The following is a 65,446-nucleotide window of genomic DNA, read 5'->3' on the forward strand; positions in this document are numbered from 1 at the left end:
AAGAAATCCATTCAACACAGCAAAAGATGCAATGTGAAATAAAAGGCAGAATCTGTCAAAACAGAACAGTCCGTAAAGACGAATTTTTTCGAGGCACTTAACATGCTCAGATGAAGAAGCTCAAATTGAATGAAAGTTGCGTACATATCTGAGGATTACTCACGAATGTTTTCAGAATTTTTAGATTCTCCTACAGAGAGAACAGCTCAGATTCGTGACAGCTAAAAATCTGTTTCTACGCAGAAATCCAAATCTAGTATTAACTCTCTATCAAAGACTTTACTTGGCACAACAATGCAATAAAGTAAAGATAAGGAGAGGTTGCTACAGTAGTAACAACTTCCAAGACACAAATATAAAACAAAAATTGCAGAAATAAAATAATGGGTTGTCTCCCATAAGCGCTTTTCTTTAACGCCTTTCAGCTAGGCGCAGAAAGTGTAAATCAAGTACCATCAAGAGAAGAAGCATCAACAAAGGAGTTAGGAGTTTTCTCAATAATGCATTGTATCTTATCTATGTAAGTTTCAGAGGCTCCTCTTTCATTACTTTTAGGCTTACTATCCTCATCAAATAAATTTTCAGGAACAATCCAATCAAAATTCTTTTCTAGTGCCTCATGCATTCCTATGAGCTTATAAGGTATTGGTACTTTAATCTCCCCCTCACAATTGACTTTATTAGTGTACTTTAGTCTATCTTTTTCCATCTTTTCAAGAGTATTTGCAAAATTGGTATAAAAGCCAAGCATCTTATGTTGAATAAAGACTTTTCTAGCTTCTCTAGCTACATCACCAAATTCTTTAAGAAGGGTTTCTAAAACAAAATCTTTCTTCTCTCCTTCTTCCATATCAGAGAGTGTAAGAAACATATGTTGCATTATAGGGTTAAGATTAACAAATCTAGCTTCCAACATGTGTACTAAAGAGGCAGTAGCAATTTCATAAGTAGGAGCAAGTTCTACCAAGGGTCTATCCTCAAAATCTTTAACTGTGCTAACATGAGTGAAAAATTCTTCTATATTATCTCTTCCAATGATAGACCCATGCCCTACTGATATATCTTTCAGAGTGAACTTAGGGGGAAGCATGATGAAATAAACAAAAGGTAAATAAAGTAAATGCAGGTAACTAATTTTTTTGTGTTTTTGATATAAAGAAAGCAAACGAGACAGAAAATAAAATAAAGTAAAGCAAGACAATAAACAAAGTAAAGAGATTGGATGTGAGAGACTCCCCTTGCAGCGTGTCTTGATCTCCCCGGCAACGGCGCCAGAAAAAGAGCTTGATGACGCGTGAAGCACACGTCCGTTGGGAACCCCAAGAGGAAGGTGTGATGCGTACAGCAGCAAGTTTTCCCTCAGAAAGAAACCAAGGTTATCGAACCAGTAGGAGATGAAGGCCACGTGAAGGTTGTTGGTGAAGGAGTGTAGTGCGGCGTAACACCAGGGATTCCAGCGCCAACGTGGAACCTGCACAACACAATCAAAATACTTTGCCCCAACTTAACAGTGAGGTTGTCAATTGATGGCGTGTATTTCACACGTTCGTTGGGCAACCCCAAGAGGAAGGTATGATGCGCACAGCAGCAAGTTTTCCCTCAGAAAGAAACCAAGGTTTATCGAACCAGGAGGAGCCAAGAAGCACGTTGAAGGTTGATGGCGGCGGGATGTAGTGCGGCGCAACACCAGAGATTCCGGCGCCAACGTGGAACCTGCACAACACAACCAAAGTACTTTGCCCCAACGAAACAGTGAGGTTGTCAATCTCACCGGCTTGCTGTAACAAAGGATTAACCGTATTGTGTGGAAGATGATTGTTTGCGAAAAACTTGAGAAACGATGTGCAGTAGATTGTATTTCAGTAAAGAGAATTGGACCGGGGTCCACAGTTCACTAGAGGTGTCTCTCCCATAAGACGAACAGCATGTTGGGTGAACAAATTACAGTTGGGCAATTGACAAATAAAGAGAGCATGACCATGCACATACATATCATGATGAGTATAGTGAGATTTAATTGGGCATTACGACAAAGTACATAGACCGTCATCCAACTGCATCTATGCCTAAAAAGTCCACCTTCAGGTTATCATCCGAACCCCCTCCAGTATTAAGTTGCTAACAACAGACAATTGCATTAAGTATTGCGCGTAATGTAACTAGTGACTACATCCTTGAACATAGCACTAATGTTTTATCCCTAGTGGCAACAGCACATCCATAACCTTAGTGGTTCTTGTCACTCCTCCAGATTCACAGAGGCATGAACCCACTATCGAGCATAAATACTCCCTCTTGGAGTTACTAGCATCAACTTGGCCAGAGCATCTACTAATAACGGAGAGCATGCAAGATCATAAACAACACATAAGCATAGCTTTGATAATCAACATAACAAGTATTCTCTATTCATCGGATCCCAACAAACGCAACATGTAGAATTACAGATAGATGATCTTGATCATGTTAGGCAGCTCACAAGATCCGACAATGATAGCACAATGGGGAGAAGACAACCATCTAGCTACTGCTATGGACCCATAGTCCAGGGGTAGACTACTCACACATCACACCGGAGGCGACCATGGCGGCGTAGGAGTCCTCCGGGAGATGATTCCCCTCTCCGGCAGGGTGCCGGAGGCGATCTCCTGGATCCCCGAGATGGGATCGGCGGCGGCGGCGTCTCCGGAAGGTTTTCCGTATCGTGGTTCTCGATGCGGGGTTTCGTCACGGAGACTTTTTATAGGCGAAAGGGCAGGTCAAGAGGCGGCACGGGGCCCCACACCACAGGGCCGCGCGGCCAAGGGGGGCCGCGCCGCCCTAGGGTGTGGCCCCTCCGTGGCCCCTCTTCGTCTCTCCTTCGGACTTCCGGAAGCTTCGTGAGAAAATAGGCCCTGGGCTTTGATTTCGTCCAATTCCGAGAATATTTCCTTACTAGGATTTCTGAAACCAAAAACAGCAAAAACAAGAATCGGCACTTCGGCATCTTGTTAATAGGTTAGTTCGAGAAAATGCACGAATATGACATAAAGTGTGCATAAAACATGTAGATAACATCAATAATGTGGCATGGAACATAAGAAATTATCGATACGTCGGAGACGTATCAGCATCCCCAAGCTTAGTTCTGCTCGTCCCGAGCAGGTAAAACGATAACACAGATAATTTTACGGAGTGACATGCCATCATAATCTTGATCATACTATTTGTAAAGCATATGTAGTGAATGCAGCGATCAAAACAATGTATATGACATGAGTAAACAAGTGAATCATAAAGCAAAGACTTTTCATGAATAGCACTTCAAGACAAGCATCAATAAGTCTTGCATAAGAGTTAACTCATAAAGCAATAATTCAAAGTAAAGGTATTGAAGCAACACAAAAGAAGATTAAGTTTCAGCGGTTGCTTTCAACTTGTAACATGTATATCTCATGGATATTGTCAACATAGAGTAATATAATAAGTGCAATAAGCAAGTATGTAGGAATCAATGCATAGTTCACACAAGTGTTTGCTTCTTGAGGTGGAGAGAAATAGGTGAAGCTGACTCAACATTGAAAGTAAAAGAATGGTCCTCCATAGAGGAAAAGCATCGATTGCTATATTTGTGCTAGAGCTTTGATTTTGAAAACATGAAACAATTTTGTCAACGGTAGTAATAAAGCATATGTATCATGTAAATTATATCTTACAAGTTGCAAGCCTCATGCATAGTATACTAATAGTGCCCGCACCTTGTCCTAATTAGCTTGGACTACCGGATCATCACAATGCATTGTTTTTACCAAGTGTCACAAAGGGGTACCTCTATGCCGCTTTGTACAAAGGTCTAAGGAGAAAGCTCGCATTGGATTTCTCGCTATTGATTATTCTTCAACTTAGACATCCATACCGGGACAACATAGACAACAGATAATGGACTCCTCTTTTATGCATAAGCATATAACAACAATTAATAATTTTCTCATTTGAGATTTGAGGATTGTTGTCCAAAACTGAAACTTCCACCATGGAACATGGCTTTAGTTAGCGGCCCAATGTTCTTCTCTAACATATGCATGCTTAACCATATGGTGGTAGATCTCTCTTACTTCAGACAAGACGAACATGCATAGCAACTCACATGAAATTCAACAAAGAGTAGTTGATGGCGTCCCCGATAAACATGGTTATCGCACAACAAGCAACTTAATAAGAGATAAAGTGCATAATTACATATTCAATACCACAATAGTTTAAAGCTATTTGTCCCATGAGCTATATATTGCAAAGGTGAATGATGGAATTTTAAAGGTAGCACTCAAGCAATTTACTTTGGAATGGCGGAAAATACCATGTAGTAGGTAGGTATGGTGGACACAAATGGCATAGTGGTTGGCTCAAGTATTTTGGATGCATGAGAAGTATTCCCTCTCGATACAAGGTTTAGGCTAGCAAGACTTATTTGAAACAAACACAAGGATGAACCGGTGCAGCAAAACTCACATAAAAGACATATTGAAAACATTATAAGACTCTACACCATCTTCCTTGTTGTTCAAACTCAATACTAGAAATTATCTAGACCTTAGAGAAACCAAATATGCAAACCAAATTTTAGCATGCTCTATGTATTTCTTCATTAATGGGTGCAAAGCATATGATACAAGAGCTTAATCATGAGCACAACAATTGCCAAGTATCACATTACCCAAGACATTTATAGCAATTACTACATGTATCATTTTCCAATTCCAACCATATAACAATTTAACGAAGGAGAAACTTCGCCATGAATACTATGAGTAGAAACCAAGGACATACTTGTCCATATGCTACAGCGGAGCGTGTCTCTCTCCCATAAAGTGAATGCTAGGATCCATTTTATTCAAACAAAACAAAAACAAAAACAAACCGACGCTCCAAGAAAAAGCACATAAGATGTGATGGAATAAAAATATAGTTTCGGGGGAGGAACCTGATAATGTTGTCGATGAAGAAGGGGATGCCTTGGGCATCCCCAAGCTTAGACAGCTTGAGTCTTCTTGATATATGCAGGGGTGAACCACCGGGTGCATCCCCAAGCTTAGAGCTTTCACTCTCCTTGATCATGTTGCATCATACTCCTCTCTTGATCCTTGAAAACTTCCTCCACACCAAACTCGAAACAACTCATTAGAGGGTTAGTGCACATTATAAATTGACATATTCAGAGGTGACACAATCATTCTTAACACTTCTGGACATTGCATAATGCTACTGGACATTAGTGGATCAAAGAAATTCATCCAACATAGCGAAAGAGGCAATGCGAAATAAAAGGCAGAATCTGTCAAAACAGAACAGTTCGTATTGACGAATTTTAAAATGGCACCAGACTTGCTCAAATGAAAATGCTCAAATTGAATGAAAGTTGCGTACATATCTGAGGATCATGCACGTAAATTGGCTTAATTTTCTGAGCTACCTACAGGGAGGTGGACCCAGATTCGTGACAGCAAAGAAATCTGGAACTGCGCAGTAATCCAAATCTAGTACTTACTTTTCTATCAACGGCTTAACTTGGCACAACAAAACACAAAACTAAGATAAGGAGAGGTTGCTACAGTAGTAAACAACTTCCAAGACACAAATATAAAACAAAGTACTGTAGCAAAATAACACATGGGTTATCTCCCAAGAAGTTCTTTCTTTATAGCCATTAAGATGGGCTCAGCAGTTTTAATGATGCACTCGCAAGAAATAGTATTTGAAGCAAAAGAGAGCATCAAGAGGCAAATTCAAAACAAATTTAAGCCTAACATGCTTCCTATGAAAAGGAATCTTGTACACAAATAAATTCATGAAGAGCAAAGTAACAAGCATAGGAAGATAAAACAAGTGTAGCTTCAAAGATTTCAGCACATAGAGAGGTGTTTTAGTAACATGAAAATTTTTGCAACCATATTTTCCTCTCTCATAATAATTTTCAGAGGCATCATGAACAAACTCAACAATATAAGTATCACATAAAGCATTCTTATTCACATGCATAAAAGTATCATTACTCTCCACATAAGCATAATCAATTTTATTAGTTGTAGTGGGAGCAAATTCAACAAAGTAGCTATCATTATTGTTCTCATCATCAAATATAGGAGGCATATTGTAATCAAAATCAAATTTATCCTCCATAACAGGTGGTACTAAAAGACCAATATCATTATCATAAATAGGAGGCAAAGTATCATCAAACAAAATTTTCTCCTCAATGCTTGGGGGACTAAAAAGATCATGAAAACCAGCTTCCCCAAGCTTAGAACTTTCTATATTATTATCAACAATGGTGTTCAAAGCGTTCATACTAATATTACTACCAGCATGCAAATAAGATTCCATAGGTTTTTTAATTTTCGCATCAAACAATCCATGTTTTAAATCAGGAAATAGAAATAGAAGCTCATTCTTGTCCATTATGCCAAACTAGTGAAATAAAAAACATGCATGATATTAAGTAAAGTAAATGCAAGTAACTAATTTTTTGTGTGTTTTTGATATAGCAAACTAGATAGCAAATAAAGTAAAACTAGCAACTAATTTTTTTGTATTTTGATTTAGTGCAGCAAACAAAGTAGTAAATAAAACTAAGCAAGACAAAAACAAAGTAAAGAGATTGAGAAGTGGAGACTCCCCTTGCAGCGTGTCTTGATATCCCCGGCAACGGCGCCTTGAAAATATGCTTGATGGCGTGTATTTCACACGTTCGTTGGGCAACCCCAAGAGGAAGGTATGATGCGCACAGCAGCAAGTTTTCCCTCAGAAAGAAACCAAGGTTTATCGAACCAGGAGGAGCCAAGAAGCACGTTGAAGGTTGATGGCGGCGGGATGTAGTGCGGCGCAACACCAGAGATTCCGGCGCCAACGTGGAACCTGCACAACACAACCAAAGTACTTTGCCCCAACGAAACAGTGAGGTTGTCAATCTCACCGGCTTGCTGTAACAAAGGATTAACCGTATTGTGTGGAAGATGATTGTTTGCAGAAAACAGTAGAACAGTATTGCAGTAGATTGTATTTCAGTAAAGAGAATTGGACCGGGGTCCACAGTTCACTAGAGGTGTCTCTCCCATAAGACGAACAGCATGTTGGGTGAACAAATTACAGTTGGGCAATTGACAAATAAAGAGAGCATGACCATGCACATACATATCATGATGAGTATAGTGAGATTTAATTGGGCATTACGACAAAGTACATAGACCGTCATCCAATCGCATCTATGCCTAAAAAGTCCACCTTCGAGGTTATCATCCGAACCCCCTCCGGTATTAAGTTGCTAACAACAGAGACAATTGCATTAAGTATTAACGCGTAATGTAACTAGTGACTACATCCTTGAACATAGCACTAATGTTTTATCCCTAGTGGCAACAGACATCCATAACCTTAGTGGTTCTTGTCACTCCTCCAGATTCACAGAGGCATGAACCCACTATCGAGCATAAATACTCCCTCTTGGAGTTACTAGCATCAACTTGGCCAGAGCATCTACTAATAACGGAGAGCATGCAAGATCATAAACAACACATAAGCATAGCTTTGATAATCAACATAACAAGTATTCTCTATTCATCGGATCCCAACAAACGCAACATGTAGAATTACAGATAGATGATCTTGATCATGTTAGGCAGCTCACAAGATCCGACAATGATAGCACAATGGGGAGAAGACAACCATCTAGCTACTGCTATGGACCCATAGTCCAGGGGTAGACTACTCACACATCACACCGGAGGCGACCATGGCGGCGTAGAGTCCTCCGGAGATGATTCCCCTCTCCGGCAGGTGCCGGAGGCGATCTCTGGATCCCCGAGATGGGATCGGCGGCGGCGGCGTCTCTGGAAGGTTTTCCGTATCGTGGTTCTCAATGCTTTGGGGTTTTCGTCACGGAGACTTTTTATAGGCGAAAGGGCAGGTCAAGAGGCGGCACGGGGGCCCCACACCACAGGGCCGCGCGGCCAAGGGGGCCGCGCCGCCTAGGGTGTGGCCCCTCCGTGGCCCCTCTTCGTCTCTCCTTCGGACTTCTGGAAGCTTCGTGAGAAAATAGGCCCCTGGGCTTTGATTTCGTCCAATTCCGAGAATATTTCCTTACTAGGATTTCTGAAACCAAAAACAGCAGAAAACAGCAACTGGCACTTCGGCATCTTGTTAATAGGTTAGTTCCAGAAAATGCACGAATATGACATAAAGTGTGCATAAAACATGTAGATAACATCAATAATGTGGCATGGAACATAAGAAATTATCGATACGTCGGAGACGTATCATCAATCTCACCATAGGCCAGGGACTGATGGAGAAGGCAACCTCCAATTCCTCATTGAAGGGGAACTGGAGAACGAAAGCGAAGACGACCTCCCCTCATGGAGGAACTCCACTTCCTCCGATAAGGAGGAGGAAAAGGAAGACGAGGAGGTAGAGGAAGAAGATGATTCCTCTTCCTCCACTGGGCCCCCGCCGGCGAAGCGCCTCCGTGCTTGGGCGGACAATGAAGACAACGATGCTGACGAGGAGGAAGAACCTCCGGTTGAAGGCTGGGGTAGCAGTGACGAGGAGTTCTCCGGAAGTAGCGCCGGCGGTAGTTATGACGCCGACGACAAGGGCAGTGAGGATTAGTGACATAGGATCAGTAGTATATGAGCAATCGGCTCTTCTTTTTGTAAAAAACCCTCCTTTATTAATGAAGAAGTATTTCCAGTCAACTTTTTTGCCGATAGGTCAAAGTCAAACCATCCCAAAAAGAGCCGATGGCAGCGCACCGGTCTCTATCATAAAAATATGAGTAAGGTCGACCGAGCCGCCCCTCCAAACGGTAACCTGTGACCCCCGTCTGAGAAAGCAAACTCAGATCCCCCAAATCGCCGTCTGAGCAGCTCCAACTCACGACCACCTGCATCTCAGATCTCGGCCGCGCCGCCCCCAACTTCTTCAGCGCATCCAATGGCGGAATCATCCAGCACCAACGCCACGGCCTCTGGTCTGAAGGTAATCCTCAACCTCTTCTTGCCACTTGAATTGACATAGGATCAATGGCAAACACCTGAATTAATGTTTCGTTCCGCCATTAATTTAGGTTTCAGACATCCTTCTGCCTCATCCTTCTCTCGCAAATTCGATGTGTCTCGGTCCTCGTTCTTCCGAGAGTCCCGCCCTCTTAATTTCGTGCGAGGCTAACAGAATCCCCTTCGTGAATCAGAACCTAGATCTGACTTCCTGGGCCGACTGCCTGCGAGCCTGGCCTAATCCTCCTGAAGGTTGGGTGGCATGGTACAATAGGGTATCCAAAACCAATTATGCCACTTGGGAAACCATAGGGATAGCCGATGCTTTGTCATTATCATTGTCTCCCCTTGAGAAGAATGAAAATATTCTAAAAACCATCGGCTACTTCTGGTCTGATGCACTGAATTGCTTCATGTTTGGCCATGGCCCTATGACACCGACCCTGCTGGATGTGGCCATGATCACAGGCCTAGACATTGCATCCCCCAGTCCTTCTGCATTTAAACTGCCGAAAGTCCCTTTCACTCTTTCCTCTAAAAAAGAGTGTACCAGCTGGGGTGCCTATCTCAATCGCTATATGAAAAACAAAGGCCCCGTGACGGAGAGGGAACACACAGCCTTCCTGAACTTCTGGTTGGAGCACTTCATATTCTGTGGCCCATCGCTCGCTCCTACCAAGAATTACCTGTCCCTGGCCTATGAACTTGCTAAAGGCACCCAACTTGGCTTAGGTAAACTGTTTCTCGGAGAGGTCTATCGATCCCTCCAACTGATGTCTGTCAAACTGTTCTCTCAAAAGACAGTTAAAACTGGCGGCCCCTGGTGGTTTATTCAGTTATGGGCCCAACTATACTTTCAGAAGCAAATCCCAGACTTCCCACCGTTGACCACCTGCACCTTTCCAGATGTCAATGGAAAGGATATTCGATGCACCAGCTACGGCCAAGCTTTGTATGGTCTCCCAGGCAGCAGGCTGATCCCGAAAGAAGCAGCAGGGTGGTTTAAAATTTTCTTCCAAGGTTTGGACAACCCCCTGTTCTTTCCTTATACTGAATCGGCAAACTTTGAAAACCCAGTCTCCTTTCGATTGGATGACTTTGCCGATGACGCCAGCACCCAGCACCTGTACTCTATCATGATTCGCCCTTGCTTCCTCCCTGTCGGCATGAGTACCTCGAACCGGATCATCAAGCCCGGTTATGAGTGTTATCAACCGGTAGTGGTAGCCCGACAGCTTGGTCTCGGGCAGGTGCCTCCACACTTCTTCTTACATCATCTGACAGCAAGTAGAGCTGAACTGCCTGACATCCTTACTGCCCAAAGGTGTTACACCTTCTTTGATGCTTTGGCCATTCCAATTCCCCACGACCTCCGTTTCTCCTTCACTACCGATGGTTTCGAGACTTGGTGGTCCATGTGGAAGACCCACGTTTTCAGGAGGGCTCTAGGACCGCTGCTGAGACAACTTGATGCCGAGTATGACACCCCTGCAGACCAGGTACCATCACTTAAACATTTCTTGTAACAGCATTATGGTGATTATCTGTGACCTGACTCCATTTCCTGGCAGCAACAAGATGGCCCGGCTCCCATGCAAGCCGACGGTTCCCCTTTCGTATTCCTTCCTCCGGCACCGGTGGTTCTCTTCTGCCAGAGCTCGCCACCCCTGAAGAAAGTAATAATGCAGAGTCAGCCGATTTCACCGAAATCGGCTCCCAAGAGTAAAGCATCTTCAGGGCCAGTTGCCCCCCGAGCCTCGACTCAGGCGAGGACGGCAGTAAGGAAGGTAGCTGCCAGGAAGACCCTGAAGCGTAAAGCTCCTGCCCAAGAAAGCTTGCATGTAAGTTGGTTCATGCTCTGTCCACATTTATCTGCTTCTCCAGTCTTTTACAACACGCTCGTATTCTTTTCTACAGACCTCCACTGAAGGAACCTCGAGCGGGGCCAAAGAATCCAGCCAGGGGGACTCGAGCTCGGGCAATTCTGAGAGGTCCACCACTCAGAGCCAGACGGCTTCACCAGCGCCGGCTTCTAGGAAAAGGTCGATCCCCGAGCCTCCTGCTCCCCAAGCCCCGACCAGATCGGGGTCCCGCACGAAGCGTCGATGCGTCAAAAGGGCTCGTAAAGACCCACGAGCCTCTCCATCAAGCCAAGAGGTTTCAAATGTAATTCTCTCCCCGGTCATACTTCATGCTAACCCATTGTTACTTGGACCGGCTAACTATTTCCTCCTGCAGACCGACGAAACTTCCAGCGGAGACGTCGAGGAGGTACCGATGCCGTCCGCCACCCTGGACCTAGCCACCTCGACGATCGCGGCTGCCCCAGTGGCTGACCTATCCAAGTCCTCAGAAAAGCCGATCGTTACTACATCGGCTGTTCCTCCTACCTTGGGAGAGGTATGCTCCCTCTCTTTGGCTCCATCATCTTCTTCATTGTATGCTAAACTCGCTTTGTTTGCCTTATCAGGGTTTTGATCTCTCGAGCTTGCTGACGTTCGATCCAGAATCCATCAAACCAACTTCTTCCAAGGCAAGTGGAGAGCCGAGTCTTAGTACGGTCCGTGGTCCACTCCAGCGTCTCAAAGACCTGCTCTCTTCCTCAACTGAGACCCTGATCGAAAATTCCGAGGAAGTCAAAGGCATCCTCGAAGATATCCAGCCCCATCTCCCTATGACAGTGCAAGTGAAGCTCTGGCCTGCCGTTACTCTATCGGTCTTCAAGTCAAGGGTGCAATCGGCTCGACAAAGGATTACTCTTCGCCACACCCAGCTTCCACTGAGAGCCGATATTGCGGAAAAGTGTCAACGGCTCAACGAGAAGAAGGCTGCCCTGGACGCCAAGACGGACACTTCTGCCAATCGCGCCGAACTCGAGACCCTGCGCAAGGAGCTGGAGAGCCTTGAAGAGAGGGTCAGGGTGACCAAGCAGCTTATCCAAGACAAGGAAGCTCTCATTGCCCGTTCTCAAGATGAAGCAAAAGGCCTCACAGCCGATCTGAAAACCGATCTGGCTGAAATTCGTACCCTGAGCAGTCAGCTGGTGACGGGTAAGGACGAGGACGACGAGGCTGAGATCGCTGAGGTAGATCGCATCCGTGTTGACGCCCTTCACGCCCTCGACGCGTTTCTACAGTAGGTTCTCCAGAGACAAATGTTTCGCTGAACTTGAATCTGCTTCGGCTGTACTTGCTACATTTTTTTTTACTGGCCGATTTTCCATCGGCTCCTAATATTTCATTGCCTATGCATCTGTCCGCCTGATCATGTGCCCCCCGAGCCGAATCTGTCAGGTCACTGCAGATATCGGCTCTGCGGTTATCGGTAGGATTATACCTGAACATCGGCTCTGCAGTCAGGACCAATGCGGATTCCCCTGAACTCGCAAGCCGATGTAAACCCATACTCCAGTCTTCCGTCACCGCTAGGCCGACGATCTCGTTGTGCCAGCCGATGTCTCATCACCGGCTTTCCTTCGTTTGGGGCGCCATCCTCCCCTTTTGCGGTCGGCCCTCGTTCGTGACTGGAGTGCCGTCCGCCATCTCAGATGGCGATGCGGTTGATGACGAAGCTGGTCCCACCGGGCGTGCCAGAATGTGTTGCGGTCAAAACCCACCGGCGGGCAGCGACGGGCAACACAATAGAGCCGGGAACAACTTAGGGCTGCGGCTGGCCCTGGTCCCTCCGAGCGACGGCCCGCAAAGCCTCTGGTACACACGTCCGATGCTGGTGCAGGGCGTGCCACCTGACCTATACCTGGTCAGGAAGGTGATGGAGATGCCTCGCTTAGTTTCCTGCATGGCATACACGTAAACATTAAATACGAGCCTCGATCGGCTCTCAGGTTATCCTGTGAATCGGCTCAAGGAGCCGATCCACCCATGATTCGTACGAGGTGCACGAATATATGGTGGTCCTGCTTGATCAAGTTAAAGCTAATGCGATCTACGACGATTTAGGGTTTTCACTGCATAATCGGATCATCCTACTCACGATTGGGCCTCGCGGCCACGCACGGTGATCGTAAGCCAATCCTAGACAAGGCCTAAAAACCAACACGAGGTTGATCCCCGGAACATCCTGTCTAGGACTAGCAAACGACACCCTACGTGCCGCTGGATCCTCCAACCCTTTGTAAGGCCTAACTATTGCAGATATTAAACTAATCCTTGAAGAACAAGGAGCAACCGTAACGGATCGGATCTACTAAATAACGATCAAGCGGGGTGCCGCCCCCACACCTAAGATAGGTGTGAGGGCGGCTAGATATGCAAGGGTTGCACTACGATAGCATATGATACGAAGAACAATGCTAACCCTAACATATCTAAGATAACTATGTTGCTCGCCATCAAAAAGGCTTCAGTACGAGCAACGCATGAACAACATGAAGCTTATGCTGCCTAGATCGCAAGATGCGATCTAGGCAGCATGATGCTTACCGGTAGAAACCCTCGAGACGAAGGAGTTGGCGATGCGCCGAGATTGATTTGTGGTTGAACGTTGGTTGTTGTTTATTCCATAAACCCTAGATACATATTTATAGTCCAAGGGACTTTCTAATTTAGGCGTGCACCTAACCGTGCACGCCTAAAACTCTATCTCTTAATCTAAGATGCGATCTACTATATTACAGATACAAGGGCAAACCAGCCCAAACTTTACATGTAAAGGCCGATTCACGTATTTCTTCCGAATATAATCTTCAAGTCCATCTTGATCGCGGCCCACCTCTAGCTCGGTCAAATTCTGGTGATAACAATAGCATGTTGGGTGAACAAATTACAGTTGGGCAATTGACAAAGAGAGAGGGCATAACAATGCACATACATATCATGATGACTAATATGAGATTTAGTTAGGGCATTACGACAAAGAACATAGACCGCTATCCAGCATGCATCTATGCCTAAAAAGTCCACCTTCGGGTTAGCATCCGCACCCCTTCCAGTATTAAGTTGCAAACAACAGATAATTGCATTAAGTACTGTGCGTAATGTAAACAATACAAATATCCTTAGACAAAGCATTGTTGTTTTATCCCTAGTGGCAATAGCACATCCATAACCTTAGAACTTTCTGTCACTGTCCCAGATTCAATGGAGGCATGAACCCACTATCGAGCATAAATACTCCCTCTTGGAGTTACAAGTATCAACTTGGCCAGAGCCTCTACTAGCAACGGAGAGCATGCAAGATCATAAACAACACATATATGATAGATCAATAATCAACTTGACATAGTATTCCATATTCATCGGATCCCACCAAACACAACATGTAGCATTACAAATAGATGATCTTGATCATGATAGGCAGCTCACAAGATCTAAACATGATAGCACAAGAGGAGAAGACAACCATCTAGCTACTGCTATGGACCCATAGTCCAAGGATGAACTACTCACGCATCAATCTGGAGGCGGGCATGATGATGTAGAGTCCTCCGGTGATGATTCCCCTCTCCGGCAGGGTGCCGGAGGTGATCTCCTGAATCCCCCGAGATGGGATTGGTGGCGACGGCGTCTCCGTAACTTTTCTCGTATCGTGGCTCTCGGTACTAGGGTTTTCGCGACAGAGAGTTTAAGTAGGCGAAGGGGCAGAGTCGGGAGGCGCCCGAGGGGCCCACCCCATAGGGCGGTGCCCCCCCCCCCTCTTGGCCGCGCCGCCAGGTGGGGTGGCCACCTCGTGGCCCCTCTCCGTCTCTCCTTCGGTCTTCTGGAAGGCTCCGTGGAAAATAAGACCGTGGGCTTTTGTTTCGTCCAATTCCGAGAATATTTCCTGTGTAGGATTTCTGAAACCAAAAACAGCTTAAAACAGAAGCGGCGCTTCGGCATCTTGTTAATAGGTTAGTGCCGGAAAATGCATAAAAATGATATAAAGTGTATATAAAACATGTGAGTATTGTCATAAAACTAGCATGGAACATAAGAAATTATAGATACGTTTGAGACGTATCAGGGGTGCAAGCGAGCCTGGCGGGAGAGAGGAGGGAGCAGAGGAGGAACCGGATGAAGACCACTTTGTATCTCGAGATGATGAACTTTGTATGAATTAAGAGTTGTATATAAAAAATTTGACGCTTGCCACTATATGTGTATCTCGATCGGGCTCTAAGTAATATGATGTTGATGTTCATATTATATCTGTGCAATGTACATGCTATTTATATTATATCTGCATATTTCTATATATAATCTGTATAATATATGTATATTGTTGTATATAACCTGTATGTATATAGCAGGCAGTACAAAATTGTGTATAATACGAGCAAATTCTGTGGCGCACCTAACACTAATTCTGTGGTGCACCTATTTCTGTGGCGCACTGACGCATCAGTGCGTCACAGAAAGGCGATATTCGGTGGCGCATGGGCTCGTGCGCCATAGAAATCCAATTTTTGTGGAGACAATTATGTGGCGCGCTGCCCGTGCGCCACAGAATGTGCAATTAGGTGCGCCACAGATGACCCTTTTCCTACTAGTGTTCACTTGAAAATACTTGATGCTAGCTCTTTTTTTGCGTCTAGCTGAAAGGCGTTAAAGAAAAGCACTCTTGGGAGATAACCCATGTTTTATTTCTGTAATTTTTATTTTTTTGTTGAGTCTTGGAAGTTATTACCTCTGTAATAACCCCTCCTTATCATTTTTATTTCGTTTTTGTGCCAAGAATAGCCTCTAATAGGAAGAAAGTAAGATTTTGGAAAGTTGTTGTCCTGAAACAGATTCTGTGCTGTCACCATAAAAATTCATATTCCCAGCCATAACGTAATTTTGAGCTGCTAATTTTTAAGCATATGCCCCAGGTTATTATCTAACTTTCGTTAGTTGAACACTTTTTGATCTGAGCAACAGAAGATTTTCGAACAAATCGATCTTTACCTGCTGTTCTGTTTTGACAGATTTCTGCCACTATTTGCATTTGCTTCTTAATCTCTTTCTTTTTGAGTTCTTTTGAGGAAAGAGCTGTTTGAAGAAGTTGCTACAGTAGATAATGTTTTAATGAATGTTTGATATATGTTAGAACTGAACCCAAGTGGATTTGTTATTTTGATTGCACTAATTATGCTAATAAGAATTGTGTGAAGTTTTGTATGAAGGAAGTTTTCAAGTGTAGGGAGAGAAGAATGATGTAATGAGATGAAGTATGGAAAAAAGCTCAAGCTTGGGGATGCCCATGTCACCCCAAGAAATATCCAAGAGGTACAAGCGTCAACGCTTGGGGATGCCCAAGGCATCCCCTCTTCATCAACAAAGCATCGTGTCATCTTTCTAGACGCTATATTTTTATTGCTTCATATGCTACGTGTTGTTGTTGGAGCGTCTTTATTTTTGTTTTTAGTTTTGTTTTTTTTTTGTTTGCTGTAGCTTTTGGTTGGATCCCAGCATATTTGTTTTGGAGAATGACACAGTCCGTTTCAATTGCATAGAACACTCTAGTTTTCGCTCTTATTGTTCTACGAGTGTTCTCTTTTGCTAGTACTACGTTTAGCTCTTGGTTTTCCACTCGTATTTTGTTCAGAGCTTGTTAGTTTTTTGTATTAAGGTATGATTAGCTCTCTGGTCTTTATTGATTATTATCTATGAGAGTTGTTTCAAATAAGTTGATTGGTGTTGGAGACGAGTAAAATGTTTCATGCTTATAGTGATGCAAAAGGAAGCTTGTTTACACTGTGGCATAGACTTTGGCATGTCATGTTGAATGTTATTCTTATCATATGCTTAGTAGCTATTGTTGTAGCATGACTTGTCTCAAATAGCTGAGAGTGCATAATGTGCCATTGAAAGAATCATGTTTTGTTTCCATCATAAAAAGCATAATATTGTGGTATTCTCCTTTGATGCTTTATTGGGTTGACTTGGCACATGTTTACATCATGTTATGACTACAAACCAGTCAACTAAAGCCTCTATGTTCATTTAGTTTTTGACTTGTAATATCACTTTATGCTTTGATTAATAATGTTTTGTCGCTATGCATGATTATGGCCATTATTGCTCTCTTAGTTGGTCGCCTCCGTTGTTTTGCTAGCCTTCGCCTGTACTGAGTATGAGCTCTACTCGTGCATCCAACCACCAAAAACCAAAGTTGCCAATTGTTTCCACCATACATACCTATATGTGGTCTTTCACCGCCACTCCAAAGTGAATTGCTTGTGTGCTACCTTTAAACCTTCAAATATTATTATCTGTTTTGTGTTTTGTTTTAGCTCATGAGGAAGTATTGAATGGTTTATTGTCTTTTCATTACTTCATTCCGTGACTAGCATGAGCAATGTGCTGGTCCTTAATATTGCAAAAAGCGCAAGGCAAATCGGGTGCCCATCCCAAATAAAATATAAAATAAATAAATAAACAATTAATGCTCCGCACATTATGTACTGGAGAGATCCTAAATAATGGTGTGCAATGGAGAACTACATGAGAGCCGCTCTTGAGGTCACTATATGAAAGGATGATATATCATTTGATGCCATTCGTTGATATAGACATGCATACCTCTCAAAAAAAAAATTCAACACTCCTATTGCATTCAAAATAAAAAGCTCTAGCACATGAGTAATCTTGCTTCCCCTCTGCTATGGGGGCCTTTCTTTTACTTTTATGTTGAATCTTCATCTTCTTGCTTTATGCACCAAATAAGAGAGCATAGTTGTCATTCTGAGTATAATGTGCATAGTCCCAAAATTTATTATTGATTGATTCATGATTATGATATTGCTTGTTCTCAAATTACTTGTATCTAGTTACCCTTTGAACTTTAAAGGTGTCCTGGCATTTATGTTTTGCTACTCCATAAAGGACAAGCTGAGTACCACTTTGCTATGTTTTCTCTATGCTCAAAAACAAACAATTGCTTTCAGTGCACAATTATTCATGATCCTTTGTTTGAGTTACTTCTCATGTTGTAACATAGTTGCTAAGTTCTATTGTTAGAATTATATCTATCATGCCTATGTTTAGAGTACTTTGATCCCAGCTCACAATGCTTTTACAATAACTTGATCAAGATTGTGTTGGCTGCATGTCACCTCAAAAATTATTTTTGTTATCACTTACCTACTCGAGGACGAGTAGGAGTTAAGCTTGGGGATGCTGATACGTTGCAAACGTATCTATAATTTTTGATTCCCCATGCTTGTTTTACACCAATTTATATATGTTTTGTTTACACTTCGTTGCACTTTTATACATTTTACGGCACTAACCTATTGACAAGATGCCACAGTGCTAGTTTCATGTTTTCGTTGTTTTGTATTTCAGGAAAGTTGTACAGGAAATATTCACGGAATTCGACGAAACAAAAGCCGAAGTTCATATTTTACCGTAACGAAGACGGAGTCCAGAGGAGATTCCGAGGGGCACCACAGGGCGGCCACACCTGCCCATTGCGCGGCCCAGGGTCTGGCCATGCCAAGGGGTGGTCTGGGCCCCTAGGCGTCCACCGACCTCGCCCTTCCACCTATTTATTCACGATCTCGGGAAAAACCTTAATACCCGAGCCTCCATCCACGAAAAGTTCCGTCGCGACCGCCATCGCCGACCCTAGCTCGGGAGGGTTCTGAAGCTCTTCTCGGCACCCTGCCGGAGAGGGAGATCATCACCGGAGGCCTCTACATCGCCATGCCCGCCTCCAAAGTGATGCGTGAGTATTTCATCTCTGGACTACGGGTCCATAGTTGTAGCTAGATGGTTGTCTTCTCCAATTTGTGCCTCATGTTTAGATCTTGTGAGCTGCCTATCATGATCAAGATCATCTTTATGTAATGCTGCATGTTGTGTTTGCTGGGATCTGATGAATATTGAATACTATGTTGAGATCGATTATATACTTGTCATATGTTATTTGTGATCTTCCATGCTCTCCGTTGCTAATAGATACTCTGGCCAAGTAAATGCTTGTGACTCCAAGAGGGAGTATTTATGCTCGATAGTGGGTTCATGCCTCTAGTTTTCTGGAAGAGTGACAATAACTTCTAAGATTGTAGATGTGTGATACGTCTCAAACGCGTCTATAATTTTTGATGCTCCATGCTTGTTTTACATCAATTTGTATATGTTTTGCTCATACTTCGTTGAACTTTTATACATTTTCCGGCACTAACCTATTAACAAGATGCCACAGTGCCAGTTCCATGTTTTCTGCTGTTTTGTATTTCAGAAAATTTGTACAGAAAATATTCTCGGAATTGGATGAAACAAAATCCGAAGTCAATATTTTTCCGTAACGAAGACAAATTCCAGAGGGGGGGTCGAAGAAAGGCAGCAGGGCAGCCAGACCATCCCTAGGTGCGGCCTGGCCCTGGCCCGCGCCTAGGGGTGGTGTGGGCCCCCCTGGCCTCCACCGACATCTCCCCTCCGCCTATTTAATCACGGTCTCGGGAAAACCCTGAACACCCGAGTCTCCATCCACGAAAAGTTCCGTCGCGGCCGCCATTGCAGACCCTAGCTCGGGAGGGTTTTGAAGCTCTTCCCGGCACCCTACCGGAGGGGGAAATCATCACTGGAGGCATCTACATCGCCATACCCGCCTCCGAAGTGGTGCGTGAGTAATTCATCCCTGGACTATGGGTCCATAGAAGTAGCTAGGTGGTGGTCTTCTCCAATTTGTGCCTCATGTTTAGATCTTGTGAGCTGCCCTACATGATCAAGATCATCCTTATGTAATGCTACATGTTGTGTTTTTTGGGATCCAATGAATATTGTGTACTATGTTGAGATCGATTATATATTCTTGTCATATGTTATTTGTGATCTTGCATGCTCTCCGTTGCTAGTAGATACTCTGGCCAAGTAGATGCTTGTGACTCCAAGAGGGGGTATTTATGCTCGATAGTAGGTTCATGCCTCCAGTTTTCTGGAAGAGTGACAACAACTTCTAAAATTGTAGATGTGATGTTGCTACTAGGGAGAAAACAATAATGTTTTATCCAAGGGTAATTCTATGCTTTACTTTACACACATTGCTTAATGCGATAATCTGTTGCTTGCAACTTAATACTGGAAGGGGTTCGGAGGATAACCGGAAGGTGGATTATTAGTCATAGATGCAGTTGGATTACGGTCTATGTATTATGTTGTAATGCCCAAACGAATCTCATAGTAATCATCTTGTCATGTACGGTCTTTATTCTGTCAATTGCCCAGCTGTAATTTGTTCACCTAGCATGTTATCTATCTTTATGGAGAGACACCTCTAGTGAACTGTGGACCCCGGTCCTTTCCATTACACTGATAAATTCATCTACTGCAATCCTGTTCTGTTTACTTACCGTAAGCAATGTTCTCTTTAATTACTGAAAACATCTCCTTCCACTCGATACGTTTAATCTTTTGTGTTCAGCAAAACCGGTGAGATTGAGAACCTCACTGTAAGTTGGGGCAAAGTAGTTTGGTTATGTTGTGTGTAGGTTCCATGTTGTTGCTGACGTCGGTAGTGCGCCCTGTCACTAGTCAGCTAGCAACACCTTTAGAAGTGACGCCTTTCTCCTACTGGTCGATTAAACCTTGGTTTCTTACTGAGGGAAAACTTGTTGCTGTGCTCATCACGCCTTCCTCTTGGGGTTCCCCAACGTGATTGCCAACTTCCACGGCAGCACCATCAAGACTTTTCTGGCGCCGTTGTCGGGGAGAAAGAGGATTTCTGCAAGGCGAGTCTCTCATCTCCAATCTCTTTACTTTGTTATAGTTTTGCTTAGTTTACTTTATTTTGTCTTGTTTGCTTGTCTTGTTTGCTTCTTTATTCAAAAACACACACAAAAATTAGTTTCGATTATAGTTGTTATTTTAGTGGCTCTGTTTTAATACTGCTAAAATGAGTATTCCTGAAGTTGAGGTTCGTTCTTAAGCAACAAGGGGGAGAAAGTTTGAAAGATTCTTGGTATAGAATAAGTAATGCTCATCATAGATGTACTAAAAATATTCTACCATGATCCTCCTTAGAAACTTTTATGTTGGTTTATCTAGCTGGAATAGATATGTTTTGGGTACTCTCACGGGGGGTAATTTTCTGGGTACTCCCGGTTTGGAAGCCTGCAATTTAATTGAAAGCTTGGTAGGAATCCCACCTACTAATATTGTTAAAATGGAGATCACTTTGGATGAGGTTGTAGAAAGACTAAGCTCTGTAGAGAAAAGTTTGCCAAATTGCCTTGATAATGCTAGCCAAATTAATGAATCAATAGAAAGTATCAATAAAAGAATCACTGTTTTAGAGGCTAGCAATACCCATGATAGTATAAACCTTAGGATTGGTAAACTAGAGGAGGCTATGGAAACTTCAAGTTCAAACTTTTCCTCTCTTGGGTTTAAGAAGGAGAAAGCTTTTGTGGGAAAAGAGCAAAAATTCATGTATGTTTCCAAGGCACCTAAACCAAAACCCCATAATATGTTTAAAATTGATAAAACTTTTAGTACAACTAAGAGTGGTTTACATTTTGAATCATCTCCAGGGGTATCCAAAGTGCCTATTTTGACAAGTTGTGTTTTAGAGGAAGTGATTGATCTTGATGCTTCTTCACTTGATAATACTTGATGCTAGCTCTTTTCCGCGCCTAGGCGAAAGGCGTTAAATAAAAGCACTCTTGGGAGATAACCCATGTTTATTTCTCTAATTTTTCTTTTTTTGAGTCTTGGAAGTTATTACCTCTGTAATAACCTCTCCCTATCATTTTTATTTCGTTTTTGTGCCAAGAATAGCCTCTAATAGGAAGAAAGTAAGATTTGGGGAAGTTGCTGTCCTGAAAACAGATTCTGTGCTGTCACCATAAAAATTCGTATAAATAGCAAGAGCAGATTTTTTATCTGCCAATTTTTGTGCGTATGCCCCAGGTTATTATATAACTTCCTTAGTTGACCACATTTCGAGATGAGCAATATAAGATTTTCGAAAAAATTGATCTTTACCTGTTGTTCTGTTTTGACAGATTCCTGCCACTATTTGCATTTGCCTCTTAATCTGTTTATTTTTTATTTCTTTTGATCAAAGAGCTTTTCGAAGAGTTGCTACAGTAGCTAATGCTTTAATAGATGTTTTATATATTTTATAACTAAACCCAAGTGGATTTGTTTATTTTGATTGAACTAATGCTGCTAATAAAGAATTATGTGAATTTTTGTATGAAGAAAGTTTTCAAGTGTAGGGAGAGAAGAATGATGTGATGAGATGAAGTATGGACAAAAGCTCAAGCTTGGGGATGCCCCTTCACCCCAAGAAATATCCAAGAGGTACAATCGTTAAAGCTTGGGGATGCCACCGGCATCCCCTCTTCATCAACAAAGCAACAGGTCATCTTTCTATCCGCTATATTTTTATTGCTTCATACGCTATGTGTTGTTCATGGAGCATCTTTATTTTTTGATTTTAGTTTAGTTTAGTTTTGTTTGCTGTAGCATATGGTTGGATCCCGGCATATTTGTTTTGGAGAGAGACGCGCTCCATTTTAATTGCATAGAACGCTCTAGTTTTCGCTGTTATTGTTCTGCGAGTGTTCTAGTTTTCTGGTACTGCGTTTAGCTCTTGTTCTTTCATTCGAATTTTGTTCAGAGCTCGTTAGTATTCTTTATTTATGTATGATTAGCTCTCTGGTCCATTTTTTTTCATCTCTGAGAGTTATTTCAAATAAGTTGATTGGTGTTGGAGACGAGTAAAATGTTTCATGCTCATAGTGATGCAAAAGGAAGCTTGTCTAGACTGTGGCATAGACTTTGGCATGTCATGTTGGATGTTATTATTGTCATTTGCTTAGTATTTATTGTTGTAGCATGACTTGTCTCAAATATCTGAGAGTGCATAATGTGCTATTGAAAGAATCATGTGTTGTTTCCATCATAAAAGCATAATATTGTGGTATTCTCCTTTGATGCATTATTGGGTTGACTTGGCGCATGCTTATACCATGTTATGACTATAACCAGTCAACTAAAACCTCTATGATCATTTAGTTTTTGACTTGTAATATCACTTTATGCTTTGATTGATAATGTTTTGTCGCTATGCATGATTATGGTCATTATTGCTCTCTTAGTTGGTCGCTCCCAGTCTTCTGCTAGCTTTCGCCTGCACTGAGTATGAACTCTACTCGTGGATCAAACCACCATTAACCAAAGTTTGCCAATTGTGTCCACCATATCTACCTACTAGCATTATTGCTATTCCAAGTAAATTCATCATGCTTTTATTTATCTTCCAAATTAAATTTTGGCATGAGAAAATTAGTCAGTAAAGCTCTCACGAACTTGATGGAACATTTACTTTCTTGCACTTAATAAACTTGATCATTGTGACTATCTTATGAAGTTTATATGTTTGCAAATTGCGAGTTGGGAGTTAGCACAACCATGCTTTCATGGGGAACGCTTTCAACATTGCACTTATTCATATTTAGTTGATGCCATGTTCTTTTGTTTATGGATGCCTAGCGGTGCGAAATAAAATGGAAACTTGTAAGTCCATGTAGTTTGTATATGTGTTAGAGAAATGTCTGGGCCGCTAATCTAAGCCATGCATCATTCATGGTGGAAATTTACAGCGAACCATAGTGAGCATTCTATGAAGCATTTTCAATAAAAATCTATACCCATAGTAAATAAAAAGATTGCTGAGATGCTCATTGTCTGTTTATCTTGTCATTTTGGCATGGGATTGCTCCTACAAGAGTACTTCCATATCATCGGGCAAGAGGTACCTGCTGGCAGTTCTCGATGATACATGTATACTTACAATGACAAGAACTTATTTGGGACCTAAGTTGACTAGCATGAGGTTTAGGTACTCGTATTCAAGGGGCATGAGATTTTTAAATTGTGATTTGTCAAGCATATAGCTCATATTTGCCATCACATTAACTTTAACCATTCAAGATGCTTATGATAGGGGCAATGAGACCTCAAAGCTAATAAGTACCAGACTTTTTGGAAGGTTTATAAAACTTGTTAATCTTGCTTACTCTGCAAAGAGTCTCTCTTTTACTTTTATGTTGAGTCTTCATCTTCTTCTTTATGCACCAATTAAGAGAGCATAGTTGTCATTCTTAGTGCAATGTGCATAGTCCCAAAATTATTATTGATTGATTCATGATTATGCTATTGCTTGTTCTTAAATTACTTGTATCTAGTCACCCTCTGAACTTTAAAGGTGTCCTAGCATTTATGTTTTGCTACTTCATAAAGAACATGCTAAGTACCACTTTGTTATGTTCTCCCTATGCTCATAAACAAACAGTTGCTTTCAATGCACTATTATTGATGATCCTTTATTTGAGTTACTTCTCATGATATAACATAGTTGCTAAGTTCTATTGTTAGAATTATATCTATCATGCCTATGTTTAGAGTACTTTGATCCCAGCTTACAATGCTTTACAATAACTTGATCAAGATTATGTTGGCTTCATGTCACCTCAAAAATTATTTTGTTATCACTTACCTACTCGAGGACGAGCAGGAGTTAAGCTTGGGGATGCTTGATACGTCTCAAACGTATCTATAATTTTTGATGCTCCATGCTTGTTTTACATCAATTTATATATGTTTTGCTCATACTTCGTTGCACTTCTATACATTTTCTGGCACTAACCTATTAACAAGATGCCATAGTGCCAGTTTCCTGTTTTCTGCTGTTTTGTATTTAAGAAAAGTTGTACAGGAAATATTCTCGGAATTGGACGAAACAAAAGCCGAAGTCAATATTTTTTCGTAACGAAGACAGAGTCCAGAGGGGGGTCGAAGAAAGGCAGCAGGGCGGCCAGACCAGCCCTAGGCGTGGCCTGGCCCTGTCCCACGCCTAGGGGTGGTGTGGGCCCCCCTGGCCTCCACCGACATCGTCCCTCCGCCTATTTAATCACGATCTTGGGAAAACCCAGAACACCCGAGCCTCCATCCACGAAAAGTTCCGTCGCGGCCGCCATTGCAGACCCTAGCTCGGGAGGGTTCTGAAGCTCTTCCCGGCACCCTACCGGAGGGGGAAATCATCGCCAGAGGCATCTACATCGCCATGCCCGCCTCCGAAGTGATGCGTGAGTAGATCATCCCTGGACTATGGGTCCATAGCAGTAGCTAGATGGTTGTCTTCTCCAATTTGTGCCTCATGTTTAGATCTTGTGAGCTGCCCTACATGATCAAGATCATCCTTATGTAATGCTACATGTTGTGTTTTATGGGATCCGATGAATATTGTGTACTATGTTGAGATCGATTATATATTTTTGTCATATGTTATTTGTGATCCTGCATGCTCTCCGTTGCTATTAGATACTCTGGCCAAGTAGATGCTTGTGACTCCAAGAGGGGGTATTTATGCTCGATAGTAGGTTCATGCCTCTAGTTTTCTGGAAGAGTGACAATAACTTCTAAGATTGTAGATGTGCTGTTGCTACTAGGGAGAAAACAAGAATGTTTTATCCAAGGGTAATTCTATTGTTTACTTTACACACATTGCTTAATGCGATAATCTGTTGCTTGCAACTTAATACTGAAAGGGGTTCGGACGATAACCAGAAGGTGGATTATTAGCCATAGATGCAGTTGGATTACGGTCTATGTATTATGTTGTAATGCCCAAACGAATCTCATAGTAATCATCTTATCATGTATGGTCTTTATTCTGTCAATTATCCAGCTGTAATTTGTTCACCCAGCATGTTATTTATCTTTATGGAGAGACACCTCTAGTGAACTGTGGCCCCCGGTCCTTTCCTTTACACTGATAAATTCATCTACTGCAATCTTGTTCTGTTTACTTACTGTAAGCTCTGTTCTCTTTAATTTCTGCAAACATCTCCTTCCACTCGATACGTTTAATCCTTTGTGTTCAGCAAAACCGGTGAGATTGACAACCTCACCGTAAGTTGGGGCAAAGTATTTTGGTTGTGTTGTGGGCAGGTTCCACGTTGTTGCTGACGCCGGTAGTGCGCCCTGCCACTAGTCAGCTAGCAACACCTTCAGAAGTCACGTCTTTCTCCTGCTGGTCGATTAAACCTTGGTTTCTTACTGAGGGAAAACTTGCTGCTGTGCTCATCACGCCTTCCTCTTGGGGTTCCCCAACGTGATTGCCAACTTCCAAGGTAGCACCATCAAGACTTTTCTGGCGCCGTTGCCGGGGAGAAAGAGGATTTCTGCAAGGGGAGTCTCTCATCTCCAATCTCTTTACTTTGTTATAGTTTTGCTTAGTTTACTTTATTTTGTCTTGTTTGCTTCTTTATTCAAAAAAAAAACAAAAAAATTAGTTTCGATTATAGCTGTTATTTTAGTTGCTTTGTTTTAATTCTGCTAAAATGAGTATTCCTGAAGTTCAGGTTCGTTCTTTTAAGCAACAAGGGGGAGAAAGTTTGAAAGATGCTTGGTATAGAATAAGTAATGCTCATCATAGATGTACTAAAAAATATTCTACCATGATCCTCCTTAGAAACTTTTATGTTGGTTTATCTAGCTGGAATAGATATGTTTTGGGTACTCTCACGGGGGCTAATTTTCTAGGTACTCCTGCTTTGGAAGCCTGCAATTTAATTGAAAGCTTGGTAGGAATCCCACCTACTAATATTGTTAAAACTGAGATCACTTTGGAAGAGGTTGTAGAAAGACTAAGCTCTCTAGAGAAAAGTTTGCCAAACTGCCTTGATAATGCTAGCCAAATTAATGAATCAATAGAAAGTATCAATAAAAGAATCACTATTTTAGAGGCTAGCAATACCCATGATAGTATAAACCTTAGGATTGGTAAACTAGAGGAGGCTATGGAAACTTTAAGTTCAACCTTTTCCTCTCTTGGGTTTAAGAAGGAGAAAGCTTTTGTGGGAAAAGAGCAAAAATTCATGTATATTCCCAAGGCACCTAAACCAAAACCCCATAATATGTTTAAAATTGATAAAACTTTTAGTACAACTAAGAGTGGTTTACATGTTGAATCATCTCAAGGGGTATCTAAAGTGCCTATTTTGACAAGTTGTGTTTTAGAGGAAGTGATTGATCTTGATGCTTCTTCACTTGATAATACTTGATGCTAGCTCTTTTTCTCCGCCTAGCTGAAAGACGTTAAAAAAAAGCACTCTTGGGAGATAACCCATGTTTATTTCTGTAATTTTCTTTTGTTGAGTCTTGGAAGTTATTACCTCTGTAATAACCTCTCCTTATCATTTTTATTTCGTTTTTACGCCAAGAATAGCCTCTAATAGGAAGAAAGTAAGATTTGGGGAAGTTGTTGTCCTGAAAACAGATTCTGTGTTGTCACCATAAAAATTCGTATAGATAGCCAGAGCGGAATTTTGGGCTGCCAAGTTTTGTGAATATGACCCAGGTTATTATCTAACTTTCGTTAGTTGACCAATTTGCGAGATGAGAAAAAGAAGCTTTTCGAAAAAATCGATATGTACCTGATGTTCTGTTTTGATAGATTTCTGCCACTATTTGTATTTGCCTCTTAATCTCTTTCTTTTCGAGTTCTTTTGATCAAAGAGCTTTTCGAAGAGTTTCTATAGTAGCTAATGCTTTAATAGATGTTTGATATATGTTAGAACTAAACCCAAGTGGATTTCTTTATTTTGATTGAACTAATGCTGCTAATAAAGAATTGTGTGAACTTTTGTATGAAGGAAGTTTTCAAGTGTAGGGAGGGGAGAATGATGTGATGAGATGAAGTATGCACAAAATATCAAGCTTGGGGATGCCCCTTCACCCCAAGAAATATCCAAGAGGTACAAGCATCAAACCTTGGGGATGCCCAAGGCATCCCCTCTTCATCTACAAAGCAACATGTCATCTTTCTATGCGCTATATTTTTATTGCTTCATACGCTATATGTTGTTCTTGGAGCATCTTTATTTTTTGTTTTTAGTTTTGTATTGTTTTGTTTTCTGTAGAATATGGTTGGATCCCGGCATATTTGTTTTGGAGAGAGACACGCTCCGTTTTAATTGCATAGAACGCTCTAGTTTTCGCTGTTATTGTTCTGCGCGTGTTCTAGTTTTCCAGTACTGCGTTTAGCTCTTGTTCTTTCATTCGAATTTTGTTCAGAGCTCGTTAGTAATCTTTATTTATGTATGATTAGCTATCTGGTCCATATTGTTTTTCATCTCTGAGAGCTATTTCAAATAAGTTGATTGGTGTTGGAGACGAGTAAAATGTTTCATGCTCATAGTGATGCAAAAGGAAGCTTGTCTAGACTGTGGCATAGACTTTGGCATGCCATGTTGGATGTTATTCTTGTCATATGCTTAGTATTTATTGTTGTAGCATGACTTGTCTCAAATAGCTGAGAGTGCATAATGTGCTATTGAAAGAATCATGTGTTGTTTCCATCATAAAAGCATAATATTATGGTATTCTCCTTTGATGCTTTATTGGGTTGACTTGGCGCATGCTTATACCATGTTATGACTATAACCAGTCAACTAAAGCCTCTATGATCATTTAGTTTTTGACTTGTAATATCACTTTATACTTTGTCCCAACTTAACAGTGAGGTTGTCAATCTCACCGGCTTGCTAAAAACAAAGGATTAAACGTATGGTGTGGAGAATGATGTTTGTTTGCAAAGAACAGCAGAGAACAATGATTGCAGTAGATTGTATTTCAGATGTAAAAGAATGGACCGGGGTCCACAGTTCACTAGTGGTGTCTCTCCAATAAGATAAATAGCATGTTGGGTGAACAAATTACAGTTGGGCAATTGACAAATAGAGAGGGCATAACAATGTACATACATATCATGATGACTAATATGAGATTTACTTAGGGCATTACGACAAAGAACATAGACCGCTATCTAGCATGCATCTATGCCTAAAAAGTCCACCTTCGGGTTAGCATCCGCACCCCTTCCAGTATTAAGTTGCAAACAACAGACAATTGCATTAAGTACTGTGCGTAATGTAAACAATAAAAATATCCTTAGACAAAGCATTGTTGTTTTATCCCTAGTGGCAACAGCACATCCATAACCTTAGAACTTTCTCACATCGTCCTGCATTCAATGGAGGCATGAACCCACTATCGAGCATAAATACTCCCTCTTGGAGTTACAAGTATCAACTTGGCCAGAGCCTCTACTAGCAACAGAGAGCATGCAAGATCATAAACAACACATATATGATAGATCAATAATCAACTTGACATAGTATTCCATATTCATCGGATCCCACCAAACACAACATGTAGCATTACAAATAGATGATCTTGATCATGATAGGCAGCTCACAAGATCTAAACATGATAGCACAAGAGGAGAAGACAACCATCTAGCTACTGCTATGGACCCATAGTCCAAGGATGAACTACTCACGCATCAATACGGAGGCGGGCATGATGATGTAGAGTCCTCCGGTGATGATTCCCCTCTCCGGCAGGGTGCCGGAGGTGATCTCCTGAATCCCCCGAGATGGGATTGGCGGCGACGGCGTCTCCGTAACTTTTCTCGTATCGTGGCTCTCGGTACTAGGGTTTTCGCGACGGAGAGTTTAAGTAGGCGAAGGGGCAGAGTCGGGAGGCGCCCGAGGGGCCCACCCCATAGGGCGGCGCGCCCCCCCTCTTGGCCGCGCCGCCAGGTGGGGTGGCCACCTCGTGGCCCCTCTCCGTCTCTCCTTCGGTCTTCTGGAAGGCTCCGTGGAAAATAAGACCGTGGGCTTTTGTTTCGTCCAATTCCGAGAATATTTCCTGTGTAGGATTTCTGAAACCAAAAACAGCAGAAAACAGGAACTGGCGCTTTCTAAAAGCATCTTGTTAATAGGTTAGTGCGTAAAAATGCATAAAAATGATATAAAGTGTATATAAAACATGTGAGTATTGTCATAAAACTAGCATGGAACATAAGAAATTATAGATACGTTTGAGACGTATCAAGCATCCCCAAGCTTAGTTCCTACTCGCCCTCGAGTAGGTAAACGATAACAAGGATAATTTCTGAAGTGACATGCTACTATCATAATGTTGATCAATACTATTGTAAAGCATATAAGATGAATGAAGTGATTCAAAGCAATGGTAAAGATAATGACTAAACAACTGAATCATATAGCAAAGACTTTTCATGAATAGTACTTTCAAGACAAGCATCAGTAGGTCTTGCATAAGAGTTAACTCATAAAGCAATAAATTCTTAATAGAAGGTTTTGAAGCAACACAAAGGAAGATATAAGTTTCAGCAGTTGCTTTCAACTTCAACATGTATATCTCATGGATAATTGTCAACACAAAGTAATATGATGAGTGCAAATAAGCAAGTATGTAGGAATCAATGCACACAGTTGACACAAGTGTTTGCTTCTAAGATGGAAAGAAGTAGGTAAACTGACTCAACATAAAGTAAAAGAAAGGCCCTTCGTAGAGGGAAGCAGGGATTACTCATGTGCTAGAGCTTTTATTTTGAAAACATGGAAACAATTTTGTCAACGGTAGTAATAATTCATATGTGTTATGCATAAGACATCCTATAAGTTGCAAGCCTCATGCATCGAATACCAATAGTGCTCGCACCTTGTCCTAATTAGCTCGGATTTCCATGGATTATCATTGCATTACATATGTTTCAACCAAGTGTCACAAAGGGGTACCTCTATGTCACCTGTACAAAGGTCCAAGGAGATAGATCGCATTTGATTTCTCGTTTTTGATAAATCTCAACTTGAGGACATCCATACCGGGACAACATAGAAAACAGATAATGGACTCCTCTTTAATGCTTAAGCATTCAACAATGATAATATTCTCATAAGAGATTGAGGATTAGTGTCCAAGCTGAAACTTCCACCATGATACATGGCTTTGGTTAGCGGCCCAATGTTCTTCTCTAACAATATGCATACTCAAACCATACAACTCATGGCAAATCACCCTTACTTCAGACAAGACGAACATGCATAGCAACTCACATGATATTCAACAAAAGTTGATGACGTCCCCAGAAACATGGTTACCGCTCAACAAGCAACTTATAAGAAATAAGATACATAAGCGACATATTCTTTACCACAATAGTTTTTAAGCTACTTTCCCATGAGCTATATATTGCAAAGACAAGGAATGAAATTTTAAAGGTAGCACGCAAGCAATTTACTTTGGAATGGCGTAGAAATACCACATAGTAGGTAGTTATGGTGGACACAAATGGCATAAGTTTTGGCTCAAGGTTTTGGATGCACGAGAAGCATTCCCTCTCAGTACAAGGCTTTGGCTAGCAAGGTTGTTTGAAGCAAACACAAGTATGAACCACAAAGAAACTTACATAAGAACATATTGCAAGCATTATAAGACTCTACACTGTCTTCCTTGTTGTTCAAACACTTTTACTAGAAAATATCTAGACTTTAGAGAGACCAATCATGCAAACCAAATTTCAACAAGCTCTACAGTAATTCTCCACTAATAGGTTCAAACTACATGATGCAAGAGCTTAAACATGATCTATTTGAGAGCTCAAAACAATTGCCAAGTATCAAATTATTCAAGACCATATACCAATTACCACATGAAGCATTTTCTGTTTCCAACAAAATAGCAATAAACGAAGCGGTTTTCAACCTTCGCCATGAACATTAAAAGTAAAGCTAAGAACACCAGTGTTCATATGAAACAGCAGAGCGTGTCTTTCTCCCACACAAGGAATGCTAGGATCCGAATTTATTCAAACAAAAACAAAAATAAAAGCATACAGACGCTCCAAGTAAAGCACATAAGATATGACGGAATAAAAATATAGTTTCACTAGAGGTGACATGATAAGTTGTTGATGAAGAAGGGGATGCCTTGGGCATCCCCAAGCTTAGATGCTTGAGTCTTCTTGAAATATGCAGGGATGAACCACGGGGCATCCCCAAGCTTAGACTTTTCACTCTTCTTGATCGTATTATATCATCCTCCTCTCTTGATCCTTGAAAACTTCCTCCACACCAAACTCAAAACAATCTCATTAGAGGGTTAGTGCATAATCAAAAATTCACATGTTCAGAGAGGACACAATCATTCCTAACACTTCTGGACATTACCCAAAGCTACTGAAAGTTAATGGAGCAAAGAAATCCATTCAACACAGCAAAAGATGCAATGTGAAATAAAAGGCAGAATCTGTCAAAACAGAACAGTCCGTAAAGACGAATTTTTTCGAGGCACTTAACATGCTCAGATGAAGAAGCTCAAATTGAATGAAAGTTGCATACATATCTGAGGATTACTCACGAATGTTTTCAGAATTTTTAGATTCTCCTACAGAGAGAACAGCTCAGATTCGTGACAGCTAAAAATCTGTTTCTGCGCAGAAATCCAAATCTAGTATTAACTCTCTATCAAAGACTTTACTTGGCACAACAATGCAATAAAGTAAAGATAAGGAGAGGTTGCTACAGTAGTAACAACTTCCAAGACACAAATATAAAACAAAAATTGCAGAAATAAAATAATGGGTTGTCTCCCATAAGCGCTTTTCTTTAACGCCTTTCAGCTAGGCGCAGAAAGTGTAAATCAAGTACCATCAAGAGAAGAAGCATCAACAAAGGAGTTAGGAGTTTTCTCAATAATGCATTGTATCTTATCTATGTAAGTTTCAGAGGATCCTCTTTCATTACTTTTAGGCTTACTATCCTCATCAAATAAATTTTCAGGAACAATCCAATCAAAATTCTTTTCTAGTGCCTCATGCATTCCTATGAGCTTATAAGGTATTGGTACTTTAATCTCCCCCTCACAATTGACTTTATTAGTGTACTTTAGTCTATCTTTTTCCATCTTTTCAAGAGTATTTGCAAAATTGGTATAAAAGCCAAGCATCTTATGTTGAATAAAGACTTTTCTAGCTTCTCTAGCTACATCACCAAATTCTTTAAGAAGGGTTTCTAAAACAAAATCTTTCTTCTCTCCTTCTTCCATATCAGAGAGTGTAAGAAACATATGTTGCATTATAGGGTTAAGATTAACAAATCTAGCTTCCAACATGTGTACTAAGGAGGCAGTAGCAATTTCATAAGTAGGAGCAAGTTCTACCAAGGGTCTATCCTCAAAATCTTTAACTGTGCTAACATGAGTGAAAAATTCTTCTATATTATCTCTTCCAATGATAGACCCATGCCCTACTGATATATCTTTCAGAGTGAACTTAGGGGGAAGCATGATGAAATAAACAAAAGGTAAATAAAGTAAATGCAGGTAACTAATTTTTTTGTGTTTTTGATATAAAGAAAGCAAACGAGACAGAAAATAAAATAAAGTAAAGCAAGACAATAAACAAAGTAAAGAGATTGGATGTGAGAGACTCCCCTTGCAGCGTGTCTTGATCTCCCCGGCAACGGCGCCAGAAAAAGAGCTTGATGACGCGTGAAGCACACGTCCGTTGGGAACCCCAAGAGGAAGGTGTGATGCGTACAGCAGCAAGTTTTCCTTCAGAAAGAAACCAAGGTTATCGAACCAGTAGGAGATGAAGGCCACGTGAAGGTTGTTGGTGAAGGAGTGTAGTGCGGTGTAACACCAGGGATTCCAGCGCCAACGTGGAACCTGCACAACACAATCAAAATACTTTGCCCCAACTTAACAGTGAGGTTGTCAATCTCACCGGCTTGCTGAAAACAAAGGATTAAACGTATGGTGTGGAGAATGATGTTTGTTTGCAAAGAACAGCAGAGAACAATGATTGCAGTAGATTGTATTTCAGATGTAAAAGAATGGACCGGGGTCCACAGTTCACTAGTGGTGTCTCTCCAATAAGATAAATAGCATGTTGGGTGAACAAATTACAGTTGGGCAATTGACAAATAGAGAGGGCATAACAATGCACATACATATCATGATGACTAATATGAGATTTACTTAGGGCATTACGACAAAGAACATAGACCGCTATCCAGCATGCATCTATGCCTAAAAAGTCCACCTTCGGGTTAGCATCCACACCCCTTCCAGTATTAAGTTGCAAACAACAGATAATTGCATTAAGTACTGTGCGTAATGTAAACAATACAAATATCCTTAGACAAAGCATTGTTGTTTTATCCCTAGTGGCAACAGCACATCCATAACCTTAGAACTTTCTGTCATCGTCCTGCATTCAATGGAGGCATGAACCCACTATCGAGCATAAATACTCCCTCTTGGAGTTACAAGTATCAACTTGGCCAGAGCCTCTACTAGCAACGGAGAGCATGCAAGATCATAAACAACACATATATGATAGATCAATAATCAACTTGACATAGTATTCCATATTCATCGGATCCCACCAAACACAACATGTAGCATTACAAATAGATGATCTTGATCATGATAGGCAGCTCACAAGATCTAAACATGATAGCACAAGAGGAGAAGACAACCATCTAGCTACTGCTATGGACCCATAGTCCAAGGATGAACTACTCACGCATCAATCTGGAGGCGGGCATGATGATGTAGAGTCCTCCGGTGATGATTCCCCTCTCCGGCAGGGTGCCGGAGGTGATCTCCTGAATCCCCCAAGATGGGATTGGCGGCGACGGCGTCTCCGTAACTTTTCTCGTATCGTGGCTCTCGGTACTAGGGTTTTCGCGACAGAGAGTTTAAGTAGGCGAAGGGGCAGAGTCGGGAGGCGCCCGAGGGGCCCACCCCATAGGGTGGCGCCCCCCCCCCCCCTCTTGGCCGCGCCGCCAGGTGGGGTGGCCACCTCATGGCCCCTCTCCGTCTCTCCTTCGGTCTTCTGGAAGGCTCCGTGGAAAATAAGACCGTGGGCTTTTGTTTCGTCCAATTCCGAGAATATTTCCTGTGTAGGATTTCTGAAACCAAAAACAGCAGAAAACAGGAACTGGCGCTTCGGCATCTTGTTAATAGGTTAGTGCCGGAAAATGCATAAAAATGATATAAAGTGTATATAAAACATGTGAGTATTGTCATAAAACTAGCATGGAACATAAGAAATTATAGATACGTTTGAGACGTATCAGCGGTGCAAGCGAGCCTGGCGGGAGAGAGGAGGGAGCAGAGGAGGAACCGGATGAAGACCACTTTGTATCTCGAGATGATGAACTTTGTATGAATTAAGAGTTGTATATAAAAAATTTGACGCTTGCCACTATATGTGTATCTCGATCGGGCTCTAAGTAATATGATGTTGATGTTTATATTATATCTGTGCAATGTACATGCTATTTATATTATATCTGCATATTTCTATATATAATCTGTATAATATATGTATATTGTTGTATATAACCTGTATGTATATAGCAGGCAGTACAAAATCGTGTATAATACGAGCAAATTCTGTGGCGCACCTAACACTAATTCTGTGGTGCACCTATTTCTGTGGCGCACCGACGCATCAGTGCGTCACAGAAAGGCGATATTCGGTGGCGCATGGGCTCGTGCGCCATAGAAATCCAATTTTTGTGGAGACAATTATGTGGCGCGCTGCCCGTGCGCCACAGAATGTGCAATTAGGTGCGCCACAGATGACCCTTTCCATACTAGTGTTCACTTGAAAATACTTGATGCTAGCTCTTTTTTTGCGTCTAGCTGAAAGGCGTTAAAGAAAAGCACTCTTGGGAGATAACCCATGTTTTATTTCTGTAATTTTTATTTTTTTGTTGAGTCTTGGAAGTTATTACCTCTGTAATAACCCCTCCTTATCATTTTTATTTCGTTTTTGTGCCAAGAATAGCCTCTAATAGGAAGAAAGTAAGATTTTGGAAAGTTGTTGTCCTGAAACAGATTCTATGCTGTCACCATAAAAATTCATATTCCCAGCCATAACGTAATTTTGAGCTGCTAATTTTTAAGCATATGCCCCAGGTTATTATCTAACTTTCGTTAGTTGAACACTTTTTGATCTGAGCAACAGAAGATTTTCGAACAAATCGATCTTTACCTGCTGTTCTGTTTTGACAGATTTCTGCCACTATTTGCATTTGCTTCTTAATCTCTTTCTTTTTGAGTTCTTTTGAGGAAAGAGCTGTTTGAAGAAGTTGCTACAGTAGATAATGTTTTAATGAATGTTTGATATATGTTAGAACTGAACCCAAGTGGATTTGTTATTTTGATTGCACTAATTATGCTAATAAGAATTGTGTGAAGTTTTGTATGAAGGAAGTTTTCAAGTGTAGGGAGAGAAGAATGATGTAATGAGATGAAGTATGGAAAAAAGCTCAAGCTTGGGGATGCCCATGTCACCCCAAGAAATATCCAAGAGGTACAAGCGTCAACGCTTGGGGATGCCCAAGGCATCCCCTCTTCATCAACAAAGCATCAGGTCATCTTTCTAGACGCTATATTTTTATTGCTTCATATGCTACGTGTTGTTGTTGGAGCGTCTTTATTTTTGTTTTTAGTTTTGTTTTTTTTTTGTTTGCTGTAGCTTTTGGTTGGATCCCAGCATATTTGTTTTGGAGAATGACACACTCCGTTTCAATTGCATAGAACACTCTAGTTTTCGCTCTTATTGTTCTGCGAGTGTTCTCTTTTGCTAGTACTACGTTTAGCTCTTGGTTTTCCACTCGTATTTTGTTCAGAGCTTGTTAGTTTTTTGTATTAAGGTATGATTAGCTCTCTGGTCTTTATTGATTATTATCTATGAGAGTTGTTTCAAATAAGTTGATTGGTGTTGGAGACGAGTAAAATGTTTCATGCTTATAGTGATGCAAAAGGAAGCTTGTTTACACTGTGGCATAGACTTTGGCATGTCATGTTGAATGTTATTCTTATCATATGCTTAGTAGCTATTGTTGTAGCATGACTTGTCTCAAATAGCTGAGAGTGCATAATGTGCCATTGAAAGAATCATGTTTTGTTTCCATCATAAAAAGCATAATATTGTGGTATTCTCCTTTGATGCTTTATTGGGTTGACTTGGCACATGTTTACATCATGTTATGACTACAAACCAGTCAACTAAAGCCTCTATGTTCATTTAGTTTTTGACTTGTAATATCACTTTATGCTTTGATTAATAATGTTTTGTCGCTATGCATGATTATGGCCATTATTGCTCTCTTAGTTGGTCGCTCCCAGTGTTTTGCTAGCCTTCGCCTGTACTGAGTATGAGCTCTACTCGTGCATCCAACCACCAAAAACCAAAGTTGCCAATTGTTTCCACCATACATACCTATATGTGGTCTTTCACCGCCACTCCAAAGTGAATTGCTTGTGTGCTACCTTTAAACCTTCAAACATTATTATCTGTTTTGTGTTTTGTTTTAGCTCATGAGGAAGTATTGAATGGTTTATTGTCTTTTCATTACTTCATTCCGTGACTAGCATGAGCAATGTGCTGGTCCTTAATATTGCAAAAAGCGCAAGGCAACTGGGTGCCCATCCCAAATAAAATATAAAATAAATAAATAAACAATTAATGCTCCGCACATTATGTACTGGAGAGATCCTAAATAATGGTGTGCAATGGAGAACTACATGAGAGCCGCTCTTGAGGTCACTATATGAAAGGATGATAGATCATTTGATGCCATTCGTTGATATAGACATGCATACCTCTCAAAAAAAAAATTCAACACTCCTATTGCATTCAAAATAAAAAGCTCTAGCACATGAGTAATCTTGCTTCCCTCTGCGCAGGGCCTTTCTTTTACTTTTATGTTGAATCTTCATCTTCTTGCTTTATGCACCAATTAAGAGAGCATAGTTGTCATTCTGAGTATAATGTGCATAGTCCCAAAATTTATTATTGATTGATTCATGATTATGATATTGCTTGTTCTCAAATTACTTGTATCTAGTTACCCTTTGAACTTTAAAGGTGTCCTGGCATTTATGTTTTGCTACTCCATAAAGGACAAGCTGAGTACCACTTTGCTATGTTTTCTCTATGCTCAAAAACAAACAATTGCTTTCAGTGCACAATTATTCATGATCCTTTGTTTGAGTTACTTCTCATGTTGTAACATAGTTGCTAAGTTCTATTGTTAGAATTATATCTATCATGCCTATGTTTAGAGTACTTTGATCCCAGCTCACAATGCTTTTACAATAACTTGATCAAGATTGTGTTGGCTGCATGTCACCTCAAAAATTATTTTTGTTATCACTTACCTACTCGAGGACGAGTAGGAGTTAAGCTTGGGGATGCTGATACGTTGCAAACGTATCTATAATTTTTGATTCCCCATGCTTGTTTTACACCAATTTATATATGTTTTGTTTACACTTCGTTGCACTTTTATACATTTTCTGGCACTAACCTATTGACAAGATGCCACAGTGCTAGTTTCATGTTTTTTGTTGTTTTGTATTTCAGGAAAGTTGTACAGGAAATATTCACGGAATTCGACGAAACAAAAGCCGAAGTTCATATTTTACCGTAACGAAGACGGAGTCCAGAGGAGATTCCGAGGGGCACCACAGGGCGGCCACACCTGCCCATTGCGCGGCCCAGGGTCTGGCCATGCCAAGGGGTGGTCTGGGCCCCTAGGCGTCCACCGACCTCGCCCTTCCACCTATTTATTCACGATCTCGGGAAAAACCTTAATACCCGAGCCTCCATCCACGAAAAGTTCCGTCGCGACCGCCATCGCCGACCCTAGCTCGGGAGGGTTCTGAAGCTCTTCTCGGCACCCTGCCGGAGAGGGAGATCATCACCGGAGGCCTCTACATCGCCATGCCCGCCTCCAAAGTGATGCGTGAGTATTTCATCTCTGGACTACGGGTCCATAGTTGTAGCTAGATGGTTGTCTTCTCCAATTTGTGCCTCATGTTTAGATCTTGTGAGCTGCCTATCATGATCAAGATCATCTTTATGTAATGCTGCATGTTGTGTTTGCTGGGATCTGATGAATATTGAATACTATGTTGAGATCGATTATATACTTGTCATATGTTATTTGTGATCTTCCATGCTCTCCGTTGCTAATAGATACTCTGGCCAAGTAAATGCTTGTGACTCCAAGAGGGAGTATTTATGCTCGATAGTGGGTTCATGCCTCTAGTTTTCTGGAAGAGTGACAATAACTTCTAAGATTGTAGATGTGTGATACGTCTCAAACGCGTCTATAATTTTTGATGCTCCATGCTTGTTTTACATCAATTTGTATATGTTTTGCTCATACTTCGTTGAACTTTTATACATTTTCCGGCACTAACCTATTAACAAGATGCCACAGTGCCAGTTCCATGTTTTCTGCTGTTTTGTATTTCAGAAAATTTGTACAGAAAATATTCTCGGAATTGGATGAAACAAAATCCGAAGTCAATATTTTTCCGTAACGAAGACAAATTCCAGAGGGGGGGTCGAAGAAAGGCAGCAGGGCAGCCAGACCATCCCTAGGTGCGGCCTGGCCCTGTCCCGCGCCTAGGGGTGGTGTGGGCCCCCCTGGCCTCCACCGACATCTCCCCTCCGCCTATTTAATCACGGTCTCGGGAAAACCCTGAACACCCGAGTCTCCATCCACGAAAAGTTCCGTCGCGGCCGCCATTGCAGACCCTAGCTCGGGAGGGTTTTGAAGCTCTTCCCGGCACCCTACCGGAGGGGGAAATCATCGCTGGAGGCATCTACATCGCCATACCCGCCTCCGAAGTGGTGCGTGAGTAATTCATCCCTGGACTATGGGTCCATAGAAGTAGCTAGGTGGTGGTCTTCTCCAATTTGTGCCTCATGTTTAGATCTTGTGAGCTGCCCTACATGATCAAGATCATCCTTATGTAATGCTACATGTTGTGTTTTTTGGGATCCAATGAATATTGTGTACTATGTTGAGATCGATTATATATTCTTGTCATATGTTATTTGTGATCTTGCATGCTCTCCGTTGCTAGTAGATACTCTGGCCAAGTAGATGCTTGTGACTCCAAGAGGGGGTATTTATGCTCGATAGTAGGTTCATGCCTCCAGTTTTCTGGAAGAGTGACAATAACTTCTAAAATTGTAGATGTGATGTTGCTACTAGGGAGAAAACAATAATGTTTTATCCAAGGGTAATTCTATGCTTTACTTTACACACATTGCTTAATGCGATAATCTGTTGCTTGCAACTTAATACTGGAAGGGGTTCGGAGGATAACCGGAAGGTGGATTATTAGTCATAGATGCAGTTGGATTACGGTCTATGTATTATGTTGTAATGCCCAAACGAATCTCATAGTAATCATCTTGTCATGTATGGTCTTTATTCTGTCAATTGCCCAGCTGTAATTTGTTCACCTAGCATGTTATCTATCTTTATGGAGAGACACCTCTAGTGAACTGTGGACCCCGGTCCTTTCCATTACACTGATAAATTCATCTACTGCAATCCTGTTCTGTTTACTTACCATAAGCAATGTTCTCTTTAATTACTGAAAACATCTCCTTCCACTCGATACGTTTAATCTTTTGTGTTCAGCAAAACCGGTGAGATTGAGAACCTCACTGTAAGTTGGGGCAAAGTAGTTTGGTTATGTTGTGTGTAGGTTCCATGTTGTTGCTGACGTCGGTAGTGCGCCCTGTCACTAGTCAGCTAGCAACACCTTTAGAAGTGACGCCTTTCTCCTACTGTTCGATTAAACCTTGGTTTCTTACTGAGGGAAAACTTGTTGATGTGCTCATCACGCCTTCCTCTTGGGGTTCCCCAACGTGATTGCCAACTTCCACGGCAGCACCATCAAGACTTTTCTGGCGCCGTTGTCGGGGAGAAAGAGGATTTCTGCAAGGCGAGTCTCTCATCTCCAATCTCTTTACTTTGTTATAGTTTTGCTTAGTTTACTTTATTTTGTCTTGTTTGCTTGTCTTGTTTGCTTCTTTATTCAAAAACACACAAAAAAATTAGTTTCGATTATAGTTGTTATTTTAGTGGCTCTGTTTTAATTCTGCTAAAATGAGTATTCCTGAAGTTGAGGTTCGTTCTTAAGCAACAAGGGGGAGAAAGTTTGAAAGATTCTTGGTATAGAATAAGTAATGCTCATCATAGATGTACTAAAAATATTCTACCATGATCCTCCTTAGAAACTTTTATGTTGGTTTATCTAGCTGGAATAGATATGTTTTGGATACTCTCACGGGGGGTAATTTTCTGGGTACTCCCGGTTTGGAAGCCTGTAATTTAATTGAAAGCTTGGTAGGAATCCCACCTACTAATATTGTTAAAATGGAGATCACTTTGGATGAGGTTGTAGAAAGACTAAGCTCTGTAGAGAAAAGTTTGCCAAATTGCCTTGATAATGCTAGCCAAATTAATGAATCAATAGAAAGTATCAATAAAAGAATCACTGTTTTAGAGGCTAGCAATACCCATGATAGTATAAACCTTAGGATTGGTAAACTAGAGGAGGCTATGGAAACTTCAAGTTCAAACTTTTCCTCTCTTGGGTTTAAGAAGGAGAAAGCTTTTGTGGGAAAAGAGCAAAAATTCATGTATGTTTCCAAGGCACCTAAACCAAAACCCCATAATATGTTTAAAATTGATAAAACTTTTAGTACAACTAAGAGTGGTTTACATTTTGAATCATCTCCAGGGGTATCCAAAGTGCCTATTTTGACAAGTTGTGTTTTAGAGGAAGTGATTGATCTTGATGCTTCTTCACTTGATAATACTTGATGCTAGCTCTTTTTCTGCGCCTAGCTGAAAGGCGTTAAATAAAAGCACTCTTGGGAGATAACCCATGTTTATTTCTCTAATTTTTCTTTTTTTGAGTCTTGGAAGTTATTACCTCTGTAATAACCTCTCCCTATCATTTTTATTTCGTTTTTGTGCCAAGAATAGCCTCTAATAGGAAGAAAGTAAGATTTGGGGAAGTTGCTGTCCTGAAAACAGATTCTGTGCTGTCACCATAAAAATCCGTATAAATAGCAAGAGCAGAATTTTTATCTGCCAATTTTTGTGCATATGCCCCAGGTTATTATATAACTTCCTTAGTTGACCAATTTTCGAGATGAGCAACATAAGATTTTCGAAAAAATTGATCTTTACCTGTTGTTCTGTTTTGACAGATTCCTGCCACTATTTGCATTTGCCTCTTAATCTGTTTATTTTTTATTTCTTTTGATCAAAGAGCTTTTCGAAGAGTTGCTACAGTAGCTAATGCTTTAATAGATGTTTTATATATTTTATAACTAAACCCAAGTGGATTTGTTTATTTTGATTGAACTAATGCTGCTAATAAAGAATTGTGTGAATTTTTGTATGAAGAAAGTTTTCAAGTGTAGGGAGAGAAGAATGATGTGATGAGATGAAGTATGGACAAAAGCTCAAGCTTGGGGATGCCCCTTCACCCCAAGAAATATCCAAGAGGTACAATCGTCAAAGCTTGGGGATGCCACCGGCATCCCCTCTTCATCAACAAAGCAACAGGTCATCTTTCTATCCGCTATATTTTTATTGCTTCATACGCTATGTGTTGTTCATGGAGCATCTTTATTTTTTGATTTTAGTCTAGTTTAGTTTTGTTTGCTGTAGCATATGGTTGGATCCCGGCATATTTGTTTTGGAGAGAGACGCGCTCCATTTTAATTGCATAGAACGCTCTAGTTTTCGTTGTTATTGTTCTGCGAGTGTTCTAGTTTTCTGGTACTGCGTTTAGCTCTTGTTCTTTCATTCGAATTTTGTTCAGAGCTCGTTAGTATTCTTTATTTATTTATGATTAGCTCTCTGGTCCATTTTTTTTTCATCTCTGAGAGTTATTTCAAATAAGTTGATTGGTGTTGGAGACGAGTAAAATGTTTCATGCTCATAGTGATGCAAAAGGAAGCTTGTCTAGACTGTGGCATAGACTTTGGCATGTCATGTTGGATGTTATTATTGTCATTTGCTTAGTATTTATTGTTGTAGCATGACTTGTCTCAAATATCTGAGAGTGCATAATGTGCTATTGAAAGAATCATGTGTTGTTTCCATCATAAAAGCATAATATTGTGGTATTCTCCTTTGATGCATTATTGGGTTGACTTGGCGCATGCTTATACCATGTTATGACTATAACCAGTCAACTAAAACCTCTATGATCATTTAGTTTTTGACTTGTAATATCACTTTATGCTTTGATTGATAATGATTTGTCGCTATGCATGATTATGGTCATTATTGCTCTCTTAGTTGGTCGCTCCCAGTCTTTTGCTAGCTTTCGCCTGTACTGAGTATGAACTCTACTCGTGGATCAAACCACCATTAACCAAAGTTTGCCAATTGTGTCCACCATATCTACCTACTAGCATTATTGCTATTCCAAGTAAATTCATCATGCTTTTATTTATCTTCCAAATTAAATTTTGGCATGAGAAAATTAGTCAGTAAAGCTCTCACGAACTTGATGGAACATTTACTTTCTTGCACTTAATAAACTTGATCATTGTGACTATCTTATGAAGTTTATATGTTTGCAAATTGCGAGTTGGGAGTTAGCACAACCATGCTTTCATGGGGAACGCTTTCAACATTGCACTTATTCATATTTAGTTGATGCCATGTTCTTTTGTTTATGGATGCCTAGCGGTGCGAAATAAAATGGAAACTTGTAAGTCCATGTAGTTTGTATATGTGTTAGAGAAATGTCTGGGCCGCTAATCTAAGCCATGCATCATTCATGGTGGAAATTTACAGCGAACCATAGTGAGCATTCTATGAAGCATTTTCAATAAAAATCTATACCCATAGTAAATAAAAAGATTGCTGAGATGCTCATTGTCTGTTTATCTTGTCATTTTGGCATGGGATTGCTCCTACAAGAGTACTTCCATATCATCGGGCAAGAGGTACCCCGTTGGCAGTTCTCGATGATACATGTATACTTACAATGACAAGAACTTATTTGGGACCTAAGTTGACTAGCATGAGGTTTAGGTACTCGTATTCAAGGGGCATGAGATTTTTAAATTGTGATTTGTCAAGCATATAGCTCATATTTGCCATCACAATAACTTTAACCATTCAAGATGCTTATGATAGGGGCAATGAGACCTCAAAGCTAATAAGTACCAGACATTTTGGAAGGTTTATAAAACTTGTTAATCTTGCTTACTCTGCAAAGAGTCTCTCTTTTACTTTTATGTTGAGTCTTCATCTTCTTCTTTATGCACCAATTAAGAGAGCATAGTTGCCATTCTTAGTGCAATGTGCATAGTCCCAAAATTATTATTGATTGATTCATGATTATGCTATTGCTTGTTCTTAAATTACTTGTATCTAGTCACCCTCTGAACTTTAAAGGTGTCCTAGCATTTATGTTTTGCTACTTCATAAAGAACATGCTAAGTACCACTTTGTTATGTTCTCCCTATGCTCATAAACAAACAGTTGCTTTCAATGCACTATTATTGATGATCCTTTATTTGAGTTACTTCTCATGATATAACATAGTTGCTAAGTTCTATTGTTAGAATTATATCTATCATGCCTATGTTTAGAGTACTTTGATCCCAGCTTACAATGCTTTACAATAACTTGATCAAGATTATGTTGGCTTCATGTCACCTCAAAAATTATTTTGTTATCACTTACCTACTCGAGGACGAGCAGGAGTTAAGCTTGGGGATGCTTGATACGTCTCAAACATATCTATAATTTTTGATGCTCCATGCTTGTTTTACATCAATTTATATATGTTTTGCTCATACTTCGTTGCACTTCTATACATTTTCTGGCACTAACCTATTAACAAGATGCCACAGTGCCAGTTTCCTGTTTTCTGCTGTTTTGTATTTCAGAAAAGTTGTACAGGAAATATTCTCGGAATTGGACGAAACAAAAGCCGAAGTCAATATTTTTTCGTAACGAAGACAGAGTCCAGAGGGGGGTCGAAGAAAGGCAGCAGGGCGGCCAGACCAGCCCTAGGCGTGGCCTGGCCCTGTCCCACGCCTAGGGGTGGTGTGGGCCCCCCTGGCCTCCACCGACATCGTCCCTCCGCCTATTTAATCACGATCTTGGGAAAACCCAGAACACCCGAGCCTCCATCCACGAAAAGTTCCGTCGCGGCCGCCATTGCAGACCCTAGCTCGGGAGGGTTCTGAAGCTCTTCCCGGCACCCTGCCGGAGGGGAAATCATCGCCAGAGGCATCTACATCGCCATGCCCGCCTCCGAAGTGATGCGTGAGTATATCATCCCTGGACTATGGGTCCATAGCAGTAGCTAGATGGTTGTCTTCTCCAATTTGTGCCTCATGTTTAGATCTTGTGAGCTGCCCTACATGATCAAGATCATCCTTATGTAATGCTACATGTTGTGTTTTATGGGATCCGATGAATATTGTGTACTATGTTGAGATCGATTATATATTTTTGTCATATGTTATTTGTGATCTTGCATGCTCTCCGTTGCTATTAGATACTCTGGCCAAGTAGATGCTTGTGACTCCAAGAGGGGGTATTTATGCTCGATAGTAGGTTCATGCCTCTAGTTTTCTGGAAGAGTGACAATAACTTCTAAGATTGTAGATGTGATGTTGCTACTAGGGAGAAAACAAGAATGTTTTATCCAAGGGTAATTCTATTGTTTACTTTACACACATTGCTTAATGCGATAATCTGTTGCTTGCAACTTAATACTGAAAGGGGTTCGGACGATAACCAGAAGGTGGATTATTAGCCATAGACGCAGTTGGATTACGGTCTATGTATTATGTTGTAATGCCCAAACGAATCTCATAGTAATCATCTTATCATGTATGGTCTTTATTCTGTCAATTATCCAGCTGTAATTTGTTCACCCAGCATGTTATTTATCTTTATGGAGAGACACCTCTAGTGAACTGTGGCCCCCGGTCCTTTCCTTTACACTGATAAATTCATCTACCGCAATCGTTCCGTTTACTTACTGTAAGCTCTGTTCTCTTTAATTTCTGCAAACATCTCCTTCCACTCGATACGTTTAATCCTTTGTGTTCAGCAAAACCGGTGAGATTGACAACCTCACCGTAAGTTGGGGCAAAGTATTTTGGTTGTGTTGTGGGCAGGTTCCACGTTGTTGCTGACGCCGGTAGTGCGCCCTGCCACTAGTCAGCTAGCAACACCTTCAGAAGTCACGCCTTTCTCCTGCTGGTCGATTAAACCTTGGTTTCTTACTGAGGGAAAACTTGCTGCTGTGCTCATCATGCCTTCCTCTTGGGGTTCCCCAACGTGATTGCCAACTTCCAAGGTAGCACCATCAAGACTTTTCTGGCGCCGTTGCCGGGGAGAAAGAGGATTTCTGCAAGGGGAGTCTCTCATCTCCAATCTCTTTACTTTGTTATAGTTTTGCATAGTTTACTTTATTTTGTCTTGTTTGCTTCTTTATTCAAAAAAAAAACAAAAAAATTAGTTTCGATTATGGCTGTTATTTTAGTTGCTTTGTTTTAATTCTGCTAAAATGAGTATTCCTGAAGTTCAGGTTTGTTCTTTTAAGCAACAAGGGGGAGAAAGTTTGAAAGATGCTTGGTATAGAATAAGTAATGCTCATCATAGATGTACTAAAAAATATTCTACCATGATCCTCCTTAGAAACTTTTATGTTGGTTTATGTAGCTGGAATAGATATGTTTTGGATACTCTCACGGGGGGTAATTTTCTAGGTACTCCTGATTTGGAAGCCTGCAATTTAATTGAAAGCTTGGTAGGAATCCCACCTACTAATATTGTTAAAACTGAGATCACTTTGGAAGAGGTTGTAGAAAGACTAAGCTCTCTAGAGAAAAGTTTGCCAAACTGCCTTGATAATGCTAGCCAAATTAATGAATCAATAGAAAGTATCAATAAAAGAATCATTGTTTTAGAGGATAGCAATACCCATGATAGTATAAACCTTAGGATTGGTAAACTAGAGGAGGCTATGGAAACTTTAAGTTCAACCTTTTCCTCTCTTGGGTTTAAGAAGGAGAAAGCTTTTGTGGGAAAAGAGCAAAAATTCATGTATATTCCCAAGGCACCTAAACCAAAACCCCATAATATGTTTAAAATTGATAAAACTTTTAGTACAACTAAGAGTGGTTTACATGTTGAATCATCTCAAGGGGTATCTAAAGTGCCTATTTTGACAAGTTGTGTTTTAGAGGAAGTGATTGATCTTGATGCTTCTTCACTTGATAATACTTGATGCTAGCTCTTTTTCTCCGCCTAGCTGAAAGACGTTAAAAAAAAGCACTCTTGGGAGATAACCCATGTTTATTTCTGTAATTTTCTTTTGTTGAGTCTTGGAAGTTATTGCCTCTGTAATAACCTCTCCTTATCATTTTTATTTCGTTTTTACGCCAAGAATAGCCTCTAATAGGAAGAAAGTAAGATTTGGGGAAGTTGTTGTCCTGAAAACAGATTCTGTGTTGTCACCATAAAAATTCGTATAGATAGCCAGAGCGGAATTTTGGGCTGCCAAGTTTTGTGAATATGACCCAGGTTATTATCTAACTTTCGTTAGTTGACCAATTTGCGAGATGAGCAAAAGAAGCTTTTCGAAAAAATCGATATGTACCTGATGTTCTATTTTGATAGATTTCTGCCACTATTTGTATTTGCCTCTTAATCTCTTTCTTTTCGAGTTCTTTTGATCAAAGAGCTTTTCGAAGAGTTTCTATAGTAGCTAATGCTTTAATAGATGTTTGATATATGTTAGAACTGAACCCAAGTGGATTTCTTTATTTTGATTGAACTAATGCTGCTAATAAAGAATTGTGTGAACTTTTGTATGAAGGAAGTTTTCAAGTGTAGGGAGGGGAGAATGATGTGATGAGATGAAGTATGCACAAAATATCAAGCTTGGGGATGCCCCTTCACCCCAAGAAATATCCAAGAGGTACAAGCATCAAACCTTGGGGATGCCCAAGGCATCTCCTCTTCATCTACAAAGCAACATGTCATCTTTCTATGCGCTATATTTTTATTGATTCATACGCTATATGTTGTTCTTGGAGCATCTTTATTTTTTGTTTTTAGTTTTGTATTGTTTTGTTTTCTGTAGAATATGGTTGGATCCCGGCATATTTGTTTTGGAGAGAGACACGCTCCGTTTTAATTGCATAGAACGCTCTAGTTTTCGTTGTTATTGTTCTGCGCGTGTTCTAGTTTTCCAGTACTGCGTTTAGCTCTTGTTCTTTCATTCGAATTTTGTTCAGAGCTCGTTAGTAATCTTTATTTATGTATGATTAGCTCTCTGGTCCATATTGTTTTTCATCTCTGAGAGCTATTTCAAATAAGTTGATTGGTGTTGGAGACGAGTAAAATGTTTCATGCTCATAGTGATGCAAAAGGAAGCTTGTCTAGACTGTGGCATAAACTTTGGCATGCCATGTTGGATGTTATTCTTGTCATATGCTTAGTATTTATTGTTGTAGCATGACTTGTCTCAAATAGCTGAGAGTGCATAATGTGCTATTGAAAGAATCATGTGTTGTTTCCATCATAAAAGCATAATATTATGGTATTCTCCTTTGATGCTTTATTGGGTTGACTTGGCGCACGCTTATACCATGTTATGACTATAACCAGTCAACTAAAGCCTCTATGATCATTTAGTTTTTGACTTGTAATATCACTTTATGCTTTGATTGATAATGTTTTGTCGCTATGCATGATTATGGCCATTATTGCTCTCTTAGTTGGTCGCTCCCAATCCTTTGCTAGCTTTCGCCTGTACTGAGTATGAACTCTACTCGTGCATCCAACCACCATTAACCAAAGTTTTCCAATTGTGTCCACCATATCAACCTACTAGCATTATTTCTATTCCAAGTAAATTCATCATGCTTTTATTTATCTTCCAAATTAAATTTTGGCATGAGAAAATTAGTCAGTAAAGCTCTCACGAACTTGATGGCACATTTACTTTCTTGCACTTAATAAACTTGATCATTGTGACTATTATTGATGATCCTTTGTTTGAGTTACTTCTCATGATATAACATAGTTGCTAAGTTCTATTGTTAGAATTATATCTATCATGCCTATGTTTAGAGTACTTTGATCCCAGCTTACAATGCTTTACAATAACTTGATCAAGATTGTGTTGGCTTCATATCACCTCAAAAATTATTTTGTTATCACTTACCTACTCGAGGATGAGCAGGAGTTAAGCTTGGGGATGCTTGATACGTCTCAAACGTATCTATAATTTTTGATGCTCTATGCTTGTTTTACATCAATTTATATATGTTTTGCTCATACTTCGTTGCACTTTTATACATTTTCTGGCACTAACGTATTAAGAAGATGCCACAGTGCCAGTTCCATGTGTTCTGCTGTTTTGTATTTCAGAAAAGTTGTACAAGAAATATTCTCGGAATTGGACGAAACAAAAGTCTAAGTCAATATTTTTCCGTAACGAAGACAGAGTCCAGAGGGGGGTCGCAGAAAGGCAACAGGGCGGCTAGACCAGCCCTAGGCGCGGCCTGGCCCTGCCCCGCGCCTAGGGGTGGTATGGGCCCCCTGGCCTCCACCGACATCGCCCCTCCGCCTATTTAATCACGATCTCGGGAAAACCCTGAACACCCGAGCCTCCATCCACGAAAAGTTCCGTCGCGGCCGCCATTGTAGACCCTAGCTCAGGAGGGTTCTGAAGCTCTTCCCGGCACCCTGTCGGAGGGGGAAATCATCGCCGGAGGCATCTTCATCGCCATGCCCGCCTCCGAAGTGATGTGTGAGTAGTTCATCACTGGACTATGGATCCATAGCAGTAGCTAGATGGTTATCTTCTCCAATTTGTGCCTCATGTTTAGATCTAGTGAGCTGCCCTACATGATCAAGATCATCCTTATGTAATGCTACATGTTGTGTTTGCTGGGATCCGATGAATATTGTGTACTATGTTGAGATCGATTATATATTCTTGTCATATGTTATTTGTGATCTTGCATGCTCTCCGTTGCTAGTAGATACTCTGGCCAAGTAGATGCTTGTGACTCCAAGAGGGGGTATTTATGCTCGATAGTAGGTTTATGCCTCTAGTTTTCTGGAAGAGTGACAATAACTTCTAAGATTGTAGATGTGTTGTTGCTACTAGGGAGAAAACAATAATGTTTTATCCTAGGGTAATTCTATTGTTTACTTTACACACATTGCTTAACGCGATAATCTGTTGCTTGCAACATAATATTGGAAGGGGTTCGGACGATAACTGGAAGGTGGATTATTAGTCTTAGACGTAGTTGGATTATGGTCTATGTATTATGTTGTAATGCCCAAACGAATCTCATAGTAGTCATCTTGTCATGTATGGTCTTTATTCTATCAATTGCCCAGCTGTAATTTGTTCACCCAGCATGTTATTTATCTTTATGGAGAGACACCTCTAGTGAACTATGGACCCCGGCCCTTTCCTTTACACTGATAAATTCATCTACTGCAATCATGTTCTTTTTACTTACCGTAAGCAATGTTCTCTTTAATTACTGCAAATATCTCCTTCCACTCGATACGCTTAATCCTTTATGTTCAGCAAAACCGGTGAGATTGACAACCTCACTGTAAGTTGGGGCAAAGTATTTTGGTTGTGTTGTGTGCAGGTTCCACGTTGTTGCTGACGCCGGTAGTGCGCCCTGCCACTAGTCAGCTAGCAATACCTTCAGAAGTCACGCATTTCTCCTACTTGTCAATTAAACCTTGGTTTCTTACTGAGGGAAAACTTGCTGTTGTGCTCATGACGTCTTCCTCTTGGGGTTCCCCAACGTGATTGCCAACTTCCACGGTAGCACCATCAATGTGTTGTTGCTACTATGGAGAAAACAATAATGTTTTGTCTAAGGATAATTCAATTGTTTACTTTACACACATTACTTAATGCGATAATCTGTTGCTTGCAACTTAATACTGGAAGGGGTTCGGACGATAACCTGATGGTGGATTATTAGTCATAGACGCAGTTGGATTACAGTCTATGTATTATGTTGTAATGACCAAACAAATCTCATAGTAATCATCTTGTCATGTATGGTCTTTATTCTGTCAATTGCCCAGCTGTAATTTGTTCACCCAGCATGTTATTTATCTTTATGGAGAGACACCTCTAGTGAACTGTGTACCCCGGTCCTTTCTTTGACACTGATGAAATCATCATGTTCTGTTTACTTACTGCAAATACTGTTCTCTTTAAATCCACTGCAAACAAACATCTATTTCCACACTATAGGGTTAATCCTTTGTTTTCAGCAAAACCGGTGAGATTGACAACCTCACTGTAAGTTGGGGCAAAGTATTTTGGTTGTGTTATGTGCAGGTTCCACGTTGTTTCTGACGCCGATAGTGCGCCCTGCCATAAGTCAGCTAGCAACACCTCCAGAAGTCACGCCTTTCTCCTACTGGTCGATTAAACCTTGGTTTCTTACTGAGAGAAAATTTGCTACTGTGCTCATCATACCTTCCTCTTGGGGTTCCCCAACGGTGTGCAATCTATGCTCATCAGTCGGCGATGGCGGCCACGACGGAACTTTTCGTGGATGGTGACTTGGGTATTTAGGTTTTTCCCGATCAGATGAATAAATAGGCGGAAGGGCGAGGTCGGTGGGCGCCCGAGGGGCCCACACCACCCCTAGGCGCGGCCAGGCTGGGCCGCGCCTAGGCCAGGTGTGGCCACCTCCTGGCTCGACTCCGTCTCTCCTCTGGACTCCGTCTTCGTTACAGTAAAATAGGAACTTCGGCTTTTGTTTCGTCCAATTCCAAGAATATTTCCTGTACGACTTTTCTGAAATACAAAACAGCAGAAAACAGGGAACTGACACTGTGACATCTTGTCAATAGGTTAGTTCCATAAAATGCATAAAAGTGCAACGAAGTGTAAACAAAACATATAGAAATTGGTGTAAAACAAGCATGGAGCATCAAAAATTATAGATACGTATACAACGTATCAGGCACCTCCGGCTCCACAAGGACTACTTCGACCGCACCAATCTGGTGTTCCCGGAAAAAATATTCTGACGCCGGTACAGGATGTCAAGGGACCTGTTCATGGTCATTCTACGGGGCGTCAGAGACTACGACCCCTACTTCCAATGCAGGCCCGATGCAATAGTTGTGCTAGGCTTCACCTCCTACCAAAAATGTTCCGCAGTTATTCGCATGCTATCATATGGAATGGCTGCTGATATATTCGATGAGTATTTTCAAATGGGTGAGAGCACCTGCCTTGAGTCCATGTACCGGTTTTTCCGAGCCGTGATTGTCCTGTTCGGACAACATTACTGTAGGGAGCCAACAGTTGAGGATACAAGGCGGCTGTTATCTATCAACGAGTCTAGAGAGTTTTCAGGCATGATTGGCAGCATAGATTGCATGCACTGGGAGTGTAAGAACTGCCAATTTGGATGGCAGTGTCAGTACAACAGCCATGCGGAGGGACGCACTGTCATTCTTGAAGCAATGATATCTCAAGATTTATGGATTTGGTATTCATTCTTTGGCATGGCCGGTTCCAACAATGATATCAATGTGTTGCACCGATCACCGGTTTTCAACAGGTTTATGCAAGGCAAAGCTCCCCGGGTGAGCTACGAGATCAATGGAAATGAATATGACAAGCCATATTATCTTGCTGATGGCATCTACCCTAACTGGGCCACACTGGTGAAGACTGTCCGTAATCCAAACACGGAGAAGACGAAGAGGTTTGCCAAGATGCAAGAAGCTTGCAGGAAAGATGTGGAGCGAGGATTTGGTGTGCTCCAAGATCGGTGGGAAATTGTCCGTCACCTGGCAAAAACATGGTCGCTGAAGACCATGCATGAGGTGATGATATGCTGCGTGATCAGGCACAACATGATCATTGAGAACGAGCGTCCTGATAGGCGAAATGAGCATCAATGGGATTTCCAAGGTGAGCTTGTTGCGTCAATCCCTGGGGCATCATCCTAGCAGGAGTATCTGCATATGAATGTAGAAGTCACTGACGAGAACGTGTCCAGACGCCTACAAACGGATCTGATTGAGCATCAGTGGGCATTGACTGACCATGAAGACAATGCATAAAGGAATACCATCTTATTTTCATGTAGACTTTTAAAAATTTGGATGTAATAACTGAGACTACTTTAAACCTATTTATTTTATTGTTTTAAAACATCCTAATTCATGCAGACGCGCAAATGCGTCGCCCCACTGGAGGCACCCTCAGGCGCAAATGGACGCGCGGATAAAAACGGACATTTCCGTGTCCGCCAAGCGACGGAAACGGACGCGCGTGAACAATTTAGACGTCCGTTTTGCGTCGTCCCGTTGGGTGCCCTAAAGCTGATCAGTAGTTGATTTCTCCCAAGTCCCAAATATGTACGTCGGCTTGAACAACTTTTGTACCCATGTGGAGCGTACACATCGGTTACATGAGGCCGGGTTCGAGGGAAACTTACATCTCGCCCGACCGATTGGAAGGATTCGCCCTCGAATCCACGTGATCCATGGAAACTATCGGGCCATGACAGTCGGCCCAACGGGCTAAAGCAAACATCCCAACGACCTTACTGAATTTGCGAGTGTCATTGTCAGCCAATGCATGGCCCGGATTCCTGATTCGCAAGTGGCACCCGACGCGAAAAAGTCGAAACGTTTACTTGTCATCTGACAGGGAGCCTAATTGCCCAGTCCAAAGGGCATCAGATGATCCCGACACATGCGTGTAAGCTTTCTCGAAAACAAATTGTGCTCGCACAACCATCGATCAGGTACACGTACATGGCAGAGCACGATACAAAAGGAGGTGGCATGCAGGGCAGACGACGGTTGGCATGTCACGCTCAGCTCCTCGGCCAGTCCCATAACGCCATAGCTGTCCAATCCAATCTCACACACAATGCCAAAATAGCTCTGCATTCATTGGCGCGCGGCAATCAGCAGCAGCCCACACTGCACACAGCACCACCCAACGCCACCCGTGACTGCGCGTGCTCGCTTGAAGAAAACGCGCTCTCGTTGATCCTAGGGCTGGCTCCGGTGAAACCCTAGCAGCCACCACCCTCACCCCTCCTTCCGGGCATCTTTCTACCGTCACCGGAGAAAGCCGGTGGACAAAGACCCTCCCGGCTGACTGCGGGTGGCAGGACCTCATATTCGAGCGTGACTGGCAGCGGCGGGGTCTCCTCCTTCTCGCATGGTGCAATCTTCGGCCGGAGCTTCGCGGTGGCCCCGGAATTCTTCGGTGACCTTGGCGATCACTGTGGTCGCAAGGGCGGCGGGACGCATGGTTCAAGGGGTTCGGTATGGCTCAGCTCCTCATCTCCGCGTGGTGCAGGTGGTGGCAGTGCCCGCTAAGATCTCCGCTCGGTTGTTGGAAGCCGGCGGGCAGCGACGTGGGGGCATGTCGATCTGCTTAACAAAGGAAGCTGCCCTTGAGTTCTTCTCACGCCAAGACAGTTTTCTGTTTGAGGTCGGCCCTCATTGATTTGGCCGGTGACGAGTTAAGAAAAGCTTGATCGGTGATCTCCATTGGGCGCCTGCATGTACATTGCTGGATCAGATGTGATTCGATCGAGTGCACCTAGATTGTTTGTCGTGAGGCTTTAGGAGGGAGTCAAGCGGAGCTTCGCTGGCTGTTGCAATCATGGGACATGTCGGTTCCAGATTTTCATGGAGTACACAATGGTGGAGAATGTCAAGGCAGCTAAGGTTGGAGGTATAGTAATGTTGGACCGAGTCTTCGTGACAGTGAGAAGTTTGCTTGGTGTTTCTTGACTTGCAACAGCGACATCCCCAAGCGGGGGCAACATCACAGGAGAAGATCATAGTCTTATCTTTCAGAGTAAAAAAATTCAAGGTCTAGTCTTAATTGCTTGTGTCTAGCAATGTCCTTCATGAAGGCATTGTTTTGAGACGACGAACTTCCTCCAAGTTAAAATCTAAGGTCTTGCTTTATTTGGTTGTGCATGGCAATGAACTTGTTGAAGGCGTTATTTTTGTGAGCACGGACTTTGGGTGTTGTCTTGGAAATTCTTTGTGTTGCAGCTATAAGGTGTTGATCGCCGCATGGAGATCTTTTGTTTTTTTTACCTTTTTTGCATTTGGTTTTGTACTAGAGCTGTGTGCATCTGCAATATCTTAAGGATATTTTGTCGTTGAAAAACCTATACGTACGTGAACCAATACGCCACACCGAAGATGCAATCAAGGAGGCGATTAGGGTTCCCAGCCGCCGTCTTGCCCCAGTTGTGTTGCCTTCGGGCCATGGAGGCGGGGTGGATCTAGGTCCCCATCGGCGGGGGCGCTTAGGTGGCAGCGGCGGCCTCTTCTCATATAGATTCTCCCCGGCTTCAGGCCCATCTCAACGGCGACGTCGAGAAGCTTGTGTGAGTGGTGTGGTTATTGAGAATTTCTTCTAGTTGGGGGTTCTCCGGATCTCCATGGGGCTTTATCGGCGGTTATTCCTTCTTCTTTGTTTTCCGTGACGGATGTGGTCTTCTTGTCCTGTTCAGTGACTTTCCGCTCGCAATCAACAACGTCAGACTGATTCATGGAGGAGCGGCGGCGCATTCAACACGGTGTGGAGGTTGAAGACGAAGGGCATCTTACATATTTCATTGTATTTTCCGTTTTTGTTGGGTGCTTTGTACTTTTAGATGTTTTGTTAATGGCCATGGTTTTATTCAAAAAAAAAAAGAGCTTCTGTTGGCGGTCGGGTCCCAACTGTCGGGCGGCAGATATAAAAAGCGAAGCGAACGGCCTCACCCGCCGCTCCTCTCTGTGCCGTGCTGTGCTGTGTTGTTCCCTACTTCCTCCCTCGCCGAGGCAGTAGGCACTGGCAAAGGACAGCGACACACTCCCCGCCATCCGCTCCACCTTCTGCTCCGTCGCGTGAGTACTTGAGCGCGGCAGAGCATACCAGAGCAGGCACAGGGAGGGCGCGCACGCGACGACGCAGGGAGGCAGTTACGCTGCTCTTCGTGTCCAATTTAATGCGTTGCTGAAAACGGAGCAGTTTCCCTCCAATGGCCTGAGCTCCTGATGCCATTCAATGCCCCCCGCCTATCCCTCCTCTCAATCTTCTTCACCTCCTCGGAAACACACGCTGCTCTAGCCGTGTATCGGAAGATGAATTATCTCCGGAACCGGAGCCTGAAGCGGCTCATGTCCATGGGCCGCCGGAGCAACCCCGACGACGACTGCGGCGTCGTCCTCGCCGACGCCGCCGACTCGCCTCCCCCGCCGCCGCCGGCGACGACCCCGGGCGTGTGCTCCGGGCGCTGGATGGAGCAGCGGACGCTGAGCTACCTCGGGAGCCGGAGCGTGAGGCGGCTCCTCTCGCTCGGCCGCCGGAGCAGCGCCGACGACGACTGCGTCGTCGGCGTCGTCGACGCCGACCCGTTCACGCCGCCGCCGACCAAGCCCACGTGGCGGTGCTTCTCCTACGAGGAGGTGGACCGCGCCACCAATGGCTTCCACCCAGGTACGTTACGTGCGGTAACCGTAACAAACAAAACGCTACTCTGTTTACTACTATTTCGTTTTGGCGTTGGCGTTAACACCTCCGGAATTGACGGGTCGCCCACGCGCGCGCAGACAACGTGGTGGGCCGGGGCGGGTACGGCGAGGTGTACTGCGGGATCCTCGACGACGGCCGCGCCGTGGCCGTCAAGCGGCTGGCGGCGTCGGCGGCCGTGGCGGCGGACGAGAAGAAGGAGAAGGACTTCCTCACGGAGCTCGGCACGGTGGGCCACGTGCGGCACCCCAACGTGTCGTCGCTCCTCGGATGCTGCGTCGACCGCGGCCTCCACCTCGTCTTCGAGTTCTCCACGCGCGGCTCCGTCTCCGCCAATCTCCACGGCATGGCATCCGTTCCATTCCTGCACATGATGCCCTGCTTTTCCCCAGCAGATTGTCTAGCTCAAGGTGAGAATAATGGTGTATTTGCAGACGAGAAGCGGCCGGCGATGAGTTGGCGGCAGCGGCACGGCGTGGCGGTGGGCACGGCGAGGGGGCTCCGGTACCTCCACAAGGGATGCGCGAGGAGGATCATCCACCGGGACATCAAGGCATCCAACATCCTACTCGACGCAGACTACGAGCCACAGGTACGCACGCCATGAACACTCTGCTCCGCCCCAATATGGCTTGTACCATGGCGTCTGACCGGCACATGTCGCTTCCCGCAGATTTCCGACTTCGGGCTCGCCCGGTGGCTGCCGTCGGAGTGGACGCACCATGCCATCGCGCCCATCGAGGGCACCTTCGGGTCAGTCCACCTGCCGCCTTGACTCTTGTCCCACCACTAGGCCAGCACGACTCCGTAACATTCAAGATGATGCTGACGTGGACTAGGCCAGCACGACTCCGTAACATTCAAGATGATGCTGACGTGGACTTTATTATTATGGAAGTTGATTTGTTCTTCGTGGCATACATACAGGTGCCTGGCGCCGGAGTACTTCACGCACGGCATCGTGGACGAGAAGACGGACGTCTTCGCCTTCGGCGTCTTCCTCCTCGAGCTCATCTCCGGCAGGAAGCCCGTCGACGGATCGCACATGAGCCTGCTCGCATGGGTAATTTACCATTAATTACTCTACTTAACTATCAGTAGCAGTAGCACACATGTATTAGTGCGACGTGGCTGAGGTTTCTTTGTTCCGGACACGCGTGTTCCGTTACGTGGCATGTGCAGGCCAAGCCTTACCTGAACGACGGCGTGGTGCAAGGCCTTGTGGACCCGCGCCTCGGCGACGGCTACGACGCCGCCCAGCTGAGGCGGCTCATGTTCGTCGCCTCGCTATGCGCCAGGCCCGCCGCTGCCTGGCGGCCTACCATGACAGAGGTACGCAACAGTTGGGGCACAGCAACTGATTTGTTTCTTCTTCCTCTGCACTTGCTGTCCCATCTTGTCCAAATTACTAAATTAGGGACACTGCAAAATATCGCACAGTTTAGAGCAACAACCTGTACCAGACCGTAGTATAATTAGCTACATGTAAACTCTTCATTGCACGTAATTACACCCCTACACTACACTGCACTGCGGTGCTTTGCTTTGTTTCTCAAGATAAAACAAGAAATGCAGCATAATTCTTGTACCAACAAAGTATAGCCTTTAATTTGCCGACATCACTACTAAATAACGCACGTAGCTTTCCGCAGTTGGTGCCCTAATTGCTCTAGTCTACACCCAACACTGCAAGTCTGCAACCGTCTAGCTTTCGACTGTTTGGTCTGACAGAGGGTAGCCACATTTGCGCCATAACCATTCCATGGGCCACCAAAGAAATCTGCAGCCATCACCACAAGTGCAGTGTTCCTATTTGGTGGCCTAAAATTGAAACATTGCTAGTTCAGGCAACTGAAACTTCTCACCATCCACTGCAACCGGCAACAACTACAAGCTTCTCCAAGTTAGATTGCCAATCAACCAGACAAAGCTTATATCTGAAGAGTTTCTTACAAGGCAGTACGGTCTAGACGGTAGGTTCACCAGCTCCATCATACCACCTAATGGCATGGACAAATCACAACAGAAAAAAAGAAATACCGGCACTGGATGAATAATTGCATAAACTGCCTGAAGGATCTAGTCTAAATTAAGAGGCGCCCGTTGTATTATCGGAAGTCGTCTTAATTATCAGGTTTCTCTACCTAGAGGAGGCAATAGTCAAGCCATGCCGATCTGCAAGTCACCATTTCTTTATGATGTCTGGTGCTAGGTAGCTATCCCGCTCAACTATAATTCTCCTATCTGAACTTATTATTTATGTTAAACAACAATCTGTATATGCTTCGTCGAATGGGATAGCAACAAGAGAGAATACAATCAGAATGGCACTAGCTTGTTTCCATCCATATACGGTCTGTGCCTGTCGTAGTTGTGGTAGCATTTCTGTCAGGGTCGTCCACTTGTCTCCTGCATACAGGTTGTTAAATACCGCCACGTCTGCGTTCGCCGTCAGTTGTGACAGCGCGCCTTCGGTGTTTTAGTTTAGCGCAGCTCGCAAAGACGCATATGCCTACCATCTGGCGAGTAACAGCACACCAAACCTGATCGCGTCTCGCTTGTCTTCGTCTTGCCGCTCTCTTCGACTAGGATTCCACGCTGAAGCCATCAGCTTGTGTACCACCATAGCCACCATGAAAGGTAGCCTGAACAAAGGAATTAATACTTGGAATTGACCTAAGCTGAAAAGCGTTTCACCAAACACGGCCTCAAAAGAGGCAGCTCTCTCTGTTGTCCTTTCAACCTGCTGGGCCTCTAGCTGCTCAACTTATTATAGAAGCTACAAGGAAAACCTGTTTAGCATTGAAACTCTTGCTGTGAGGAATTAGGTGAGTGTGTGGAGATCAGGACAAGCGGCAAAGCGATCTGGCTATTATACTCAACTTTGGAAGACGACAATGGCAGAGCGATCTGGCTATTATACTGAGCTTTGGAAGAAGACAATGCCTCTGCTTGACCACATCCCAACTCCCAAGAATGGCCGGTTTCTTGGTAATATTACAAGGCATAGGATGCTTTGTTGCTTCTACTAGCATTCTACTGACTCACGGGAACCCCGAGCATGGCCAAGGGGAGGTTGGGGACATTTGACAGCTCGAGAACACAAATCTTGGGGCAAGCCAACAAAACATGCCACCCCGCAAATGGGCATATACAAGACCCGGTCTGCTCTAACCGAAGTCCAATCATGAATTAGTTTATCGGTGATGCGTTGCACCACTGGCACTTAAACTATATCACTCGGCAGATACTCTCGTTAGACCGCACGACTCCCCAAACGCTTTAGGGATCCAGTTTGAGAAAAGTTCAGATTGCACGTACAGTATGTGATAACTTAGTCGCCATTTTGAATTTCGAGAAACTGCTTCTAAATTTTGTACTTCAACTGACTTGGTGTTTCGCATGGGTAATCTATGTGCAGGTGCTGGAGCTGCTGGAGTCGGGCGAGATATCGCAGGAACGATGGCAGATGCCCGAGGAGGCGGTGGAGGACGAGTTCTGGGATTTCGACGATCTCACCGACTTCGAGGACGACGACGATGACTACGACGGTGAATCTGATTCCCCCTCGATACCCTCGTCAGCGTGCAGCATCCACGCCAATGATTAGGCCCCCCGAAATCGTTTTGCAGCTGTCAGTAGATCAAGTGTCCATTTGTTTTTTTCTTTTTTGCCTTAGTCTCTTAGAGGTGATATGGTCCTTGAGATTATGTTAGTGTACATAAACAAGAAACAACTAGCAGCAACAAGTTAAGAGTAGGGATTCGATCAGGCCCGTGGCTTCCATTATTTCCCGTGCCTCCATCTGCACGCAATGCAAGATCAGGATCTCCCTCCGTAAACCCCTGCTAACCACACTATCGTTTTGTCTGGTCCATCTGAGAGTGACGGATGATCTTGCTGTCAGTGCTATTTGGCAACTTGATATGGCAGGCGCCAGGCAGGACGGGGCTTGTTCTCCAACCGACCTGAACGGCTGGGCTGTTGTTGGTTTAGGGCTCTCTGTGGGTGGATCTGGGGTTTAAAGCGAAAATAGTGCTGCTGATTGGTTGTTAGCTAGCAAATTAAGCAACCACATGCGGGAGACAGGCAGTTAGATTCGGTTAGCTGAAGACTCACTCCAGTGCAGCTGGTGGACGGGCAGAGTTCAGATAGGAAGGCTCAAACCGCCGTGCCAGGTGCCAACCAAACCAACCATAGCCAGGGACATTCAGAGGCCAAATTCTTGCTGTGAAAACGGCTGCATAGAAATCTTATGTACTTGATACGAATGGATGCGTAGAGAAGCCATTGCCAGCGACCTGTCTGTAGCCGTGGACTGCACTACAGTTGCATTGCATCGCGGAGGCTCGACGGCCACTCGTTCATCGTCGTCAGATCTGCCTAGATCTGCCCACGCAACATAACCCCATTTTTAGGACTGTAGCGACACCATCCATCGACGAATGAGAGAAAGCTAATTTCTGAAGAGCCTGTACAAATACAACCGAGTACACCCATCGACGAATTAGAGAAAGCTAATTTCTGAAGAGCCTGTACATAGACAACCACACAGAGTACAGACAAAGTAAGGCCTGAGCGAGACGCGAAATTTATACTCCTAGCTAGGCTCGTACTGAAGTGATGTGCCCTGCCTAGGGCGTGCATGATTAGCGCGATGGCCTGCCAGTGCCAGGGCATCGGCGCTGGCGTGCTGCTGCCCGTGTGGGTGAGTGCTGCACTGCTGCTCGCTCGCTGCAACATTGCAACAGTGGCGCTAGCAGGACCAGGTTATCTCAGACAGAGGCCTGCCTGCCTGTGTGCAGCATCGCGCACGACGCATATGGGGCCTCGATCTGGGACTCTACTAATTTTGTACCGTCATACGGAGAGTAATGTACTACGTACCAATGATGCGTCTCAATTCATGGGGTAGACTGTAGAGGAGTACAGACAGTTAAGTTACGATTTCTGATCACTTCCATGTGACTTCAATCGACTGACGCCTTCGCACATAGCCAGGTAGTACTGGACCGATCCAAGATTGGCTACAACGTCTCCCCACGAACTTTATCAGGTGGACAAGAATAGTACAACATAGCTATGGTCCGTCGTCGTCGTACATGTAGCAATGTGGGTAGCCATGATGTTACCAGTATAGATCTAACTTAGCCTAACATGCGTTGCTTTCCTGCCGAGGCCTGTGTTGCTGGCATCATGGTCCAGGGAATACAGATCACTTAGTTGCACAACAAACTGATCCATTCGAGCTCAAGAGATAGACATCATTACATGCTCAGATATTTCGATCGATCGATTGGACCATTGAGATTATAGAGGATATTATCTATGTTGCGTCTTTTTTTTTGAAACAAGGCAAAAGTCTTGCCATTTTCATTGAATAAAGAGAAGTTTTATAACCCGTCTCAGCTATAAGCCAAGACCAAAGACTAGAAACAACTACTCTCGCGGCATTACATTACTTAGAGCCTTCGCGTCGGCTAATCGACGCATTTCCGCCTCCTCTTTCATTTTTGCCACAAGCATACTGACGGTGATGGACTTGTTATGGAATACCGTAGCATTTCTTTCTTTTCAAATTTCCCAAGAGACAAGCATTGCAAGGGAGGCCAAAGCTTTCCTTGATTGCCCTCTCTTGTGAATCACCTCAATCCACCATCTTTTGACTTCGTGGAAGCCATGCCAAGTTATTGGTTCGATATCATCGATACCTAGCAAATTCTTTAAGTTGGACCACACTTGGATTCATAATCGACACTTAAAAAGAAGGTGGGCTGCCGACTCTTTGTGTTGACTGCAAATCTTACAAAGGCCACAATTTTGACATCCTCTCCGTGTGAGCCTATCTGCCGTGCAATCACGGTTTTGTAGGACCAACCAAGCAAAGATATTGCACTTTGGAGGCGTCCAAGGCTTCCAAAATAAGGAAGGCATTGGGGATGAATTGAGGGCCAAGAATTGCATTTTGTAAGCCGATTTTGCCGAGTACTGAGTAGCATCCATCATTGGTGAGCTTTCAAGAGATTATGTCTTGAGCTTGAGGGTCCAAGTGGACATTGGCAAGCCTTTCCCAAAGGTTGTAGAATTGGGAAATATGGTCAAAGGAGAGGCCATCATGGGTATTTATTTGGGAGACCCAAAATCCGTTTCCCAATTATTTATGCACCATGCATTTCTTCTTTCTTGAACAAGCAAAGAGGAGCGGAGCCAAATCTTTGGGTCTCGCTCCATTAATCCAAGCCTCCTCTCAAAAGCGAGCCTTCTTTCCATCTCCAATAGTTACTTTAGTGGCTGACCTCAAGATATCATGGTCATGTGAAGTGCTTGATTTCCAAGCCCAACCCAAGGTTTTGCCTCATTTTTCCATTCATACCAAAGCCACCTCAACCTAAGAGCCATGACAAACTTCTTGAGGTTAAGGATCCCAAGACCTCCCTTATCTTTGGGTCTACATACCATCTCCCAATTCACTTTATATTTTCCTCTGGAAACCTTGTCACATGCAGATCAAAGAAAGACCCTTCTTAAGCTATCAAATCTTCATGAGAACCTCTATAGGCACATCAAGCACGGTGATGAAGTAGACGACTAAACTTGTCAAGACCGCCTTGACAGGGGTGATTCAGCCGGCCATGGTGATATGGCTTGATATGTCTTGACTTTGCGGAAAATCCTAGAGATCAAATGGACAGAAAAATTAAGGTTTAGAGTTCACCTGAAGGAACATCTTGCTTTGGTCCTTAGAAAACCAAAAGCTATACTAGAAGCGGAGGGGGAAAATTAATGGTGTTACTTAAGGAGATGAGAACTCTAAAATCGCTTGCTCTCTGCTTCTATATATTCTATTTAAAATAGAAGGAATCACATTGTTGGACATCTTCTTGCTAATCATGAAGATAAGGCCCAATTGTTGCTACATGCTTTAGAAAGATTAGGACAAACTAAGCACATCCGGATTATAGTTTTACCTTGATCATTTGTTATCCGCTCACAATGATCTCTCCTTTCTCGAAAACCCTTGTTCTAGTTAGGAAATTGATGACATTGATGCTGCATAGCCTTGCAATAAATCTCTAGGGCTTGATGCTTTCAAAGTAGATTTATCAAAAAAAAAATACTGGCATGTTATCAAGCAAGATTTTTGTGATAGATGCGAAGGACTTCATCAAGGATCCTTATGTCTGCAAATCATCAACAACTCCCTCATTACCCTCATTCCAAGAAATAAAGCTGCTATGATTTCAAACATATTCCACTGATGGTTTGTACCATAAGATCGTCACTGGACTGCTAGCAAATAGGCTTTATGTAGTAAATCATGAAACGAATTTATCCAAACCGGCATGGTTTTATTAGAAACATAAGCTTCAGTTTGTTTGCCTTGGGGCTTTTGAATATTTGCAGGAGAGACTCGTTGTTTTCCTCAAAATAAAGCTCTACTTACTGAAAATAAAATTGTGGCCATATATACGTGACCCGGAGATGATACATCCTAATACCGTATACGCATCTACAACCTGGACCAGCATCGCATCGCAAGAGACGACGAGTGAGCAGTGATCGTTTGTTCTTAGCGCCTGAAAGAGATCTGTCTACATATGAACTAAATATATAGCGAGTGAGCTGACACCAAACTTAAAAGGTTTATGGTCCAAGCCTCTTCCTAGCTTCCTCCTATGCTGCGCCCTACCTAGCTATGATGAACTCGCGGATGCGGTTTCCGTTGGCTCATGGCAGCTTAACATGGCATGTAGTAGGATTATTAGCAAACACTGGCCGGCCCGGGGTAATACGTGCTGCAACAGTAACTGTATGGCACAAGTGCAGTGCAGGACCAGGTTATCCCCGGCACCAACAGTGCCGCTAGCTGCGACTGTCTCGGCTAGCTTAGAATCTCTATGAACGCTGCGAGTCGTGTTATGAGGTTGCCACACTGGCCGGCCGGCGGCTAGATTACCCAGCCTAACATGTAGTCAGAATTTTTTTGTCATGTTCTGTAGTACTGTAACAGAGTATACAAGCCTCCTCGATCTGAAGCCTACATGCATGGCATGGGGACGAAACGAACAATTAGGCAGTACAGACTAGCCATTTTGCACAATGAGAGCTAGTTTTATTTATTTATGTTAGGCAGATATAGCCAAGATTATACCGTGTTACTTTGGTACTGGCTAACATGGTAGAATCGTTTCTAGCAAGAAAGTAGACCATGTTATTGAATTTACAAGCTTCCTCTGAACCTGCATGCGTGGCGACGAAATGAACAATCAAACACTACAGACTGGCCATTCAAGGTTACCGCACGAAAGTCTCCAATGGCAGCGTCTTCAGTTTATTCAGCCAATGAAGATACGATGCTAGATTTTTGCAAATGTTATACTTATACCGGCCAAGCACAACGAACCATGCATGGTCGTAGGTGTGAAAAATCGACAATCAAGCTGGGTGCAGATAACCTGTGCGTGGCTGCATTTGCTTGGACTGCAGATGGCAGAACGACAAAACGCTCCTATACTTGACCATGCCATGTAGTACTATTATCTACTCCGTATACTCTACCTCCGTTCCATATTTTAGTTTGCTAAAACGGAGTGATACCGTATTATATCAGCTCAAGTGATCCTGTCGGTAATCAAACATGCACGAAAGATTCGTCAGCTAAGCAATTTAGAGTTGATTAATCAGATGGTATATACATCGCTCCTGACCATTAGGACCAATTGTAACACATGGGTGAAACTGAATAGATATCATAATAACAAAGTATGCCGTTCGGTTGCCTTGGGTGGCCATTCCGAAGTCGAGTCCGTAAAAGGGCCAAAACCGAAAAAATCCATCAGTTTAAGGGTTCGGGTTGAAAAATGGCGCCGATCAGTTACCGTAAAAGGGCCAAAACCGAATATTTTTTTCGGACCGAGACCGAAAACCAAAATCCGCCTGTATTTGTAGGGGTCAGTCGAGCGAACCGAATGGCCGATCCATATCTAGGGCGCGCTGAAATTTCAGCTGACACAACTGCTCACTCTCTTCCTCCCCGCACCGCAAACACACTCCGCCGCCGCCGCACCGCCGGATTCGCCCGAGCCCCGCATCCCGGAGCTAGCGCAGGTCGCCCCGCACCCTGCCCGCGGTTCCTCGCCCAACTCCGGGTGCCGCAGCTGTCCGAATCGAGGATGAGCTCGGGCGACGAGTTCGTCGATGTCG

At 42.8% G+C, this 65,446-nt stretch overlaps 1 protein-coding gene across 1 annotated transcript; it reads left to right on the top strand.

The window, feature by feature from the left end:
- The first annotated feature begins 55,502 nt into the window (after positions 1 to 55,502).
- On the top strand, positions 55,503 to 60,084 carry LOC127336851 (probable receptor-like serine/threonine-protein kinase At5g57670). Its single transcript, XM_051363718.2, has 7 exons — positions 55,503 to 56,209; positions 56,323 to 56,586; positions 56,677 to 56,834; positions 56,916 to 56,995; positions 57,170 to 57,305; positions 57,425 to 57,574; positions 59,664 to 60,084. The coding sequence occupies exons 1-7, from the start codon at positions 55,768 to 55,770 to the stop codon at positions 59,850 to 59,852; spliced, it is 1,419 nt and encodes a 472-aa protein (XP_051219678.1). The 5' UTR covers positions 55,503 to 55,767; the 3' UTR covers positions 59,853 to 60,084.
- Positions 60,085 to 65,446: the final 5,362 nt, after the last annotated feature.

Source organism: Lolium perenne, chromosome 2 (assembly GCF_019359855.2).
Source record: "Lolium perenne isolate Kyuss_39 chromosome 2, Kyuss_2.0, whole genome shotgun sequence".
Taxonomy (NCBI): Eukaryota; Viridiplantae; Streptophyta; class Magnoliopsida; order Poales; family Poaceae; genus Lolium; species Lolium perenne.

Bases quoted from the DNA above. Each gene is read 5' to 3' on its own strand.
- LOC127336851 (XM_051363718.2), top strand. From the start codon at position 55,768: ATGCCATTCAATGCCCCCCGCCTATCCCTCCTCTCAATCTTCTTCACC. The intron at 57,306-57,424 runs GTAATTTACCAT...TGGCATGTGCAG, and splicing joins ACATGAGCCTGCTCGCATGG to GCCAAGCCTTACCTGAACGA. The intron at 57,575-59,663 runs GTACGCAACAGT...ATCTATGTGCAG, and splicing joins GGCGGCCTACCATGACAGAG to GTGCTGGAGCTGCTGGAGTC.